The sequence below is a fragment of the Vicugna pacos genome, chromosome 32, assembly GCF_048564905.1.
Source record: "Vicugna pacos chromosome 32, VicPac4, whole genome shotgun sequence".
NCBI lineage: Eukaryota > Metazoa > Chordata > Mammalia > Artiodactyla > Camelidae > Vicugna > Vicugna pacos.
Window position 1 is genome coordinate 1 of NC_133018.1, and position 72,089 is coordinate 72,089.

Here is a 72,089-nt window from a genome sequence, read left to right on the forward strand (position 1 = left end):
TGGCTCTTCATGCTAGTAAGATTCTTTAAAGAATCCTGACATTCTAGAACAGTGCTTTCTAACAGAAATGTAATGCAACTCTCATATGTAACTTTGAATTTTCTAGCAGCCACATTTAAAAAAAAAAGGAAAAACAAATGAAATTAATTCTAATAATACTTAACTCTATTAAAAATATTATCATTTTAACAAATGATCAGTATAAAACATTCAAATGAGATTAGTTTGGATACTACATCTTTCAAATCTAATATGCATTTTACACTTAACAGTATATCTCAATTCAGACTAGCCACATTTCAAGTGCTCCATAACCATATGTGGCTAGTTGCTGTCATACTGGACAGCATAGTCCTAGAGTTTCAGGTATAAGTTTGTAAGCAGGCCCCTCTCATGTACATAAAATATGCGCCCATGTATCAAGTACAAACTTCTCAGCTGAGCTTTTAAGGCCATCTATAATGTGCCCCACTGTTGGAGTCAGGATGGTCTCCTTGTTGGTGCTCATTACCTCATGTTCGTTCCTGCCTCTGTGCTTAAGCTTTACTGTTCTCCTAACCTCCCTCTTTTCTCTTTTCTGTTCTAACTCCCAGCCTAGCTGCAGTTCCATCTCCTTATGGACTACAGCAGTTCCTACTATTCTTTCTCCAGAGCTTCTTACAGTAACAATTTATAGGCAGGACCATAAATTTAGAAATTATTGATTATATTGTCTTTGTATTATTTGCTGTTATAGATAAAATTTTTCTCTTCATCAAAACTGGGAGCCCTTTGGGAAAAATATCTATGTTGTGTATTACACTTCTCAGTCACCAGTATGATCTACCCTAGCACAGAGCCCACAGTACACACTAAACATGCTTTTTAGTGGCTTAATATGCTATTAGATGCAGTTTTTATGCCATTTCATTTGTACCTTGTCTCTCCAATTAGATTGAAAATTCCTCCCAAATCATATGGTGGTTCTTTTTATCTCCCAAATCACTTAGCACAAATCTACTAGGATTTAAATATCTAAATCTAGCCAAAATTGCAAAATACTTGACAGATTAATAAGTACTTTTGCATACCTAATCTCACTTGATTCTCATTAATCCTTTTGAGGTAGAACTTACTGATATCATTGTCACCTTATACATGGTCAGTGTGTGGCACAGAGAAGTTGATTGATTTGCTTGAAGTCACACATTAGAGAAATGCTAAAGAGCCCAAACATCTAATTACAAATGAAAGGTCTCACTTTCCAAATCAGTGGTTACCACCTATACCTCTGTTACATCCTACCCTTATTCCCTCCAAATTAGGGTAGAACCAGAGGTTTTGTTTTGCTTGGTTTTTGTAATTGATATTCTCCAGGAGATTATTGAACATCTGGCCCTGCCATGTCCAAGAATAAGCATTTGGGAACTACTCCTCAGAAATGCTATGTAAAAGGCAGACAGCTCTCTTCTCTGCTCCTCTGGGGAGAATTTCCAGGGTAAGGCATCTCTGTAAGGGATCGCCCCCACCTGCTTCTCTGCCCTTGCCTGAAAAGAGAAAGGAGTACAGAAATTGTTAAATATGTTTGAGAGAATACTATTCAGTGATAGTTCTATCTAAATTTAAATATAAGCTCTCATGTTTTTTACTCTAAAAGTCCAGTGATAATATTTGAGAACATTTTCCCTCCTCCCAGAGTGCCCCACACCCATTAAAAGCAGCATTATTAAAAACAGCAGCTACTGGGCGTGCTTAGAACAGCTCTTCTCAAGTAAATAACTTGGAATGTTTTTATTTTAGTATATCAAAGGAAGTCTGGACCACATTATGGTTAATTGACTACATATTTCCATGAACAGAAATGAAGCTATATTTTAGTTATAAGGATATGAACCACATTGTCTTTAATGCTGGATACCAGCTTTTTAAAAACAGATGAGAGAAAAGAAACGAAAAGTGAATTACATACTGAATTTCAGCTTGACTTAAAATCTTAGCTGTAGTTCTAGAGCACGGAAGTTATGGGGAAGGTAGCACTTATATTTTGGTCTAATTACAGTGATTACACCTATGCTACCCTGGCCCTATCTTTGCATACATTCTGATAAGGAAATATTCTTATAAACAGTGCTCTTTCTTTGTCTGTCCTCCCTGGAGGGAGGTAGTTAAAGCAGCCTAGGTGACTAGAAAACAGAATTCAGAAAGCTAAGCAGAATGAAGAGCCATTTCTGAAGTTCAGAAACACTTATAGCAAAGTTTATTTCTTTTGACAATTTGCATAATTGTTTTTGTGCTTCATGCAAATTAGGCTTAATAAACATTATTTATTTCAAAGCCGAACTCATCAGTTTTGGGCTTAGCTAGTCTGAGAGTGGGGTGGAGAATTCCCAGTGCGAGCACTGTCCCCTGCAACCTCCCCAGTGCTCATTATCTCAGGGAAGGGGCCCCAAGTGAAGCCACACCTAGCACCTCGTCCTCCCAGTCGGTCTCCTCCCTGTTTACTCTGCTAGTGAGAAATGGTCCAACTGGAGACATCTAAAACCTCTAAGCTGTGGGTGGCCTTGATCAAATGCTCTAAGAAGAAAAGAAAAGAGAGGAAATTTTTGATTATCCAGAAACCTTGGATAATGAGTCTCTCTGGACACTTGAAATTTCCCAAATATCTGAGTATTTGCTTCTTTAAGCCTCACACTTTTAACTTTAATCAGTTCAATTGGAACTCTGCACCAAATATATCATATTCTTCCCTGAGTTCTTAAACAAGGAACCTAATTTAACATTTTCTTGACTGAGTCACAAAAATTATAATCTGTTGTAATAGAAATACAACAGAAAGATGACCTCAGAGGTTGCTGAGACATGTAAAATGGTCGATTCATATATTAAATGACCCAGATTTATGTACGTGTGAGTCCTTGTAATGACTTTTTATAGTTTTTCTGAAAACCTCCCTCTCTATTGTCAGTGTACTTAACCACTAGCAGTCCCTTACCCCTGTTTTAAACTGCTATATTCTAGAAATTAGAGTAACAAAGGTGTCAAGAGAAGGTTAAAAGGCTCTGACAGAGGACGTAAGGGACAGCAAATTGGACTTTATTGAGTCCTACCAAATTTCTTCATTTGGGTCAACTGTATAGCAATTTCTACATGGGGAGATTGTCAGCTGAGTTCTGGAAAGGTGAGAGACTATTGTAGCTGCTCCAAGGAAGTTGATTTGAGAACTCAGAAGAATGCTAAGATGAGATATGAATCTTCCTCACAGAATTTATAATAAAATGATTTTTCTGAAGACAAAAGCCATACATGCCAATTTTAAAATCTTTAAATCATATAGATATATGCAGTGTGGAAAATGAAAGTTCCTCATATTGAATCTTCACCACCATGAAAAGACTACTTGTGAAAAATACATCAGTGTTTTTTTCTGTCCACATACTAGTGGGTTACTAAGACTGTTTTTAAAAAGTAAATTTAGTATCATACACTGCTTGTGCCTTACCACTTGATCTTTCAACTTACCGATTAATCTTGAATGTACATGAATTCATACATTTTTAGTTACTGTATTGCATTTAACCACAGCTTCGTATTCCATTAAGGAAGCATCATAATTTATTTAAACAGCTCTCTACTGATAGATATTTGGATAGCATCCAGCTTTTCAACATTGCAGTCAACACTGAAATGGACATCTTTGATTATGTATAATTGAGTATTTGGGTAGGATAAATTCTTAGATGTGAAATCTGTCATTTGTGTTAATTTCCTAGAACTGCTGTAACAAAGATCACAAACTGGGTGGCTTAAAACAACAGAAACATATCGTCTCACGGTTCTGAAGGTTAGAAATCCAAAGTCAAGATGTCAGGACCATGCTCCCTCTGAAATCTGTAGGGGAGCCCATCCTTGTTCTTCCCAGCTTCTGGTGGTTTGCTGTCAATCATTGGTGTTCTCTGCCTTACAGCTGCATAACTCCAATCTTTGCCTTCAATGTCACATGGCAACCTCCCTGTTTGACTCTATCTTCATGTAGCTATTTTCTTGCATTTGCTCTACCACTGAGCTTTATCCACCTCTTTTTTGTTGGGGGGGTGGGCATGACACAATTTAAGCCATAACATGCTAAGAGCTTTCAAAATTTTAGTAGATGTTGCCAAAGTTTCTTTCAAAAACATTATGCCAATATAGATTGTCACCAATAATGTATGAAAGTTTCATACACTTCTCACCCACCCTGGATATTACCAATTTTTAATTATTTCCTAATGTGTAAGTAAAAACTTATAATTTATTATTTTATTTTGCATTTCTCTAATTATTAGTGAAATGAGAAAATTTTCTCTTGCTTTACTGATTAGTTGCATTTTTTCCTGTAGTTTGCCACCCTTTTGTCCATTTTTCTATTCCATTGTTCATCTTTTTCTTATTGATGAGTGTTTTTTGCTTTTTAGAGGAATCAATAAATTCTTTGCTTGTTATATATGTTGTACTTTCCCTCCAACTTGTTCTTTACTTATGTCTTTGAACAGTAGCTTTTTAAAAATGGAATAATAATTGACATATACATTGTATTAGTTTTAGGTGTAACATAATGATCTCTTATATATATGTATTGTGAAACAGTTACTGCAATAAGTTTAGTTAACATCCACCACCACACGTAATTACAATTTTTTTCTTGTGATGAGAAGTTTTAAGATCTATTTTCTTCCCAACTTCCAGAATATAATACATTGTTAACTATGGTCACCATGCTGTAATGTATTACATCCCCAGGACTTACTTATCTTATAACTGGAAGTTTGTAGCTTTTGACCACAGAAGCTTATTATTTTATGTAGTTACTTTCCCCTTTTTATAATCTAGGAATTTTCATGTTTAGAAAGGCCTTATCAAAGAGGGGAGGGATAAATTGGGAGTTTGGGATTAACAGATACACACTACTATATATAAAATAGATAATAAGGACCTGCTATATAGCTATATATACAGGGAGCTATATCCAGTTTCTTGTAATAAGCTATAATGGAAAATCATCTGAAAATATATGTGTATATATATGTATATACATAACTGAATCACTTTACTTTACACCTGAAACTAACATTGTAAATTGACTACACTTCAATAACTAAAAATTTAAAAAAAGAAAGGCCTTATCCACTCCAAGATTATAAAAATATACACTCATATTTTCTTCTAATACAGTTATAGCTCCATTTGTACATTTTTTATAATCCCTTTGACATGTATTTTAGTATAAGGAGTGAAATGAGCATCTAGAATTATTATTTTTCTAAGTGGCTATCAATACTATTTGTTGATCTATTTTCCACATAGATTGGAAATGATACCTATATCACTTACTGCATTATGTGTAAAGTGCTGCATGTTTGGGGGTCTGTTCGTGGGCCGTCCTATTCTGTTCCATTGTCCTGCCAGTCTCTTATTAAGTAGGAACCACAGTATTATAGTTACTATAACTTTATAATATATCTGAATATCTGGTAGGGCTTATTTCCCTCCTTTGCTTTTCATAAATTTTCTGGCTATTATAGCTTTATTCCTTTAGATTAAGTTTAAATTTCATCAAATTCTTCTACAAATCCTTTTGTATTTTGATGGAATGACATTGACTTTATATTATAGATGAAATTTACACTGTGTATTCTTTTGTTTTCCTCTCAAAGGTAGAACTGTTTCTTCATGGATTGAAGTCTTCTTTCATATCTCTCAATGTTATATATACCTTTCTCTTTGTATAATACAGTATATATAATTTTGTCAACTTATTCTTAAGTATTTCATTTTTTTCATTGCTTTTGTGAATAAAATGTTTTCTTACATTAAGTTTTCTACCTGGTTGCTTTTGCATGCAGGAAAGTTATTGATTTTTTAAAAAATAATTAAATATGTTACTGACTAGCTTCCTGAATTCTCACATTGTTTCTAATGGCTTTTTGTTGTTTTCTTGTGGTTTCAGGTGAATTGTCATATCATCTACAGTAAGTAGAATTTTGCCTCTTTTCTTATGGCATTTACAATTTTTATTGGTTCTCTTTCGTAATTGCATTTGCTAGCTCTTCCAGAAAAATATTAAGTAATAGCATTGGTAGTAGACACACTTATTTTATTCCTGATTTTAGTGGAAATGTTTCCATTGTTTTCCTGTTATTCATGATATTGAATTATGATTTGGAATTCATATATCTATTGGATTATGAAAGTATTCCTGTATTCCTATTTTCACACGGTGGTTAGGAATATGTCACTTCCCAGCTATATACAGTTCCTGCTCTAGCTATGTGACCTGAGGCAAGATCCTTAAACTTGCTAAGATTTAGTCTGGTTATCTGTAGAATGAGCCTGGTGAACCTTCATCACTGGGTAATGGTGAGGGCTCAATGACAAAACACACACAAAGCACATCAGATGGTGCCCAGTACATAATAAGGGCAGAATAAATGTTAGCTTTTATTATTGTTACTGTTTTACTCTAAATGAATGTTCAGTTTTATTACATTCCTCTTCTGTATCTTTGAATGTAATCATGACTTTTCTCCTTGACTATTAATAGGGTGAATTACACTAATAGATTTTCTAAAATTGAATCCCCCCTAAAATGAGCTCCAGTCTATCACAGTGTATTCTTTTAATGGACTTCTGGATTCTCTTTGTTAATATTTTGATTAAGATTTTTGCCTCACAGTTAAAAGTAAGAGCACCTTAGCATAGTTTGTGTGTGTGTGTGTGTGTGATTTGTGTGATGTGAGTATGGTGTGGGTATGGTGTGAATAGATGTGATGTGGTATGGGTAGCGTGTGGGTGATTCATGTGTGAATAGTGCATGTTTGTACTTGTGTAGTGTGATACATGTGTATGTGTGAATAGTGTGTAGTGTGTATATGTGGTATGTTCATATTTATACAATGTGTGTGGTAGTATAGGGGTATGTGTGGTGTGTGTAGTGTGGACAGTGTTGTGGGGCAATGTTTGAATGAGGTGTGCAGTATATGCATGGGATCTCTATGAGGTTTTGGTACCAATGATATATTGGCTTCATAAAAAAAAGGAACTTCTTTCCCTTTTCCGTTAACTCATTGCTGAATGAGTTTAATGGCATCAGAAGCATTTCTGCCTTAAAGGTTTAAACTAATCAACTTGTTAAATGATCTGGGCAGGGGCAGTCTTTGATAACATTATCAATTTATTCCATGGTTTGAGTTTTGAAAAATCTTTTTGAGTCAATTTTGATAAAAATTTTTCAAAAATCATTCATTTGTTCTTTTTTATTAAAGAATAAAGGAACAACTGTTTTGATATTATATCAAATAATAGTGTAGTATATAATTAAAATGCTTTCCTAACACTTAATAATGAAGACAAAAAGTAAGGAGAGTTGAGAGGTGATTTTGGCACCAAGAGTACTACAAAGATAATCAAGCCGGGAAGATGGACTCTCTTTGAGATTGGATCATCTTTTAGTAAGAATGGGGAAATATGTGATTCATTGGTTTACCGCAGTTAAGTAAATAGTAAATGAATACCTACAAAATAAGTGTGATCAGTAGACTTAAATCCTTCTAAACATGGCTCTTGAGGAATATACCAAAAGGATTCTTTAGGGGTGGGAATGCTAGGAAGCTGGTGCATCAGAATGGAGCTCAGCCAAGTGTGTGCCTACTGTCAGCTAATAGAACAAGAAGGACTTCCTGGAGGAGATGGACTGAAACTAAGTTGAGAAAAGAAAAGTGATTCAAAAAGGCCAAGGATGTTATGATAAGAACTGCAGTCACGGGATAAAAACTACAGGGTGGAGGTCATGCCTGCTGGTGTGGGAAGTACAAGTACCAGGACTAGTGAGACTTGGGGTTAGCTGGTGGGTGGGCACAGAGTGTCGAGCTAAGGAGATCTGGCATGAGCCACATGTCTTTCAGAAGTCAACTGACCTCTTGTTCTTACTTGAAGCCTTATTCATGTTTGTACCTGTTGCTCTTCTTCCCCCTTGAACTTGAAGAGAGGGTGCTAAGTTAGTACGCTCAGTTAGATGACCTAAACATGGGCTGGTGAAATGTGGGGTCTACAGGCCTTCTCTCCTCCCACCCCCGAGTGTCCTGACCTCTTCTGAGTTTCCAAGTGCTGCTTCCTTGGCTGAGGTTTTCCCAGAACACAAAGTTCTGCTTGTAGGCTCCAGATACCCAGAAATGCCTCTCTCTGGCCAGTCGACTGCTTCTCCCATCTCCACACAGGACCTAGAGGAATGTCAGGGAGAGAAGGGAAGATGAGAGCTAATCATTAATTCCCTCAAGGAATCTTGCAGAGGGGACATGGACTTACCATTTCCAAATAACGACATTCTAGTTGACTGTTTTGTTCTGAAAGGGCGTTTATGTCCCTGATCCTCAAGGGAAAGTTAAAATGAAGTAGGCTTTATTTGGTTCTTTGCTCAGTTTGGAGCACCTGGAACTGCAAGGGATTTTACACCTGAATTCTGGGGCCCTGGGGGTTCTGCAGCCTGTTCTTTGTGTATAGCAGGTGCTCAGTAAGTGCCTGCTGACTTTATGTGATTGTGGTAGGTCTGGTGGGTGGTTGGCGGCAGAGATCAGACCGGGACTTAGAGCTATGGGATTGGCTTCCTGGCCTCCTTCCACCAGGCCCACCTGAACCACTCTTGGGAGGTGAGGCTGGAGGAAGCAGGCTGTGGAAGCAACTGCAGAAGTGGTGTCTGGAGAATAGGAGCAAGCCAGGGAAACACTCAGGCCTGGCAAGCATTGAGAACCAGGGTTTCCAAACTGAGATGTGTGTCATAGCAGGGGAGAGCAGCCACAGGCCAGAAACCAGAGTCTTTGCAACCAAACTTACAGGGCCTGATATTATTCCTGCCATGGCAGGATCCAAAGACGGTCCCAAGAATGGCCTTCCCAGAGGCGAAAGGCCCATCAGATGCCAGATTAGACCTGCTGTTGTTACCACATCCTCCTGACAAGACTCCAGAATATCTATAATGTTAAGGGTTGAACTTTGAGTGAACACCACCTGCTGAAGACCAAATGCTCCCTGCAGTGTTTCCAAAATGTGACCTGTGGACCAACCACCTATCTCAGAATTACCCAAGATGCTTGTTACAAATGTAAATTCCAAGGCCCCACCCAGACCTACTAATTCAGCATCTCTGGGAGTGTGGCCAGGAGTCTGCATTTTTAATAATACCCCAGATAACTCTTATTTATACACACTGACATTTGAGCTCTACCATGTGTTACTGAAACTAGTAACTAGTTCCAGGGAACACACTAGTTCCCTGGAAGTGAGTAAATGGCGATAGTAAACTCTGGCCCATATTCATTTCTTTGTTCACTTATTCATTCAACAAATATTTTTAAAGACTTATGTTCAAAGCATTGTTAGGTGCTGTGGAAAGTTAAACTTCACCAGTTAGTACTTATTTAACTAGTACTCAACTATGCTCCAGGCAAGATGCGAGGCACTGCAGATCCAACATAAATAAGCAGTTCCTGACCCCAGAACCTGGACAGGGATGGGGGCCCTCATGGGACCAATGTGACACAATGTGACGCACACTGCTGATGATGTTATGTACAAAATATACGACAACAGTGTTGGAGAAATCATTCTATTAAAGGCCAGAAGTGAAGATGGCATTTGAAGTAGATCCTGAAGAATGAGTAGAATTTTGCCTAGGGGAATAGGCAAGGGTAAGAGGAGCATGCTGAGTGGAGGGACCAACCCCACGAAAGGCACAGAGACACAAGATGCAGGACATACCTGGGGGTCCAATGAGAAGTTTGGTGTGACTTGCCTATGGGGTGCCTGCCTAGAGGAAACCAACTGAAAATGAAGCCAGAAACAGGCAGGTGCCAGGTTGGGAGGAACTGTAAATGTTATTCCAAGAGTTTGGACTTGGTACTATACCAAGAGCCAGTGGTTCCCAAACCTGGCTGTGCAGATTCCTGAGCCGTATCTACATCCAGTCTGATTCGATCTGGGGTGGGATCAAAGAGTGTATTTTCACCAAAGTCTGCAGGCAATGCACAGCCATGGTTGGGACCCACTGTAATGAAGATTGCTAGAAGGACTTTCAGTAAGGAAAGTCATTGTCACAGTTGGACTCTGGGCAAGCCTGAGACTAGAGTGAGGGGAATGAGGCACCTACGGAGCAAAATTTAAGGAGAGTTCCACTCTCAGCACTTGCAAGATCCTGAGAGTAGTATCTCCTTAAACTTCATGCCTTTAGCACTCCACTCCACATCCTAGTCCCAGCCATGACTCAAGGGACTATAGAGAGGCTTCCAAGTGGGGAGGGCAGTAGAAACAGGATAGCCTTCTAGGTGAGAAAGGATGGAGGCCTCCAGGATGGAGAGAAGATCAGAGACCCTTCCAAAGTAGCACCTGTAAGACTGGATGTGACCCAGGGCAGCAGCCTAGGAGGAGACTGAGGTTGTCTGGCTTAGGCCCTGGAGCATGAGAACCGTGCACTGACACAGTGGGCATGAAGTAGATTTGGGGAGCAGATAAGTGGTTCATTTTGAGACATACTATTTGAGGTTCTTGTAAGAGATTCTGGACAGAACTGTACCACCACTTCTTCCTGAAGATACATTCAGGTACATCCTATTGCAAGAATCTCAACAAATTCAACAACCAATTATTAAGCACTTAATATGTACAAAGCCCTATGTTAAACTGTGGGGGTGGGGGGCACAAAAAGTGAATAAGACATTACCCCAAGTCTCCAGAACCTCTTATATGCAAATGAATAATTCTAGTGCATTAGTCTATATTAGATCCAATGATAAAAGTACAGAAATAGTGCTATGGGTACCAAGAAGAAGATGTAAGAATGATTCTGGAAGTGAGGATTGGAGAAGGTTTTTTGGAAGCAAGATCTGAGCTGGCTCCTAAATGTAGCTATGAGAGAAGAACAAGCAAAGCAGAGAAAAATTTGAGTGAAAGCACAGAAGCAGGATGTGCACAGAGTATTAGAAGACTGCTTTGGAGACCATGTTCCCACATACATTTATGAAGCATCTTATGTATGCTCAGTACAATGTTAGTGTGGCAGCCATGAGAATGAACCTTATATGCATCCAGTTATGAGGAAGCTCACTGACCAAGGGCCCAAGTGCCACACTCTGAAATCCATCGCTGCCTTGTTGTGAGGGCCACACTTTTCCCAGGCTGCTCCCATGCAGGGATGGAATCTCAGGGATTCTGAGAGAAGCCCATTTCTAGAAGATACAGACTCATCTGATGGCCAGTTTTGGCTTGAGGATGGCCATCTAGGACACTTCCACCCACTCTCCCTTTACTCGCCTTCACTTCGGGTCAGATTATATTGGAGCCTGGAGACTTTCCCAGCCTTACCAGCGACTTTCCCATTTCCTTTCAATACTAGCTTTTCCAAGGCTAGACTAACCCATATAGGTATTGTGAGGGGGAATAATATCACGATGATTTCTTTTTCTCAGTTCTTGGCATATTGAATTATTCCTTAAATAACCCTAATAGGGCTCTCTGTTCAAAGGAAGTTAACAGAGAGATATTTTATAAAAAGAAAACATTTCTGAAAAAGGACAAATCACTCTGCCTCTTGATGCTTTTGTGTGTATCAAGATTTCTCCAAGGGGGGTGTGGCTGGAATGAAACATGTTGGTAGCCCAGCAATAGGCTCAGCGGGGTGGTGGCTGAGCACAGTACTGAGCTGCGGAATTTCTGCTGGCTGCTCAGTCCTGCCTCATTGGCTCTGTGCTTTCTCAGGCAGTACATGATGGATGTTTTATAAGGTGCTCTGATTTTCCAAAAATCATGTTGGGTAGGGAAGCTTTGGAGCCAAGCAGGCCTTGGTTTAAACAGCAAATGAGCAACTTTCTACATAACCTCAAACTGGTTCCATAACCTTTCTGAGCTGCTGTTACCTCACCTACAAAATGGGGATAGCACATGGCACATGCACAGTTACTTGGAGGACTGGAGATAAACTGTAGTGCACCAGGCACTCTATAATTGGGACTTCTTATGTCTATTAGTTTTATCCAAAAAATGGGGTTGAGTTTAGCAGTGTAGGGTGGAATGCAGTCGAGGTCACACTGGAGAATGTTTCAGGATAAGGATCCAGGGTTTCTCTCTATCACTGCCAACAAGAGGAAACAGCTCAGAGATCAGAATGAAGATCATCCAACAACCTAATACTAGGGATTGCCCTTTTGAAATTCTTAATTTTGGCTATTAGAGCCAGAACCTTCTGCAGATATTAGTGTGGTGTTTAACAGCACACAAGTTTCTGCTTCATTCCATCAGGATAGACGCAGTGTTGATTCAGTGGACTTAGGTGTTTCCATGCCAGGTATCTCTCAGCACATAGAATCATAGATTCATTGTTCTGATTCCCAGCAGAGGGCAACTCCAGTTATGTGTGCACTAGCATGCAACCTATAAGCCTCTGTGGTGGGTTGAAGATGGCTAAAAATTCTTCTATCTTCCTTCCATAGATGGGTGGGTTTCGTTTCCCCTCCCCTGATGCTGAGTTGGCACAGTTGTATTAGTCAGAGTTCTCAGAGAAACAGAATATATGTGTGTGTGTGTGTGTGTGTGGAGAGAGAGAGGAGATTTATTATAAGGAATTGACTTACATGATTATGGAGGCTGAAAAGTCTCAACATCTGTCATCTGTAAGCTGGAGACCTAGGAAAGCCAGTGGTATAAGTTCCAGTCTGAATCCAAAGACCTGAGGACCAGGAGCACTGATGTAAGACTCAATCCAAGGGCAGAGGGACACCAGTGTCCCCGCTGAAGCAGTTAGGCAGAGAGAGCAGATTCTCCCTTCTGCCTTTTTGATCTACTGAGGCCTTCAGTGGATTTGATGATGCCCGCATTAGGAAGGATGATCTGTTTTACTCAGTCTACTGATACAAATGCTAATCTCATGCAGAAACACCCTCACAAACATACCCCAAAATACTGTTTAATCAAATATTTGGGCATCTCATGAGCTGGTTGACAGGTTACATAAAATTAGCCATCCGAGAACAGTGAAAGGAAAGCTTTGCTAGTTCTGGGCTAGCCTTTAAGAGAACAGGCAGATTCCTCCTTGCTCTTTTGGAACCCTGAGTAGCCACAGAACATGTCTGGCTGGCCTGCCAGAGAAACCATGTGCAAAGGCCCTGGGATTATGTGGAGAGAGGACAGCCAAGCCAACCTTCCAGCCACAGCCATTCCTGCTAAGACCACAGGAATGTGAGAAAAGCCACCTTGGACCCTCTAGATCAGACTAGCCACAGCTATATACCCTGAGCAATCCCAGGCAACCCCAGGTGGGGCAGAAGAATCACCCGACTGAGAACTGCCAAACTTCCAACCAACAAAATAGTGAAATCTAATAAAATGGTGGTTGTTTCAAGCTACTAAATTTTACAGTAGTTTGTTATACAAAAAGAGATAACCTTGAAGAAAAGTCTGCACTTGGAACTCCCTTGGTATGGCACCCATGCTACCCTAAGAATTTGAGATGACTCAGCGCCCCGAACACTTTACTAGACTGAGAGTTCGAGACTTTGAGCGACTTTGAATTTGTTGCCTGCTCACCATCTCAGAGCTGAAGGTGTGTGTAGGGGGAATACGCAAAAGGATGCTCCCAGGCTCACTCTAGAAATTGATTAATTTCCTTCAACTCTAACCTTCTCTCTTCTGACAATTGTTTTTAAAAGTGGAAGACTAGGATGGAAGAGAACAGAAAGAGAAAGAATGGAATATAGAAAAAAGTGAAAATGGAAAGAAAAGGAAGTTGGAGTTCTCAGATTGAATGGCGTCTGCTCAAAAATAAAGAAATAAAATCAAAACCTCCAAGCAAAGAAATGAGCCAATTCTCGCAACACCTATTCATTGTTCAACACCAACCACACATTAGAGGATAAATTAAGACAAATAGCTAATGGTGAAGAGAACTTCTTTATTCTCGGTTTCTATTTGACATCAGTTTCATTTATTCATTCATTCAGTCCACAAGCATTTATTAAATAATTGTTATCTGTAGGAGAAACTAAAAAAATATGGTATAATTGAAATATCCTACTTCACCCATTTGCAGCAGATGATAACTCTTCAGAGGTTTGATTTCCAGAATATATAAACAGCTCATACAACTTAATAACAAAAAGAGAAACAGCCCAATCCAAGAATGGGCAGAAGACCTAAACAAGCAATCCTCCAGTGAAAACATACAAATGGCCAATAGGCATATGAAAAAATGCTCAATATCACTAATTAACAGTGAAATGCAAATCAAAACTACAATGAGGTATCACCTCACACCAGTCAAAATGGCCATCATTATAAAGTCCACGAACGATAAATGCTGGAGAGGCTGTGGAGAAAAGGGAGCCCTCCTACACTGTTGGTAGGAATGTAGTTTGGTGTAGCCATTATGGAAAACCATATGGAGATTCCTCAAAAGAATAAAAATAGACTTACCCTATGATCCAGCAATCCCACTTCTGAGCATATATCTGGAGGTAACTCTAATTTTAAAAGATACATGCACCTCAGTGTTCATAGCAGCACTATATACAATAGCCAAGACATGAAAGCAACCTAAATGTCCATTTTTAAATGACTGGTTAAAGAAGAGGTGGTATATTTATACAATGGAATACTACTCAGCCATAAAAAAGAATAAAATAACGCCATTTGCAGCAACATGGATGGACCTAGAGATCATCATTCTAAGTGAAGTAAGCCAGAAAGAGAAATAAAAATACCATATGATATCACTTATATGTGGAGTCTAAAAAAGAAAAAAGAGGACACTAATGAACTCATCTACAAAACAGAAACAGACTCACAGACATAGTAAACAATCTTATGGTTACCAGGGGAAAGAGAATGGGAAGGGATAAACTTGGGAGTTTGAGATTTACAAATGTTAGCTATTACTTATAAAAATAGATTTTAAAATTTCTTTTGTATAGCACAGGGAACTATATTCAATATCTTGTAATAACTTTTAATAAAAAGAATATGAAAATGAATATATGTATGTATATGCATGACTGGAACATTGTGCTGTACAATAAAATTATGCACCCCCAGAATGGAGGAAATCCATTCTTCTCTCCTGGGGATCCCTATCTGTGATACATTCAAGAAGCCCACAAGTACTTAGCCAGATCACTTCAAAGAAAATCCATTCGACAGCCAGAAGAAACTGTTCTTCACCACTGTTGCTGTAGCCATGGCTTCACTGTAGAGCTGCTGAAAACAGGGAGTCCATTCTTTCACCTAAATAAATGCTACAGTGGGTAAGGTCCATGCCAGAAAAAGTTGAAGTTAATGTGTCCACCTTGCCACCAAAGCCAGTAGTTCACTACTGGCCCTGTGCCTTGAGAAGTCGCCATTGAATCTGAGGTTCACTACCAATTTGGCAGTGATTTTTCAGAGTGCAGGGTGGACAAGAACATTCCTTCTTCCAAATGCATCATCCACTTCAGGTGCATCAGGCACCAGTGTTATAGATCTTTAGGGAAAGAGCCACATACCAAAAGTCCTCCCTGCTAAGGAATGCCAGGGAAGTTCCAAAGTAACCACAAGATATACCCCAAATCAGATCTCTTCCATGAATCATCAGATCAGATTCCCAAAGAGGAGAGGAAGTCCTTCCCTCCCCAGTCCAAGCCTGCTAATTTTCCTGCCCCGGTGTTAACTTGTCATCCCCTATGGTTTCAACAGAGAGAGTCCTTGGCCACTTCATTACAATAAAACATTGTCTCCTCTCCTTTGGAGAGGGTATACACATACAAAAACGGGTAACAATAAAGGAGAATACTGCATCAAATCATAGAACTTTAAGATTAGAACAGACTCCAAAAAGGGTTGTAGTTCAACCTCCCCATTATGCCAACAGGGAAACAGAGGCTCAGAAACTTAACCAATCTGTGCAAAGCCAGGTATAGCATTTGACAGTTGAATTCAAATCCTCAACCCAAGCTCATTCCTCCAGATTTTCACATAACTGCTTCTCTTGGCCTCTAAATGAAACTAAAAGACACTTAAATAATTTGGGGGCTTTACTTTTTTTCTTTGCCGAAGAGAAACGGAAACATTCCTTGTTAAGCCAAGGCAGGGTCTGACAGAGCTTGGCAGCTGGAAGTGTCTTTCTAAATCTGGAAACACAACATCTCCTTCGAAAAGTGGGAGCAACAATTTGTGCCTCTTAAATGTGAAGAAACGTATTTCTTTGTGAGAAAAAATTAACTGCAGTGAAATTGCTGAAGAAAAATATTGGGCAAGACAGTCAGCAAAACAAGAGATACTGAGTTTGTCAGAACATCCAGTTTATTCATATGCCAAAAAGGGGAAAAATACCAGCAAATTATTTTCCATTTGCAAATATGTTTTGTTAATTTTCCCAGAAGATAAATATACAGGAACTCATGAGTTACAAAAATTGAATGCCCAAGTATTTCGTAAAGAGAACAAGCTGAAATTGGGCTAAAGAGGAAAAAAAGATTCTTTGTTCACTTTACAAGAAAATCTTCCCACCATCACCATCCAGAATCTTTGATGGGCTGAGTCAAATACACAAGATCACTGATTTAGGGGAGATGTCAGTTTAAGACATACACTCATTTATTCACGTATAAGAATGACATGAAGGAAATGGCAATAATGCCTTCCATTCTACGCTCAATTTTTGAAGTCTTTGTGTTCATTTTTGCTTTAACACCAGATTTCTAGATTGGATGGCTGGATGATACAGTCAATCACATGGAGAAAGGCTCATCAATTCTGATTTCGACCTTGTGTTTCGAGTATTTTTGGGATCAAATTCTTCTAATCATTGGATGAAATGATCTCTTTTACTGGTATGAAACTTGGTGCACAGCTTGCCAGACACTTTGTTTTTGGGTCTTTCACTGAATCGCTTAGCTTTTTGCTGTTCTTCCTCCCTTTTTTCTTACCTTATTGCTGCATCTTGAGAATAATATGCCCTCATGATTGAATGACATACTCCTCTCCTGGAATATGCAGGTCTGGTCCAGCAGAACACCCATTGTGTGTTCATGTGGAATCATTCAGTTTTGTGTGTTCCATCATTGCACATTCGCATGCACATTGTCTTGCTTTTTTTATTTTCCTCCTCCTTTTCTTTTGTCATAGTCATGATATAGCTGCACATCTATGATTAACTGAAATGGTATGGGACTGATGATTAAGGGAGAAAATTCTAGAATTAGATCTGTTCACTAGAATTGGGGACAAGACAGCAGGTACATATACCGGGGGTCTAGAGCCAGCTGAAGATGGGAAGTTCAGTCTGCAGGCAAAGCAGAATGTGACAGACAGAGGGCCAGGTCAATATTGGCACCATAGGATGTAACATGTACTGGGTGCAGTTTGTACCAGAGTGGTACGGGGAGATGGTACCATTGCTCCTAACAAGGACAATCAGAAGTGTGCAGCTACTACGCAGAGTCCAAGGCATTACTGAGGCACCAAGGAGACGGCAGCAGCATCTGGTTACCAAAGCTGGCCTCAGGCGGAAAGTGGACCAGCAGTCAGGGTGAGCCTGAGGCCCCCTGGAGCTTCTTCAGCAGATCTGCCTCAAGTCCAGGAGCTGGGGTAGGATAGGCAGTGGAGAAGAGAGGCATGACGGGGGAGGGAGACTTGTGCCATTGGGGGAGGCGTCATCTGTTGAACCTGACATCTCCCAACTGGACTTTGACAAATCCCCTTGAGGGCAAGGACTGTTCTGCTCCTCTGGCCTCCAGAGGGCACATCCTGGGTGCTTAATAGGTGCAAACACAATTGAGTTGAGGTAAAGGGCCATCTTCAGTTAATTATCCAGAACCCCATTGTAACAAATAGCTTCATGGATTTAAGGTACTGCAAGGGCATAGTTGGTCTCCAGAAGAGGAACGGTTGTATAAACAGAAGCCTGACTGTGCAGATGATAGTGATTGACAGGTATGTACTGACAAGGACCCTGCTGCTTATGTAGGTTGCACAGATGCAGACTCAGCAGCCTTCCAGCTTTCAGAGGGGCTTCACCAGCCCTCAGTGCCCTGCTGTCCATGCAATGATACCATTAGGTTGTCTGAGGAGCCTTTCAGGGCCTGCAGAAGCTCCCTTCCCATTCTCTTGGGAGGGGAACAGGGCATATTATTTCCTTAGTCCTCCATTCTGTTCTGAAGACTCTCTCGCTTAGGACTGCCTGCCTGCCAGGTAAAAGTAACCTAAGAACCCAGCACATTCTTGAGTGCTCACTGCGAAAGTAAAGGGAAGATCAGTTTCCCAGGATCAGTTCCCAGATACACAATCCCTAGAGGGCCAGATTTAGTGATTCCTGCAGTGGTTCAACTCAGTAACCCCTGGGTCCACTCCACACCATCAGTACCCTAAATTAGGCAGGGCTAGGAATCTGTTCTATTTATATTCTAGACATTATTAGGTCACCTACACCTGCCAGAGAAGACTACAGGAGAGATGCATAGTTTCTGCTAAAAGTTAAGGGCTGGTAGCAGCCAACTGGTTGGACATAATAGACATTTATACCAAAGTTGTATTTTTTTCCGGACAGAAGTGGAGATAAACAAATTCTGCCTGAAGCAAATTTGTGAGACTGAGAAATCAGTGAAATTTGCCTTGGGTGTCTCCCATCTCTTCTGTTTCCCCTCAGTGACCAAGCCCTCCCTCCCATCACTGCTCCTTCCTGGTTCTGGGTGCCTTCCTGAAGTTTCAAAAAAAAAACTGATAACATAATTAAACTTAACTGTCTCCTTCACATTACTGTGGTAACTGCCCCAGGTATTTGCATTTTAAAATCTTTTATTATGGAATGAAACGGTTTCTAGGTCTTCCCCGGAAGGGATGTTTAAGCAATATTAAGCAGGTGGAGAGGTTTTTTAGAGCAAGAGAGTTTTTCCTGGTTTCCAAAATTACACTGCGCTGTATCAAAGGCTGGCTGGTCCCAATGTCAATAATTGACTATAAGTTTGCTTTAGATGCATTAGGTGCTGCAAAGTTACTTGAAGGAACATCCTGGCTCTGTTCTCCCAGCCTCCTCCTCACCCCATACACCCCTATTCCTCTGCTAAAGAGAATATCCAACATTACAAGCCTCTATGAATTACTAAAATATTTTCGTACATGTTATCTCATTTAATCCTCACAAGAGTCCTATGAGATAAGGACTTTAATTATCCTAATTAAAATGGTAATTCCACTTAATACTGCTTCTAAAAATTCCATTTCCTTGACTCAGTGTCGCTACACTCTCCAGCACTCTCCTCCCCACAACCCCAGCTCACTGCTCCTCCTCAGGGACCTTTGTGGGCTCCATTTCTCCCTGGCCCTTAAACATTGGGGTTCCCTGGACTTTTGCCCCACTTTACCCCTGGCCATCACATTCATTCAGGAACTTTAATTGCAGTGTGTATGGCTCGACTTTCATGGCTACTGTCAGAGCCTAGCCCACTCTCTGAGCTCCAGGCCTGTTCAACATTTCTGCTCGGATATCTCACAAGTCCCTAAAAATCCATATGTCTAAAACAAAATGCATAATCTACCCCTACTCATCCACTACTCACCATCACCGCTGAAAAATTTGCCCATTGGACGCTGTTCATTGAGTCCTCTGTCTCCATTCATTGGCCAAGTTATTTTAATGGTCTCTCACCTCCACTATCAGAGTCACTTCTCCATTTAGACTCCTGTAGTGCTCCCCCAATTAGGTTCCCCTTATCCTCTTAGCTGTCTTTAACCCATTTGCCATAGGTAACCTGAAAAGGTTTTGTAAAATACAAATCTCACCAAGCCAAACCTCTGCTGAAAACAGAGGTAGTAGTTAGTAGTTGGCCTGACTATTGTTGGGGACTTATAAATATGGATCCCAGTGCTTAATGTGGCTTCTGAAACTCAAGGAAGTATGGTCTCTACCCAGCGTTCCAGCCTTTTCTCACCCCACTGTCTGCTTCACCATCAACATTCCTGCCCCTGTAGCTTCTTTTTGTCTCCTTGGAAGTTCAGAGGTTTTGGTACCTCAGGACCTTGGCACTATCTGTTCTCTCACCTAGCTAACTCTTAATCATCTTCCAGATCTCAACTTAAAATATCACTTCCCTAAAGAGATCTTTCCTGATTTCTTAGACAAGGCTAAATCCCCTTCGGATGTGCCCTAATAGCACATAACCCTCATCACAATTGAAATGACTTATTTAATGTCTGTCTGCTTAGCTAGACTGCAAACACCACAAGAGTGGATTTTTTCCCCCAATATCCAGCACAATGCCTAACACACACTCAATATTCAAAAAATATTTATTGGATTGAATTAAGTGACTAGCCCAAGCCAGGTTAGAAATGTCAAAGTGATGACATGAACCCCAGTCTATCTGTCCTATCTGACCCCAGAGCCCATTTTCTCTTACTTTCTTCCCTCACTGTGCATCCCTCTCCTCCCACCAATTCTTAGATGCCCTGGGATGGTGGTCATGTGATCATCCCTTAGTAGAAGGAAATCTCAGTCTCTTGTTTCAGAATCTGCTACCTCCATATCCCAGTTGGTGAGGACCAGGGAGCAGTTCAGGGACCCCACTAGTGTGGTGGGATATGTTTTGGTTTAAAAATATGTGCACAAATTCTTTAATACTCCCCCTTTTAAGAAACGGAGATTAATTCCCTTACTCTTGAGTGTAGACTGGACTTAGTGACTCACTTTGAACAGATAATTTTGGCAAAAGTGATCATCTGTAACCCCTGAGACAGGTCATAAAAGACAGTGCAGCTTCCACTTTGCATTCTTTTGGATCACTCACTTGGGGAAGTCAGTTGCCATGTCATGAGGATATTCAAATAGCCCTATGGAGAAGTCCATATGATGGGAAACCAAGGCCTTCTACCAACAACCAGCAAGAAACTGAATCCTTCTGCTAACTGAGCTGTGTGGGTCAGTTGTTTTGGAATCAGATCTTCTAGCCAAGTCAAGCCTTCAGCCGACTGCAGTCATGGCCAACATCTTGACTACAACCTTATGAGACCCTCTGAACCATAACCACCAAACTAGGCTGCTCCTAAGTTCACAACCCCCAGAAACAGCTGAAAACACCAAACACTTGGGGATCATTTGTTATGCAGCAACAAATAGCTAATACAGAGTAAAAAAGAGAGAGATGGTAGGATCAGAGCATGTAACCAAACCATAGAGGCAGTTCTTGGGAATAAAGGACAAGAGAAGCTATTGTGTAAAAGCTCTTTGTCTTTTTAATGGATATAATTATGTCATGTTGCACATAACAATGCTGAGGTGGAAAGTGAGGTATTAGAGCAGAAGGGAGACAGAGAACCCTGCTAGGCAGTGAAATAGAAGTGAGCATCCAAACATGAGCCCCAGACAACCTGTGGCCAGTAACACAAGAAAGGAGATGGGAACTATGAGGCAAATGGTGCCAAATGTAGCATCCATAACCAAGCACTGAGCCACAGGGGGGATATCTAGAAGTGGGAGCCAGGACACCAAACTGCTCAGAATTAGTGACACATCTACACATCTGAGATCGCAACTGGAACAGGGCATGGAAACAGAGGATTCTGCCTTGGACCTTCTGCTCCAACTGACTGAGTTCCCACACACTGCATACATACAAGTTTCTGCTCCTAAAGTACCTTGTAGTGGATGCTGCTGGGCCCCACCCCATCCGCTTTACCAAATAAGTGTTAGCTGATTACACTCACAGCTGCCTGCTCTCTGGAGAATTGTCCTCAGCTAAATGTTTTGTAGTCACCTATTTCCCCACCAATAGCCCTCAAGCAATGACTGGCATGGCATACAAAAAGCCAGTGCCCTTGCTTGAGATGAGACTAACTCTCTGATACTATTTATGCTCCAGAGCTTCTCCACGGAATTAGATTTAAGCTAACATCTAGTTGAGACCACAGCCCCTACCTCATCCTGCTTCTCTCACTCCCCTTTCCTGACCATAAATCACTTAAATAATAAATCCCTTGAATAAGAATCCCCAATTCAGGATTTGCTTCTAGGGAACTTAATCTGTAACACACATTAAAGACACCTAGTACTTTCTGGTGTGTGTGTGTGTGCACACACGCACACACGCCTACAGACCAAGTGCTCGTCTACCCTTAAAATTCATATTCAAGCCCTGACTTCGAATGTGAAGATATTTGGAACTGGAGCCTTTGGGGATAGAGGCCCCCAGGATGGAATTAGTTAGTGTCTTTACAAGAAGAGAAAGAGACCAGAGTTTCTCTCTCTCTCTCTGCCTTGTTTGATGCAGCAAAAAGATGGATATGTGCAAACCAAGAAGAGAGTTCTCACTAGAAACCAAATCTGCCAGCACCCTGAATTTCCCAGCCTCCAGACTGTGTGAAGTAAATGTTTGTTGGTTAAGCCACCTAGTCTGCAGTATTTCATTATAGCAGCTCGAGCTGACTAAGGTTGTGTATGTGATTGTGGTGATAATGAAAGAATATCTATAAATCAGGGAAAGTAATAAAAATTTCCCTGCTTAAGGTGTCCATGACCCAATAGAATGAGAAGACAAAATAAAGCAATTTGGTTAAATGGCTTAAAAGAAAGATGTTAGTAAGTTATCTAAATGTTTATTGATTGTGATAAGTTTGTACTAGCAAAGCTAGGATAGCTTTTCCCACAGTCTCTTTCTCTGTATGGTTCCATGTTAAAGCTGTCTAAAAGAAAAATTTAAATAAGATTTAGAAGGCAGAAATGAAGCAGCAGTACTCTCTGAAAGTTGTTGTGGTTGGATGCAATGAGAGATACAGAAATGCTGATATATTCTAGATTAGCCTGGCTCTTCTGACCTCGAGCTCTTCTTCTTAGCTGATGACCCTGCTGACCAACAGCAACCCCAGGCTCACCATTAGATGCAAAGACCATAGCTTACATAGACTTCTCCACCAGCTTTCCCAGGAAGCTGGATGTGCCTGGCTTCCCAAGTTCCCTAGCAGGCTGTAATTTGTCCAATCATGCCAATGTGCCAGGAAGGTAGATTATTGATTTTCTCTCATCTTCCGTATCCCCAAATTTTCCCATAATTTTGAAATGTCTTACACCTATAATCCATTCTTTATTCCATAGTACTCAAGGTAGTCTGCTTCCCTGATTGAGCTCTGATACCCTGATACACTCATAGACTGATTATATTTAATTGCCATATTGTACAGCAACTAGTATATATTTCATTAAATGGTTGTCAGATCAATTTTGTTGATGTTGTTTTTCACTAGGAACAATACACTCTAGAGGTATGTTCAACATTTAGAGCATGCTACTCTTTTAGCACAGTCACCTGAAGAGAACTTACAAAAGAATGAGTTCATTGAAAAAACACTGAGACATTGGCAGACATCAGTAATGTAGAAACAGTGGAAGATTTTCATTTAGAAGAATGACACATTTAGATTTTCAATTTCCTTGCAGCAGAATATTTGCAATGTGGAAAAATGAGTTGTAGAGAGCTTTAGAGTGGAAGTAGGGAACCAATTGGTAGGATATTGCAGTTGTCTGGGCAAGAGATGATGGTAGATTGGACCACAGTGTTGGCAGTAGCAGTGGAATGAGGAATCTTTGTCTGCTAGAAGACAATCCAGGGCATAGATAATCATTTCAAAGGGAGCAAATGTATCTTTGGCTCTGAACCCCTATCATAGAATGACTAAGACTTTTAACCTCCCAAATACCTACTAATCCCTTGTGGAAATCCCAAATGGATTATATGTTATTTAACTTAATTTTTTTTTTGCTAGCACTACTTAATTTGTTTTTGTTCAACAACACCTGTATAGTCCTTGCTATCTAACCACTGTTCTAAGTGCTTCTCAAAGATTGATTCATTCAGTAATCCTTACAATAGCCGCTACTGCAGTTTTCCTGGCATCTTCAGTTCAAAACAAAACTTCCATCATCACTGCCATTGCTGCTTCTATCTCATATGTTGATCTGGATGATGGAATTTTCTTCTATTCCTGTAGCTGCTGTTACTCTCTCTGACATGGGGAGGTATATCAGTTGGGCTTTGCATTGCAAGCTACAGAAAAGGGCTTAGGTTATTTAAGCAGGAAATTGATTTTTCTGTAGAATATACCACCACTTACCCCTCTGAGTATGCCACATCTACATGCACCTTTGTTTCCATACTTAAATGCTCACACACAAACACACACAATTTCAGCTAAATATAATGCAGCTCCTCTTCATGATAACCAAAAATATACTCACCTCCTCCCTGAAGGGAGAAAATCCAAAGTTTCACCAGAAAATTCAATCTTGCATGCAAGATTTCTGGGTGATGTCCATTTCTTCTTTAGTCTGATACAATCCCATATTGACATTCTACAACCTTTGGACTAAAATTTGCAATTAAACACCACAAACACACCTATATGGAACAGTGGGGAAAAAAGAGAAGAAGGAACAGTATTTGTTTTATACACAAGTAAAGAATTATGGATAGAAGCTACAATTTTATAGCTGTTTTTTTCAAACCAAGATCTCATCATAGCTCATGAATTGCATTTGATCATTAGTAGACCACTGCGTTTTCAAGGGATTAACCTCCCACTTTTTGGCATGCATATGTGTCTAAAGTAACTGCTACTTCTGAATCTGTGGCAGATTGTATTTTCCAGATATACCCACACTTTATATTTATCTCATCCCACATGCTCTTCTTATAATGTGATTGTCACTCCTCCCACTAAGAGGTCAGATCTACACTTCCTCTCCTATACTCTGGGTAGGAACTTATGGTTACTCCAACCAAAGAAGTACAGTGAAGTAATTCTATGTGACTTCCAAAACTAAGTCATAAAAAGGATGCAGTTTTTCTCCCTCTGTCTTTCTACACTTGTCCTTGGAACCTAGCTAGCTAATAGCCAGTATCAGTTGTCAGGCATGTGAGAGAAGAAGCCTTCAGATTATTTCAGCTCCAGCCCTTGGAGTCTTCCAGGTGAGGCCCCATTCATCAGGGTACAGATGTAAGCCTTCTACTCTTTCTTGTTTGAATTTTTGATCCACAAAAACCATGAGAAATAATTATTTTCATCTTAAGCCACTAAATTTTAGGATAATTTGGTATACAACAATAATTACTAATCACAGCCTTATGTCATGATGTCATCAATAGACAAACAAGAATGATGTCCTGTGGGATAAGGATATGGTCAAGGTTCAGTGTAGCAAATATGTTACAGTGACAAAAAGTTGATCTGTAGTGAGATAGGACAGTAAAGTTGTACTGTTGCCCTTGCCAAGTAAAAGCAACCTGTCTCAGGTACTTCTGTTTGTTGCGCTGAGGGGAAAAAACATTTACCAGATTATTAGCTGTGCTCTAGGCATCAGTGGTATTGATTTGCTCCAGCAAGAACAGTGCATTTGGAACAAAAGTTGCAGTTAGAGATAGTAGCTAATTAAATTTATAATTGTCCACTTTCATACCCCAAGACCCATCCATCTTCACTGGCTAAAACAGAAAATGAAATAGGAATGTGGTAGGAAGTACCACACCTATATCTTTCAAAGTTTTGATGATGGCCCTGAGTTCTGGAATTTCCATCAGAAATTTATTCACCTATCTAGTCAATAAATATTTATTGGGCGCCTGTTATGTGTAATCATTGTCCTAGGCACTGGGGATAGAGCAGTGAAAGGAAAATCTCTACCTCTAAGGAAGGAGATTACATTCTAGGGAAGAAAACAGACCATATAAAAACAAACAATTGTACAATATATTGCTAGGTAGTGATAGGTGCCATGAGGTAATATTACTTTACTTGGCCATTACTATTATAATAGCCTATACTCCCTGAGTCAGGGAGTTAATGTGAGGATTCTTCCATTTGCTAAGGGTGTCTAATTCTATCTATATCTTTAGGCAGTGGGGAAATAATCATGGAAGAGAGTTTGGAGTCCTACAGGACCTACCATAAGATGCACTGGGTCAAAATTCCATGTAACACCTAGCCCTCATAAGTCTCAATAGGAATGGAGTTCTGGATCCCAAGAAATTAGTGTAAGTCCAAGGTCAGTGTTGATGAGCCCCTGAATGTTTTGAATGTTTCCCTTTCTCTTGATCACATTTACCCACTAAGTCATTTTGGACCTATCGGGGAGGACAGAGAGGAAGATTCACATTTTGTTCTTGTGACATTAGTGTAAATTTCTTCCTCAGGTGTACTTGACCACACCTTCTCTCTAGGAGTTCTGCATTGTGAATTCATTCAGGTCTAGAAACTGGGTGAGATGTCGTGACTCACTTTGAGGGTAATGCAAGCTCTTTTTCACCAGATCTATCTTTTAAAAATTGCAAATCAAGTAGGCTTTAGCAGGCTGCCCATATCTTTTAACCCCAGGAATCTCATGAACTGTTAAGCAATACCAGAGATCTCTGCAGATCAGAACACTCTGATTACCATCGGGCCTATTCAGAAACCACACTCACTTTGCTCTGGAAAGTCAGTCCAGGATTTGGCCTCTGCCATCCCCTGCATCCTTCCATCCCATCCTTTGTTGGTTTAAGCCTGAAGTGTTATCTTACATACTACTAATTATTTTAACTACGGGTGGTTAACCTGACCAAGGACAGAAGCCAGAATTTAAGAAAGTCCTTTCAAAAAGCTGCAATAATACTGTTATGAAAAAGCTTTTTCCCAATTCCTTATCAAATGAGCACCTCTGCAAAGAACACCACATAACTCTTAATCATTTTACCAATACAATTTTTAAGGCAGAGATTTGCTTTGGACTTATGTCAACATCTTCAAATGAAGCTCTAAGGAGCTGTCTGGAACATTTTGCAACACTCTATTCTGGCTAGAAAAGAGTTTCAGGACCTCTCTAAGTTTCTGCAAACACTGTTCTTATGTTATTATTTGAGTGAATATGTCTTGGGCAAACTCCCCTAGTGAAAAAAAATTCCCTAGCAGATCTTCCAGAGCAGGTCTTCCTATAGCAGGTCTCCATTTTCCAGAAAGATATTTATCACTCCTGCCTCATCGGCACAATGTGTTCACTATCGGTCTTTCCCGAGAAACATCTTATTCAGCATTTATTGCTTCTTTCCATTCAGTGGTGGGGAGATGTACTTGCTGTATGAAAGGAGAAATCAATAATTTCTGGCACTTAATGTATAGTATACTTGAGAGGGAGCTCAAGATTTAAAGGAATGAGCCCACTTGGGATTAATAACTATGGAGTCAAAAGTGATTTCATCAGATGCCATTTGAATTTCTAATTCCACCCTCTTTTCTTCGTCCCTGCTTCTCCATTCTCAAGTGGCAGGGCTGAAAGAATCCCTTGTACATTCCATCTTCTCAGACCTGTGGAGCAGTACTCAGAGGAAACACTGCTCAGCCTCATATTATAACTCTGTCCATTTGGAAAAGGGCATGGGGTTCGGGGATAGCTTCAATATGGGTCTGAGCCTTTCTCCAACATTTCTAAACACTGCTATTTCTTTCATGGCACAGCTTTTGTTTTGAACCTTCTTTCCTATGCTCTTGTTTAGGGTTGCTTCTGATCCTAAATTCATTGTCTCCCGCCAACATGATTCACTAAGAGATGCTCTGGGAATCTGCATGGAAGAGTGGAAAGATGATAGGTTCTGGAGTTCTATACCTGAGTTTAAATCCCAGCTCCGCTGTTACTAGCTATGTCACTTTGACCACATAACCTAGCCTCTGTGAACGCCAGTTTCCTCATCTGAAAATGAAGTGAATCTATCCTACTTCAGACAGTTATTATCAGAATTAGAGAAAATATATGTAAAGTAACTACTCAGATGTTTGGCACATGACTGATAACATATTAATAGATATACCAGAACCACATTAGTATGTTATTAATAATTATTATGTCTCTGAATTACTCTCTACTCTTCACAATAAAAATATTTAAATATTTTGAGCCTTTACTAAGTAGGCATATTTCTAAACTCTCTACATATATTATTTAATCCTCTCAGCAGCTCTATAAGTTAGGTATTATTACTAACCTAGTGTTGCTGTTGAAGACACTGAGGCACCGAGAGACTAATTAACTTACCTCAGGTTACATGCTGGGAGGTGATGGAGTCAGGATTTGAATATATTCTGGCTCAAGACTGGCACTCTTTAGAGGCCATGTAGGAATGCTGATTCTTAGAGTATATTTAGAGGATCCATAAGAAAAGTATATCATATTTTTCTAGATTCTTCACATTGTATTTTATAGTTATTGAAGAGAGAGGTGTTTAAATGAACCAGAAAGACCAACAAAGTCACTCGCTACAGAAGTAAGCTGAGTTAATTCTCAGCCATGAGGTTCATCCCCTCCTTGTTCCTGCTTCAGGATGCTTTCAGCTACAGGTAATAGAAAATTCCCCCATACTGGTCTGTAAAGGAGTATATTGGCTCACTTAACTGCCAGTCCAAAAGTAAGGCAAGCTCTAAGGTTGGTTGCTCCAGCAACTCAATGAGATCCTAAAAGACTCAGATTATTCCTACTTCTCTGGCTTGCTGTCTTCTATCAGCTTATCTTGAAGCTTGCTTGCCTCATGGTCCTAGTGGGTAAGGAAAAGAGATTCTAATGCTCTCCCAGAAGAGTGAAGAAAGATTTTCCTGAACATTTTATCCCACATTCAGATTCTTCTCACATCTCAGTGGCCCAGTTATCACATGCCCATTCCCAAACCAGTCACTGGAGATCGAAATGGAATTACCCTTGGGCCAGTCAAGCCCATCCCTAGAACTTGGGGGTTTGGTCATCTTCCACAAGGTGCATGGATGTGAGTGAACAGAGAAACTTGAACAAAATACATGCCCTCTTAGGAAGGAGAAAGGAGGGGAATGGTAACGGACAGACAACCAGTGTATCCAACACGCACCTAAGGGTACATTATCTATTTCCCATGTATTTTCCAATCTTCCTGGGCCCTGATTTTGTCTTCCCTACATTAGGGATAATACTAATGGCTGCTCCTCACTGAGTGAGCTTACACAAGATGATGTATGTGGAAGGATTTCTAACAGCATACAAAGAAGAACTGTAGTTATCATTGCTGCAGTGCTGTACTAGTTGAAATTTACTCATCAAAGTCTGTCGTATTGTTAGTAGCAGGGCCAGAGGAACAGAGGCCATATGTCTTTGGTGCCTGCCAACCTCTATTTCATCCCTTCCCACCTACTAAAACTCACTCTCTCCCACCCCAGTGCTGCCCCAAGTAACCTCTTCCTGAGAATTCAACCCAGGCTCATCCTGACATCTAGTGTTTTGGACTCCCACACTTCTTCCCCCTTGCAACCATCCCACCATCAGATCTCATTTCCTAACACAGTCGCTCTGAGCTGACCTCTCGTCTCACTTTGCCTCTCATTAATTTTGTGATTTGGAGCAAATCACTTCATCTCTCTGGACTCCACTTCCCTCTTCAGTGAAATGAGATGCTTGGACTAATTAATCTCCAAGGCACCTTCAAGCTTTAACTTTTGTGAGTCTATGAATTTCAGACAGTGAGGCAAAGAGGAATGACAAATTTCAGGCAGATGGAGGATGAGATTTGGGGTAAAGGGAGTTTAAGCGATCAAACGGTCAGTTGGTAGGGCTACTTTGGCTTGGGGGTTCCAAACAGAGAAGACACGAACGCATATATGTGCACCCACAGACACGCACAAGTGCACACATGTGCGCGCACACACAGAATGCACGTTAGCAATCAACAGCGAACATCACAACGAGAATGAGGACATCTAATAAGACAAAGACGGGCTCAGCTTACAGAACAGACCTGAAGGATGCAGGTGTGGGGAATGAGACCACATCCTTAAACACATCCGAGTTTGGCAGAGCTGAGAATTCCAGTGAGGGTGGAAAATCGTCACTGCTGTAGGCATTGCCTTTATAGGCCTAGGTGAGCTGAAATCTGAGGGGAATCTCTGAAGAGATCATACTGACCTTCCAGACACGGGGACACATCTGCTACTGGGTCTGCCCTTATTTTGCTTTTTTCCTTTCCTGGTTTCAGCTGGGCCTCAAAAGCTGAAAGGCCAAAATCCAACAAGAAAATCTGTTTCTGTTATAGTCTCTTGGCTGCTTAGGAGACCTCTCTTGGCAGGCTTTCTGGTGATTTTTCCAAGCCAGAGGGCCTCTCTTCCCTGGAGTTTCCATCACCTTGTTCAGGGAAGAGAAAGCTCTAAGTATCACTATGCAGTGCCTAAGAGGCAGTTGCTGTCTTTCTTTCCTTTCAGTTCTCCCAAGAGTACAGACAACCTGCACATAGTAGGACAAAGGATAGTAATTACAATGATAATAACAATAGCAGGAGCTGCCATTTGTTGCCTGCTTACTATTGCTCAGGCATGAGACTAAGCACTTTATATATTAGCTCAATTACTAACTAGGTGTGAATGGCAAATATTAGTACAGTATAAAAACATTAAAAGAGGTAAACATGGGTATTTTATATTGATAATAAGTATAGTCCACCAAGAAGCTATACCAGCCATGAACTTTTACACCCCTAATAATACAGTTTCAAAAACATAAGTCAAAATGCTAAGTACAAGGAGAAATTGACAGAACCACTATATATTAGAAGATGTTAACACATCGTTTCTCTGAAATAGATCAAATAGACAAAATTAACTAAGTATATGAAGAATTTATATAGCACAGTAAAAAGTTTATAGAACTTTCCACTCAATGGAGATTATACATTGTTCTAAAACATATGTGAAAACAGTTAAAATAATTGACCATGTATTATAAAGAAAATCTTCATAAACTCTAAAAAGCAATATTCGTACAAGCACATTCATTGATCAAAATGCAGTAAGACTTAAAAATTAACAACTGAAGGATAGCAAGAGAAAATCTACCTACTTGAAAAATTTATACACATTTATGAATGATTGTTGTGTGCATCAGTCAGGGTTTAGTCAGAAAGATGGATCCCCTAGGAAATATCTGTATATGTGGGTGGATTTGCCATCCGTATATACAGAAATTTATTCTTATGCAGTTGTGCAGGCTGGTTAAACAGTCTCCATGAGGCTGTTGTCATTACATCTAATCCTGGAACATGAAGTCCTTAAGGCAGGCAGTCAGGATATAAAGTGGGAAGAGCAAGAACAGGCTGGAACTGAGAAGCATAAGCTGGTGCACATGAGGGCAGTTCCTGCCTTTGACTTTGATCATGTAGAATCCTAGTCCATTTGTCACAGAGCTAAACATACACACACACACACACACACAATGCATACATGCACGTGCACAAGCACACAGTGAGTACATGTTAGCAATCCATTGCGAACATCACAACAGGAATGAAGATGTCTAATAATTCCTCTGAATTAGGAGTCAGAGAAGCTTCAGAAGAAGATGGAGCAGCTCCAGTCTTAGCCATTGTCCCACACCAACAAGGAGAGCCAGTAGACAATGTATGTGAACTATACAATGGCTATTGCTTCACTTGTGCTCTCCAAGTTGCCCACAGGAACCTCCCTGTGGTCCAGTCTAGCTGAAACTATTACAAGAAAGGGAATTCTGGAAAATGTAATTCAGCCTAGCCGAGGTGATAACTTAAAAAACCACCACAATCTATCCCTTGTCAACTTGGCACCAAGCATTTCTCCATATTTAATCTCCAAATAAAGATAAAAACAAAGTCATGCTTCTGCCCAACATAATACAATTATCACCAGGCAACAAGAAATATGTTAATCCAGGGGTAAGAATACTTTCTTAAAGGGACAGATAGTAAATATTTCAGGTTACGCAGGCCGCATAGTTTCTGTTGTGACTAGTAAATGCTAGCATTGTAGCATGAAAGCAACCATAAATATGTAATGGAATGAATGTGGCTGTGTTCCAATAAAACATTATTTACAAAAACAAGCCCTTGGGCTATAGTTTGCCAACCCCTGTGTTAATCCTTTCACCGAAGTAGAAAAAAAAATCCTCTTTTTGATTTGATTTGAGTATTCTTTATTTTCCTCCTGTTTAATTCACACGTCACCTTTTGATATACCATAGCTTAAATATTGAGATATAATGTTAATTACACTTAGCACATCTTATATTAGATAAGGAGATAAAAGAGAAAGAAGAAAACAAAAATGTCTGGTTACTGTATATACAAACATATCCGTATCAAAATAAAGAAAAAAATACTCATAACTATTATAAAATGCTTTTCTGCAGCTGATCATGGTTCCTCATCTGGTTCCAAATCTACTCCTGGAAGGTTGAGGCCATTAGCAGTCCTACCTGAATTAAAGGTAGTTGTAGTTTTCCATTGATTTAATAATCACAAAATACAGGTGTACTAAAATTTGCCCTAGAGGATCTCCTGAATTCCAGAAATACTCATTGTGTAAAAGCAACTCAATTTCCCCTTGATAGTCGAGAGCAATCACCACAGCCGGTATAGTAAATCCCTTCTTTGGCTGTTGATTCAGTGGCCGTAGGAGCCTAAAGTGGCCAGATAGCAGTCTCAGCTTCCAGTTCAACAAAGTCATTGTTGTGTCCCCTGGTCAGACCAATCCTCTCTTTAGACTTCTAGATCAACAGAACCTAAAACTGGGGGGTGGAAAACAAAAATTATACTAGTGGATCACTAGCGGTAATAATGAGAGCAACAATCTCCATTTCTACTCCCCTTGATTCCCAGACTTGTGTATCCTGTTATGGGAGAAGCAGCAATATGATGAATACAGATTTAGAACATCTACCATAACCTAGAGGCCTTTGCTCTAGACCCACTACCACTTACCAGTTTTCATAACTGAGCCCTCAGAAGGTTCTTACACCATTCTATCACATCTGTTGCTTCAGAATTATAGGTAATGTAGTTAAAACCAGTGAATTCCATGAGTATGCACCCATTGCCTCACTTCATTTGTTGTAAAGTGAGTTCCTTAGTCAAAAATTATGCTGTGTAGGATACTATGTTTTTGGATAAAATATTCAGTCAATTCAGAGATAGTAGTTTTGGCAGAAGCACTGCAAGCAGTTGAGGGGGAAAAAAAGGCAAATCCATATGCAGTAAGAACAAAGTGCTATTCCTTCCATGATGGAAGCTGACCAGTGTATTCAACCTGCCATCAGGTAACAGGCTGATCCCCCAGGTAATAGTGCCATATTGGGGGCTCCATGTTAGTCTCTGCTATTGGCAGACTGGGCATTCAGCAATGGCTTTATCCACATAGGCCATGGATAGTGAAAGTTCTTGTTGCTGAGTCTAGTATAACCTCCATTCTGATTTCGATGACCATTTGTTCATGAACCCATTGGGCAATGAGGAGTGACTGCAGAAGAAAGCTGACTGACATCCACTGAACAGGTCATTCTATTCACCTGATTGTTAAAATCCTCCTTTTGTGAGCATTCATATGAGACACAATTATCTTTACATTCTATGCTCATTTGGAGAGGTTTATCCACATACTTCTTCCACAGCTTCCTTGTCACCGATTTTCCAGTTGTTTCTTTCAAGTCCCTGACCACCCAGCCAAATCATTACCCCTATATGTAGACCCATATGTATGGCCATCTATCATTCCAGGCAAACCAACAACTATATGCCCTCTTCAAAGTTCTGCCCACAGGAAGGGTTTCCCTTCACCACTATTTTTCAGTGTTGTCCCAAAGTGGGGGTGTGGTTGCAGTGTTACACCTTTCTACTTTTAGGTGTTTCTTGCACATCATGCAGAATCACCTGTAAATTTTACAAAGCAGAAACAGACTCACAGACATAGAAAACAAACTTATGGTTACTAGGGGGGAAAAGGAGGGGAGGTGAAGGAATAAATTGGGAGATCGGAATTTGTAAATACTATACTAAAATAAACAACAAGGTCCTACTGTATAGCACAGAGAACTGTATTCAATACCTTGTAATAGCTTATCGTGAAAAAGAGTATGAAAGAGATTATTTATATATACACATATATATAGCTGAATCAGTATGCTGTACACCAGAAATTAACACAACATTGTAAACAGACTGTACTTCAATTTTTTAAAAAAGCAGGAAAGATAATTTTTTAAAGGATTACCTATAAACCAAATTTAATTATTTTCTTTCTCAGTCAACTGATCATAGGGAGCTCCCAGTGAAGCCTGAGGTGTGGCTGAAAGAGAGAGGGAAATGTAGCTGGAGTGGGGGTGGGGGCATGGCTATCTGGGCTACTTCCTTGTGCAATTTATTTGTGCCTTCAGGGACTGCTTAAGTCCAATATCATAGATAACTCTTACTTTTGATGAGTGAGTAATGTTGTTCATGCCCAACTTTATGGTTTGGTGGGTCAGGCATGCCCAGTTTATGACGAGCGTCTCGTGTTATATGGTAACTTGGTAGCTCATGGTGAAGCATTTAGTTTCTAGTAAGGCCCAGTAACAAGCCAAAAATTGTTTCTTAAAAGGGGGAAATATGGCTTTGCTAAAAAATCCTAAGCATCTGTGCTGTGATTCACTTATTTAGTATAGGGACTTGCCAAAGGCTTCAAACAGCATCCCTGTGTACCACTAATACTGCAAGTACTATCACATCTTCTGAGTCATATGGCCCAATTAGCAGAACAGCTTGCATAGCAGCTTGACCTGTTGCAGAACCTACTCTTATTCACTCAAAACAGGCAGCTTTTCAGGTCACTCAGTAAATGGGTCAAAGTAGCATGCCCAAATGAGGTATATGTTGACCAGTAGGCATTGTGCATCTTTCTTAATGGTAGGAGAAGCCAGATGCAGCAACTTGCCCTTTACCTTAGAAGAGAAATCTCTTGTCTCAGATAATTGGACCACTAGAACTTTCACAAAGTGACAGGCCCTTGCATTCATGTGATGTTTATCTTCTATCCTCTGGCACACAAACACCTTATCAACATGTCTAGAATAGTTGCTACTTTCTGCTCACTGTGTCCAGTAAGCATAGCATCATTAGTGTAATGGAACAGTGTGATGTCCTGTGGAAGGGAAGGACTATCAAGGTCCTTGTAGACCAGATTATGACAGGGGCTTGAGAGTTTGTGGAAGGACATTGCCATTGTGGTAAGACAGTGAGGGTATATTGCTGCCTTACCAGATGAAAACCAACTGTTTCTGATGGTCTTTACCAAAGGATACAAGGATAAAAGCACTTGCCAGATCAATAGCTGCATGCCAGAGATGTGATAGTTCGCTCCAGCAACAAAACTACATCTGGAAAAGCAACTACAATTGGCATCAGCACCAATTAAGTTTATGACAGTCCACTGTCATTTTAATTGAATCACAACCCTACATCTTTCAAGTCCTTTCAAGTGGCACTAATCTCTGCAATTCCTCCATGAATGCAGTATTGCTTTTGGTTTACTGTTTTTGTAGGTAGAGACAGTTCTTGTGGCTTCCTACCATAGTAGCCCTCATTCCACGTGTCAGAGAACAACTGTAGGGACTCTGCCAGTTTCTGGGTGTGTCTTTTCTAATTATACATTCTGGAACTGGAAAAACAACCACAAGGTGGATTTGGGGACACACTGGACCCACTGTGAGAAGGATCTGAGCCATGTATTAGTTATACATAGCTGCATAACAATTTCAAAACTCAGAAGCTGAAAACAGCAAACATTTATTATCTCACATTTTCTGTGGGTCAAGGAATCTGGGAGCATCTTAGCTGGATGCCTCTAGTGCAGGGTCTCTTATGAGACTACAGCCAAGATGTTGCCTGGGGCTGCAGTCATCTCAAGACTTGATTGGGATTGAAGGAACCATTTCCAAGTTCACTCACCTGATTGTTAGCAGGCTTCCATTTCTCTGTTTTCTTGCACTGAGGGCGTTATTTCCTCGCCACATCACGTGGGCATCTCCATAGTGTTGCTCACAATATGGCAGTATGCTTCCTTCAGTGCAAGTGATCCAAGAGAAAGAGAGGGAAAGAGAGAAACAATGAATCAAAGACAGAAGCTATAGTCATTTTATACCCTAATATAGGAAGTGTTATCCTATTATTTCTTCCATATTCCATTCATTAGAAGCAAGTCACTGGTCCAACCCATACTCAAGTAGAAGGGATTACATAGGGATGTGGATACCAGGAAATGGGTATCAAAGGGAACTACATTAGAGGCTGCAAACCACATTGGATTATTGAAATAAAAATAAAAATGATGAACAACTGACTTAGAAATAAATGTTGAGACCAAAATGCAAAATTCCTGGGATCTTCACACATTCTGTTTTAAAGACTGGAAATTCAAAGCATAGAGTAATTTAAAATATTTGCCCAAGGTCATTTAATTAGTGGCAAAACTGACATTCAAATCTCTATCTAATTTCGAAGGCTCATTCTGACTCTGACCTCTCCTCCGTAATGTCCTTTAGTGGATCATTTATTTCAGCTTCTTCTCCCTTCCTTCTCTTCTCCTTCTTCCTACTTTTCTCTCCACTTCTCTTTTAGCAAAGAGAAAGACTATTCAGGGACTGGTGTATTTACCTTATTGGACCAACTGAGACAACCTCAAATGTGAGGTCATTTTTTTTCAGAGAAGTGACCATTTAAAGTGATAACCCATCAGCTATCACATTGAACTCTTTCTTCCCCTCTGATGATTTTACATCTTTCCTGTACTTTTTGCCTTCTGAGCAGGAGCTGGTGATATTGATACCACAATTTCAGCACCCTTGTTCCTTAGCAACAGCTAAGTTGTCTTTGTAGGTACCTCAAGTTTCAGAGCTGCTAAGAACTTCCCCTCTAAAAGGGCCAGAATCACTCTCAAAACAATGAGTCCAAAGTTTAAAATATAACTTGAGTGGTGTAATCATACACCCCCACCCCTACCCACTCCTTCCACTTCCCTTTCCCTCCTTCCTGGAGGCCCAACCAGTGAGATTTACAGCAATAATTTTTGTAGTCCGGGAAAATGCCAAGGTCACACTTGGGAGTTCTGGGCTGCCCAGAGGATAGTTTCAGTTCCCACTGCCTACTTACAAATAAGAAGCAACTTGCATGTTTAGAATGATCATTTTCTTTATGTAGCTGAAATAAATCTTAACTACAAATTAAAGGTTGAAAGAAATAAACTTTAATTTTAAATAACAAAACCATTTATTTTCTGAGCCTCATTCCACATATGAGTAGAAACCTAGTGCATCAATTCAGGAACCCATCCTTAAGTTGACTTGAGGTCTGTGGTGGGTTGGGGAAGGATGGGTGGGGAAGGTGGGGAAGGGGACTCTGACCTTCAGTTGCCATCTATCTATACCTGCATCTTGTGAGATGTCTATCATTTGGCTGGTCTCCAGTCTTGAAACCATTCTCAGCACCTTGTGCCTGACCAGAGCTCTTCCAGGCTGGCTCTATCTCAAAAATACAGCTGTACTTCTATCCCATCTGGACAGGAAAATCCTGCAAGTCTTATGACCTCCCTGGAAGCAAGATACAACCTTCTTCTTTTAAATCCCTATACCTATCTGAAGAAGGTTCCACTTCCTTCACCACCCCCAAAAATTGGTCCTGTGAGAGTGAGCCACAAGACCCCTGTTCAGGAACAAATAATGTCTTGCTTCCTCTCAGACGCTCCTCTTCTTCCTCCCCCAAGTTCTATAAACTAATCTCAGGTGGAAAGGAGGAAGGGAGGACAAAAAGGCTTTGATTAACCAAATATTTTAAATCCTTTTGTCTTTCTGGACCTGAGATTTTAAAACTCAAAAGGAAATATCTCACTCTTGTTCTCTGATTTTTCTGTACAACCTTCCCTAAGACAATCTGTATCTTGAGAATGGGGAAAAAGACACAGGATAAATAAGAATTATGGGAGAATACATATCAATTAATATTAAAATATTATTTCACTACAATTAAATACATTTTCCTGCCTTACAAAAAAATGGGTCATTTCTTTTAAAATCGTAGTCCTTCATTTTATTTCATATCCACCCAAAGCAGGGAACTCTGCCAAATGTCCTGAGTTAACTGTCCTTGGAGTGAAAAAACTGTGAGACACAGCCCCTTTCTTTAAGAGTGGTTGTTATGGGTTGAATTTTGTTCCTCTCAAAAGATATGTTGAAAAAAGAAAAAAAAATACGTTGAAGTACTAACTCCCAGTGCCTCAGAATGTGACGTCATTTGGAAATAAGATTGTTGGAAATGCAATTAGTTAAGAATAGGCCATACTGGTGTTGTTATAAGAAGAGGAGAAACACAGAAATCAAGACACACAAGAAGATAGGCATGTGAAAACAGAGGCAAAGTTTGGAGTGATGCATTTACAAGCCAAGGAACACCAGGAAACACTAGATGCTAAAAGAGGCGAGGAAGGATTCTCCCCAAATGATTTCATTTGAAAGTATGGCCTTATTTTGCAGGTGTCTCATAATTGGTCCAGTAAGGTAAATATGCCAGTCCCCGGAGAGTCTTTCCTCATTTGATAAAAGATGGAACGTAGCCCTGTTAGCACCTTGATTTTGAACTTAGCTTCCAGAACTATGAGAAAATGAATGTTCACTGGTAAGTCACCCAGTCTATGGTACTTTGTAACAACAGCCCTGGGAAATGAATACAGCAGTCTAATTAATGATTCAAAAATTCAGATATCTCAAAGCAGTTATAGAATAATACAGCATTAAACTGTGCAGCACTAAGAAGAATTGCAAAAGGAGTCCCAGGGGTGACTGGGTTACTTCATTCATAACATTAACACAAAGAGGTTTATATCTCCTTGGCATTTTGGGTCCCATCTTTGAAGATCTCTTAAGACAAAGCCTCCAACTAAAGGTCAGTCTTCCCAGAAAAGAGACTTTTCGTTTGGATACAAATGCCATAGACTCCAGAGATAAACGGGACAACCCCTCACATCTAGGAAAATTATGCTTGCTATGACTGTTAGCCCTATGATGGACCAACAATACAGCTCTGAGCTTCTCCTAACCAGAGGAGATCGTTGTCTTATGAGACCTGTTTTGAATCTTCATTTGTTTGCCTGAATTCTTGCTGATTGGATCCTACACAGCCTACCTGATTTGGTTCTGCCAAGTCATCCACTACTCTTGGGACCTCTTTGACATGGCACTAAATAAGTTGTTTCTACTGGGGCTTCAACGCCCATCAGCTATATAACAAATATGTTCTTTTTTTCATAGTTGTGGGATTGACTATTATACATTTCCCATTTTCAGGGAAGGAAGTAAGAAATGGGAAAAGAGATTAGTCTCAAAGGACAGAACAGTAAGGGCAGAATGAGAACCAAATTAGGGGCTTAGAAACGGACAAAGGAAATGAAAACTGGCTGGACTTACAAGTCAAGAGTTATCCTTGTCTCCTCACTTTCCCCTGTCTCCCACATCCAAATAATTAGCAGATTTTATCCATTTTATGTCCAAAATACATCCCATATCTAATTCTTTCAAATTTCAATAGTCACAACTTCTTTATACCAAGCAACCATCTTCTCTGCCCTAGACAACTGCCAAACCTCTTAACTGATCCCTCTTTTTCCAATCTTATTCTAATATAGTACACAAAGCAACTACAATAATCTTAAATCATGAATAAATTCACTTCTTATGATTAAAATTCTTCAACTTTCATTTTCAGACAAGATGGAATAACAGAGACTAGATCTATCCTCCTTCCCTAAGCAATTAGAAAAATGGACCCCTCACCAAAATATATATATGTGTGTATATATATATATATATATATATATATATATATATATATTTATATATGTTACTGATAATAGTAGTTACTAAGGTTAGTTACTGTGAATGGTAGTTCTGGTTACCTGGTTAGTTACTGAGAATGGTAGTTTAAAAAGGTAAAACTAGTTGTAAAAACCAGCAGCTTTGCTACTTGTATAAACCTACTGTCTAGAGGCAGTTTCTAGTCCACATCTCTGAGAGAGTTAATCAAACAGATCTCATGAGTTGCAGAGACAGAGACCTAGCTAGGGGAGGTTAGTGTGGCTAGAATTTGTGAAACAGAGTACTGGAGAAGAGTGAAAAGCATAGAGATAGAAACAGACAGAGATAGAGATACATGGAGATGGTGACAAGAAACAGAGAAAGAGAGAGAGAGAGAGATTTTCAAATGTCAACAGAGGGATCCCATCAAGTCTCCACCTGAGTACTGATCTATGCAGTGTAAGAGGAATCTGCCCTAGGGCAGGGAAAGAACTACCTGAAGGCATTAGGCAGAACAATTCACAGATCTGAGAATTGTTTGTCTTCCTACCAGCCAGAGTAGAAAGACCTTATATCATAATACATGGGGCATTGAGTACATTCCTTTAAAAAAAAAATTACTAGTAGCACTGCATTCACTCTAGATTAAAGGTTTCTCTGGACCTTCCCTAATAAAACTTAAAAGCAAGCTCTAAAATAAGCCAAATGATCCCATGTAACTTAACTGTATATCAAAAAAAAAAATCCAACATTAGTTAAAGAAATAGAACAAAATCCAACAAAACAATATAAAATTCATAATGTCTGGCATCCAATAAAAAATTACCAAGCATGCAGACCGGACTTGTGATTATGATAGAATGAAGAGGTATGTGAAACCTCTCTTCAGAAAACAAATATAAACTGGATGAATTTGTCAAAAGAACCATTTCAGGGCCCTAGAAAATTATCAAAAGTGCACACTACATTGAGAAGCTATTATTAATTTTTTTTAATTGAAATTTCAGGTAAGACCAGCAGGAATCTGTGACCTTCTCGCCTGGGTCCATTCCCATGCTCCTGCCCCCAGGTTAGTTACTGAGAATAGTAGTTTTTAAAAGGTGGAGCTAGTTGTAAAAGCTAGCAGCTTTGCTGACAGAAGGGGAAGACTAGGTTTGGAGCAGGAAGCAGAAAACCATGACATCATTGTCAGTTAAAAAAGAAAAATTGGTAGAAAACAAACAGGTAAAACTCACAACTTTGCTAGTCTGAATTTGTGATCACAGCTGGGTCAAGCGGCCAGACCAGGCAGAAATTTAACAAGGAGATCTTGAAAATGACAGAGCCATAGAAGAGCTAGATTAGCTCTTCGTCTATCCCTGGCTGACCGGCAAACTACACACTTGCACAGGGGGACCCAAGAGAGCCCAGTGGAAAGTAAACTCTTAGGCATACTTGAGAAATAGCTAAACTTTGAATGGACTCACTCCTCACTTTACACATAGATAGGCCAGCCTCTGGACTCAAGGTATTTGAGCAAAATCTCTGCTCCAATTATTGGCTGATGACTGGGCTATGTTGACACAGTGATGACCTCTAGTAAGCTAGTATTAGAAATAAAAATAAAAGCCTGAGCAGAGACATTAGCAGTGGCCTACAACCCTTGGGGGAGAAAGATTCCACCATTTAAGTCCAAATAAATTTTTTAAAAATTAAGGGGGAAAAGTCAGAATACAGACTTGCTACTTATGTATTACTGAAAATGCCCAGTTGTCAACCAAAAATTATGAGAAATGCAAAGAAACAGTAAAATGTGATTCACATTCAGGAAAAATTCAGTAATAGAAACTAACTTGATGAGCCCAGATGTTGGATTGAGCAGATAAGACTTTAGATCAGCTATTATAAATATATTCAAATAATTGAAGAGAACTATGATCAAAGAATTAAAAGAAAATATTAAAATATCTAACAATAAGGAATTTTAATAAAGAAATAAAAAAATATAAAAAAGACCCAAGTGGAAATTCTAGAGTTGGAAAGTGCAATAACTACATAAAAAATTCCCTAAATGGACTCAATAGCAGATCTGAGTTGGCAGAAGAGCAAACCAGTGAACCTGTTAATAGATTATTAGAAAATTCCAATCTGAAGAACAGAGAAGGAAAAAAAAATAAAGAATGAAGAAGAATAAAAAGGAACAGAGCTTCAAAGGCCTGTGGACAGCATCAAACATACTCACATATCTGTAATAGGAGCACCAGAAGGTGAGCAGAGAAAGAGAAAAAAAATTTTTTTGAAGAAATAATAGCTAAAAGTTCTCCAAATTTGATGACAAACATTAATCTGCAAATCCAAGAAGTTCAACAAACCCCAAGTATGATGAACCTAAAGAAATCCACTCCTAGACACACCATAATCAAAAAAGTTGAAAGCCAAAGAAAAAAAGAAATTCTTGAAATCATTAGGAGAAAAATGACTCATCTTGTACAAGAGAACAAAAATACAAATAATAGCTGATTTCTCATCAGAAATAATGGAGCCCAGAAGGCAGTAGAGTGACATATGAAAAAAGCTGCAAGAAAAACCTTTTCATCAAGAATACTATATGCATCAAAACTAAAGATAAGGACATTTCTGATGATCGACAATTCAGAGAATGTGTTGCTAGTCAACCTGTCATACAAGAAATACTAAAGGAAGTCCCTTCAGGCTGAAAGGAAATGATACAGGATAATAAATCAAATCCACTGGGAGAAATAGGCTCAGAAATGATAAATATGTGGGTAATTAGAAGAGATAAATAAGTATAATAAGTAAGAAATACATATTTATAAATGTATAATATGTAAAATAGTTTATAAATAAATCTATTTTCTCTTTTCTCTTAATTTGTTTTAAAGCACAAGATTGTATAATACAGTAATTATAACACTATATTCTTGGGTTTATAACACATACATTAAAATATATGACAATAATAGCATGAAGGAAGGAGATAAAAATGGAGTTATACTGGAGCAAAGTTGCTATATTTTCCTGGAATTAAGTCAGTATTAACCTGAAATAGATTGTGATAATTAAGATACCCACTATAATCCCTAGAACAACAACAACAATAACAAGAAAACTTTGAAAATAGTATTTAAAAATTTTAAAAAGGAATTAAAGTAGTATACCAAAATGTCTGTTTGTCTCACAAAAAAACAATGAAGGAACACGGGAACAAAAAAAGCCATGAGATATATTGAAGCTGGCTGTGTAAGTCCAAATATGTCAAATAGTATGTTAACTGTGAATAGACTAAACGCTCTAATCAAACAGCAGTGTCAAACTGGGAGAAAAAGAAACAATACATAGTCTACAAGAAACACAGTTTAGATTCAAAAATACAAATGAATTGAAAATAAAAGGATAGTGTGATTGTTAATTTTGTGTGTCAACTTGGCTGGACCACAGTATCAGATTTTTGGTTAAACATTATTCTGGATGTTCCTGTGAAGCAAGTTTTAGATGAGCTTAACATTTAAATTGATGGACTTTGAGTAAAGCAGATTAACTGCCATAATACAGATGAGCCTTACACAAATCAGTTGAAGGTCTTAATGGAACAAAGACTGACCTCCCCTGAGTAAGAAGGAATTCTGCCAGTAGATGGACGACCTTGGATCAAACTGCAACTCCCCTGAGTCTCCAGCCTGCCAACCTACTCTGCAGATTTTAGACTTACCATATAAGCCAATTTCCTAAAGATAAACCTCTCTCATTCTCTCTCTCTCTCTCTCTCTCTCTTTCTCTCTGTCTGTCTCTTTCTCTTTCTCTACTGGTTCTGTTTCTCTGGAGAACCCTGACTAATACAGATAACAAAAGATGTATCATGCATGAACTATAGGAAAACTGGGTGACTATATTAACAAATACGACTACATAATACATTGTGGATAAAATAAACATTGAGACAAGAAATCTTACTAGAAAAGAAGTGAAAAATTTCATGAGGATAAAAGAGTTAATGTGTAAGTGTAAAGAAATAAAAATATAAAAGTATATATGCACCTAATAACAGAGCCCTGAAATATGACACAAAAACTGATGGAATTGAAAAGAAAAATAAACAATTCAACGATTATAGTTGGAAACATCAACTTGGCATGACTGACACTTATAGAACAATATACCTTCAAATAGCAGAATTTACAATCTTTTCAAATATTCATGGAATGTTTCCAGGATAGAACATATGCTAGACAGTAAAACAAGTTTTGGTTGAAATTATTTAAAATATGTTCTCTGACCACATAGAATTAAGTTAGAAGTCAACAACAAACAGAAATTTGAGGAAACCACAAGTAGTTAGAAAATAAACAAAACACTTCTAAATAATCCATGGATCAAAGAAGAAATGACAGGCAACTTGGAAAATACCTTGGGCTGAATGAAAATGAAACATGACATACCAAAATTTATGGCATACAGATAAAGCAGTATTTAGAGGGAAATTTATGTCTTTAATTAGTTAAAAAGCAGAAAGATCTAAAACCAAAGAAGCAAAAATAAGCCTAAAAAGACCATGCCAATTTTATACATAGTCAAATTACTAAAAACTAGTTATAAAGAGAAACTTAAACTTATAAACAAATTCAGAGGAAAATATATGATACAAAATGGGACCAAGATAAGAACAACTTCTCATTTTAAAAAACTGTGCAACCCAGAAGACAATGGGCTGAAAAAAGAAGGCTGAAAATCTAGAATCATTTAATCAGAAATACATTTTTAAAATGAATGTGGAATAAAGACATTTTCAGACAAAGCTAAGACAGTTTCTTTACAGCAGATCTTTCCTACAAAAAGATGATGAAGGATGTTATTCATGAAGATAGAAATTTGGATCTGCACAAGGGAATGAAGAGCGAGAAATGATAACTTTTCAGTTGAAAAACCTGGTGGACATCACCTTGGCCAAGTGATCAAAATTTTGTCACCAGTAAGACCAATTGACACTATGCACTTCCTGGTGTGATATACTGAAAAGGATGCAGTATCATTTATATAATACCCATGCCAAAAACGTATAACTTGAATGTAAACATGAGGAAACAAACGAACTCAGCTGAGGGACATTTTATGAGACAGTTTTCTCATACCTTCAAAAATGTCAATGCTGTGAAAGACAAAGGCTAAGAAGCTGCTCTGGATTAAAAAAGACTAGAGAGATATGACAACTAAATGCAACATTTGATCCTGGATTGGATACTGGATTAGGTAAAAAGGAAAATGACTATAAAGGACATTATTGGGGGAACAGGTAAAATTTGAATATGTACTGAATATTAGGTAATAGTATTGTATCAATATTAAATTCCTAAATTTGATGACTGTATGGTAATTATATAAGAGAATACAATTTTTCTTAGAAAAGACAAATTGCAATGTTTAGAGATAAAGGGTATAATGTCTATAAGGTATTCTCAAATGATTTTGCAAAAAATATATTTATGTGCACACACTAAATGAGCACAATGTGCATAAAATGACCCTCTGTGCATATACTCCTCACCATCTTGCCATTTACCAATTGCAATGAGAAGATGGGACTAGATAATCTCTCAGTTTCTTGTATCTCAAGAGCTCTGACTCTAATTTTACCTAATTTTTTCTTCTTTCATATCCCAGTCACCTCCCTCAACTCACTTCAAAGCATTTCCAGAGTGCATTTCCCACTCTGCACTTTTCCCACAGAGGACAGTTGTTAAAAAATATGCTCCATTCCCTGAAGGAGGTAGGAAAAAAAAACCTTTAAAAAAATGAGGAGAGTAGTGGAAAATATAAAAACAAATAAATGAAACTTCTAGAGGTGAAAAACAAAATGCACTGGAAAATATTACACTTTGCAGTTTTTTCACCATCCAATTGGCAAACCCTTTTCCCATATTGTAAAGCAGCTCCTGAAACATCATTTCCTTTAGGCAGCCTTCCCATATTGATTCAAAGAAAGAGCTCTACTCATGACACTCCTATAGCTACTTCCTCTAGTACATATTTAACTTGGTTCAACCTGCCCTAAGAGGCAATCATTCTTGACCTGTATTAACGTGCACACTTTCCTGTTTAGTGGCTTGACTTAATATGCTAAATTGCACTGTGAATCCTTTATATGTGTATCCATGTCAGTGAATCTGTCTTTGACTATCTATGTTCTTATAGTTCAATAAGACTAAAACTCTGATGCCCCAGACTATTTTTTCAAACTTCATGCCTAAATCTTTAATGAAAAATAAATCCAGTACTTTTGCTTTGAGGAAAATAGAGTCTATATACTTTTCTCTATCTTCCCTACTAAGTACAGCTAAAAACTCTGGACATTATATAATACATACATACATACAAACATATGTTATTCAAATACATTTTCTATCCCTTTTGCTCTTTCTTCTCCTTCTGGGGCCTAATTATGGATAGATTGGCATGTTTTATATTATCCTGTAGGTCCCTTATATTGCTTTCATTAATTTTCACTTGCTTTTCTGTCTGTTGATTTCTGTTATCTTATCTTCTAAGTCACTTATTTGTCCCTCTGCATTGTCTAGTCTGCTTTTGATTGCCTTAGCTCACCTGTTATCTCAGGCATGGAGTTTTCTGTTTTTAATTGGCTCCTCTTTAGAGTTTCTACTTCCTTTTTACAGTGTTCTGCATGTTTATTCATAGTCTCCTTCATTTCCTTCAGTGTTTTTATCACCCCCTTTTGAAGTCATGACCTAGTAGACTATTGAGGTCTATTTCCTTGGTTATTCTCTCAGGGCACTTCTCTTGTTCTTTTAATCGGGGGTAGTTCCTATGTTCCCTCATTTCACTTATGTCTCTCTGGCATATGGATTATGGAGATTCAGTTATTTACTGTGGTCTTGAAGGATTTCTTTTCTTTTTTTTTTTAGTAGAGGATGCATTCCTGGGTAGGCAGTGTGCCTCTTGTAATTTTGTTGTGAGGTCTGTTTTTAGTATGGATGGACACATCTTTCATCTTTGTTGGTCATTATCCCTTTGATTGAGGATGTGGTCAGTGCTGTGGTGATCAGAGCCTACCCTGGTTGTTGACTGGGGCCTTTTGCTGTTGCTGTTGTTGTTCTGTGATTGTCACAGCCCTAACAGAGGCCCAGTCTGTTTCCCTTTTTTGGGGATGGAGGCTTCCAGACCCATTTCTATGCTGCAGGGTGTGGTGGCCATGGTTGGAGTGCTTCAGTTACTCTTGTTGACTCTTTTTTCACCCCTGCTTTAGTTGCAGGAATGTCAGCACTCTGCTCTGTTGTCCCCTGGGTTTTCTCCCCCAGAGCTTCCAGTGCAGATCTGATGACGTCTGGGTCACACACCTGGATCCTGGTGTGTGCCTCAGCATCATCTCCAGCACTGCATAACCATATGGTACACAGGCCCACTGGAAATGCTGCCACTGCACTGCCCCCCGCTTTGTGCCAGAATCCACTCCTTGCTTGTCTGTCTTAAAGACAGGGGTCCACAAAGGCACTCATGGATCAAACTGGCCCCCTCTGCCTGAGGCTGTAAATGAACCTCAGTGCTGAGTATGAAGTAGTGGATCCCCAAGGTACGGGTTCAGGTTTCAACTCCACCTCCCCCTGGGAGCCGTGCACCAGCAAATATGGTGGCTCTTGCTGCACCCACCACTTTTCTCACCAGAACATGCCAGTGGTGGTGTCATGGGCCTGCACAGATGGTGGCTGTGGCCCAGCTGTACTGTGCCCCTCCCCTAGTGTGCACCAGCAGTGTTCCTTTTGTTAAACTGAGGACCCAGGCTCTTCTGTTCTATATACACTCCCAGCCACAGCTCACAGTACACTCCAGCCCTTTGAGTCTGCTTCTGTGCAGTTAGCTCCTGCCCTCCCCCTGCTCAGGCAGCCAATCCTGGCCCAACCCTGATGGCTGGAATCTAGGGCTGGGAATTGCAAGGGCCCTTTGTGCTAGTTTCTCTCAGTTCTTTTGGTCAGTGGGCTGTTGTGAACTCCTCTGAGCCTCAGAGGTTCCCCCTTGGTCCCTGCTGACTTCTCCATCTGCATCCCACTGTAAGAGCACTATTCCTCCTTTGCAGCTCCCTCTCCATGGGACAAGTCCCACACACATGCCTTTTTCTTCTTTTTCTTTGCCTACCAGATTTGTGAGGAATTTTGTCTTTTGAAGAAGACAATGTTCTGTCAAAGTTCAGCAGGTGCTCTGAGTGAATGGGTGGGTCTGTGGATGTCTCTCTTGGTATATTCATGGGAGAGGATGAGCTAAGAGCAACCTTCTACTCTAACATCTTGGCACTCCCCTTGAAAAGAGCCTCTTTAAAATAGAGAATTACAAAAAGAGTTCTATAATATTTAACATAGAAAGAAAATATTTACTTCGACAAAAGAATACCTGCACAAATGCAGAGCTAAATCATGCTCGAAAACAAAGACTTAGTGTATTAAAATTCAATTTTTAATAAATTAACCTATAAATTTAATGTATACCAAAAATTATGAATAAATTTTGTATGAAATTTAAGTAGCTGATTCTAAATATAATAGGAAAGATCAAGAAGATTTTCTAGTGCAGAAAAGCAAGAAAGAAGGACTTCTCAACATATGCAGACATATAATAAAGCTGCATAAATTAAAATACTGTGTTTTTGTCACTATCTAGCAAAATACAGCATTGGAAAAAAGTAAAGGGCCTAACATAACCCACCACATATTTTTAGATTTTTCATATTTGACAAAAATAATTTTCCCATTCAGTGGGTAAATAATAGGCTATCCCTGATAAAAAATAGATTAACCAGTAAGAAAAATAAGGATATCTTTACATTATACCATACATAACAATAAAGTCAGATGGATTAAATGCATAAATATTAAAATAAAAAATTTTAAGGAGAAAATACAGAATAATTTTATAACTTCAGATGGAAAGGGATTTAGGAATACAAGAGGGATAATATTATAGAACACAATGTAAAATGTCATATTTTATTACATAAAAAGTAATTCTTAGGTACAAAAATACATTATTATATGTATAACTGAATCACTTTGCTGTACACCTGAAACTAACATTGTAAATCAACTACATTTCAATGATTTTTTAAAAAAGTAAAAAGAAAAGATAAAAAAGAACATACATTATTAAAAAATATAAGCTACATGCACAAGAAATATATTTACAACACACCTATGTGACAAAGTATTAGAATCTACAATATTTAAAGAGTGTCAACAGATCAATGAAACATGCAATCACTGAATAGAAAAAAAAAAGTAAAGGAGGATTAAAGACAATTCCAAAAAAATTAATTACTAACTGTCAAGACAAAGAGAGACTGAAAAAATGTCAAAGATTGAAAAAGCCTAAGAAAAAATAGCAACTAAATGTGATGTGAGATCCTTAATAGAATCCTAGAGTAGAAAAAAGAATATTACAGAAAAAACTGGTGAAATTTGCATTGCGGTCTGTAGTTTAGGGCATTGTATTGTGCCAATGTTAGCTTCTTGGTTTCAAGTATTGAACTACAGTTACATAATATGTCAACATTAAAGGAAGCTAGATGAAAAGCATATGGAAACTCTATAATATTTTTCCAGCTTTCCTGTAAGCCTAAAATTATTTCAAAATTAAAATTTAAAAATAAATAATGAAAATTTAAAATTTAGAGATAAATAATAACTAAAAAGTGTGCAGTATACTGTATATATGTGTTTACATGCAATATAATGTGTATGTGCAAACTGTAATAATTCTGCATAGTAAAACTGGGAAAAAAGGAAAAAATAATAAAAGAGATCTTAAGAAATAGAAAGTTTTACTAATTGTGGGAGAGAATTTCAAGAGCAATTTTATAGCTTACAGTAAAGTTGAAAATGAGCATACTGTTTAACCCAACAAAATCTCTTCTAGGCATTTATTTTAGGAAATTATTTTCAAATTTTGAGTTGTAATCCATTAACAAGCAATTAAATTGATTGCATGGTTGCAGTAGAATTTTTGAGAATATAAAGCAAAGCAACAGAATAGAATACAATAGAAAAGAGAATGTTAAAGTGTTTATCACAGTAACAGGAGAATTGTTTTGTAAAAATCAAATTTACATATGTGTGTGTAGTACCAGCCTGTGCAACTGGGTATAGCGGCATGAGGCAAGAGGCCCCTTGGACTTGATATGAGTGGCATCTCTGTATATTTGAGCAGTGAAAAATCTCCATGTTTGTGCACAATGCTGTTGTGTGTGCTGAATTTTGTTGTCAAGTATATTTCTTACTGAGGATTGGTATCAACACTGTTGGTCTGGAGAAATTCTAACATTAAAAAAAAGTTAGAATACATTTAAAGTTTGTCAAAGTAAAAAAAAAAAAAAAGGAAACAAATGTGGAGCTAAACAAGAGTGATCAATAAATTGTGTCATATGTTTACAGTGGAATACCATACACCAGGAATTGACAAACCTGGTCCATTGCTTACTTTTGTAAGTTAAGTTGAATTGTCACATGGTCACCAATTCATTTATGTGTTCCCTGTAACTGCTTTTACCCTGAAAAGGCAGAGCTGAGAGACTGTATGACTTAGACTAGAGTATTTACTGTCTTGCCTTTACAGAAAGTTTGCTGTACCCAGGATGTACAAAAACTATTAAAGTGAAGCTACATGTGTCCAAATGGTTAAATCTCAAAAATATAATGTCCAATGGAAAAAGTTGCAGAATAATATGATTTTTTCAAGAGTTTTAAAGCATTTGATATAAATGTAGATAAAAAGATATAGTTTTAATATGACAAACATCTATGTGTTATTTTTTATATTGTTGCATAAAAAAATTACCACAAACAGTGGCTTAAAACAAAACTCACTTATTAGCTCACAGTTCCGTATATCAGAGGTATGAGCTCTGGGTGACTGGATTCTCTGCTCAGGGTCTCACAAGATTGACATGAAGTCATTGTCCAAAGCTGAGTCTCATCAGAGGCTTGAAATTCTCTTCCAAGCTTATTCAGATTATTGGAAGAATTTAATTTTCTTTAGTGTAAAACTGAGATTTGTGTTTCCTTGCTGTCTGTTAGCTGGGGTCACTCTCAACAGCTAGAGGCTGCCTTCATTCCTTGTCACATGGCCCTCTTCCAAACCAACAGTAGAGTTGGTGGGAATGCAGTTTGGTGTAGCCATTGTGGAAAATAGTATAGAGATTCCTCAAAAGGCTAAAAATAAACTTATCATATGACCCAACAATCCCACTCCTGGACTTATATCCAGAGGGAACCCTAAATCAAAAAGATACCTACACCCCAATGTTCACAGCAGCACTATTTACAAAAGCCAAGACATGGAAACAACCTAAATGTCCAGTGACAGATGACTAGATAGAGAGGTTGTGGTATATTTATACAATGGAATACTATTCAGCCATAAAAAATGATAAAATAATGCCATTTGCAGCAACATGGATGACCCTGGAGACTGTCCAAGTGAAGTAAGCCAGAAAGAGAAAGAAAAATACCATATGATATCACTCATATGTGGAATAAAAAAAAAGACAAATGAACTTATATATAAAACAAAAACAGACACACAGACAAAGAATACAGACTTGTGGTTACCAGGGGGGAGGCGGGGTGGGTAGGAATAAACTGGGAGTTTGAGATTTGCAGATACTGACTGGTATATATAAAATAGATATACAAGTTTATGCTGTATAGCACAGGGAAATATATTCAACATCTTGTAGTAGCTCATGGTGAAAAAGAATATAAAAATGAATATATGTATATTCATGTATGACTGAAGAATTATGCTGTACACCAGAAGTTGATACAACACTGTAAACTGAGTATACCTCAATTAAAAAAAAACCCACAACAGCAGAGAATTCTCCTCCACTCTACAACCACACCCACCACCTCATCAAATCTCTTATGCTTTGAATCTCTTTCTCCAGGAACAGTTCTTTCAAAGGCTCCCTGATTAAATCAGGCTGCTTGCAAATAAAGATCAGTTGGCTTGGAACCTCATTTACATCTGCAAAATCCAATCATGGTAGTACCTATGTTAGTGTATGATTGAATAATGGGAGAAGTTATGTGTATCCCAGGTGCTGGGAATCCTGAGAACCATCTTAGAATTCTGCCTTTCCATGTAGTGGAATGATAGACATCATTTAATAACATTATTTACTTCAGGGAATGGGACATATTTATTCTAAGAGGTACACAGATGTCTTGAAATATACTTAAAGAAAAAAGAAATACACTTGTAATATTTTCTTTTCTCAAATAAATTTAAAGCAAATTGCCAAATTATTGAAATGCAATTGTGCTAGATATGTAACACATAGATGTGCAGTATAGTATTATTTATCTTTTGTCTATTTGAATTTTTCCAATTGGATAAAAAGAAACGTATCTATCTTCAAGTTTCATTTCAAATTCATCCTTCCAGCTGAAACATGTTCCAACATTTTCTTTATTATTTTTGACCACATCTCCTTGGCATTCTCATAACTCTCTTATATATAGTTAATACAGTTAATACTCATAACTACTCCTGCACATCAAATACATGTCATGGACTATTTTTCTCAATTTACATATATTACCACTAATCAATATATGAAAACTGTAGAAAAAGTAAGAATATCTATAGGCCAAAGTTGAAAAAAAAGTAATAATATTTTGAGTTTCTGGTATTCTTACAAGTAGAGGAATTTGGCTGAATTGTAACACTTTGTATTTTTTTCTTCATCTAACTTTGTTTTTAATTATTAGTGCTTATGTCTTCCTTGGTACTAAACTCTAATTCTTGAAGACAAAATGCCTTACCTTATTTATTTTTTATGACCCTTTGGCTCCTAAAACAGTAATGTTCATGTAGTAGGTATTCTTAAAATAAATGATTCATTAATTAAGTGTAGTAGATGGCTTCCCAGCATCAGAGGAGAGGATGCATTAGAAGACTTGTATTCCCTTATAAATCTTCAAGGAGTTTTATGTGTAGGGTGGGCGGAAAAGCATGGGCAGGAGTTTGCTGTAGTTCCATTTTGTCACTGACAGTCTGTGTTAAATTCTATTCTAATTCTGATGCTTGGAACCATCTCTCCACAAAATCAGATTTGCGCATCACCCTTTACCCATGAGGGATTCCTTTCCCCGTTTTGACTTACATTATCTCACTGGTTTGCTAGAATCTCAAATACTTGGAAATAAATGTTAATGATATTAACCATGTATATTAAAAACAACATTTAACAATTTTCCCTAAGAATCAGAATTTCAGAACAGCACACCAAAACTCTCACCATGGAAAATATGCTAATCATATTTATTTTTGATGAAACAGAGATAGTCATGTAATGGACACAAATGGAACTTCATGTATGTAGAATAAATTCAAACATAGGAAGCTGCTGGAATGCCTACTGTCTAATGTAAAATTTTTTCCTAGCTGCCAGCAAATTCCCCAGGAGGTACTCCCGATAGGTAATCCTACGTGCCAGGTGGCCAGGTTTGTCTGACTGCAAATCCTACAAGTTACACTAAAACCTATCTTCTATAGAGACCTCCTTAAATGTTGCAGGCATGATGTAAATAGAGTAATAAACCATGGCTCAAAACCATGGATTCCAGAAATTTCATTAGGTACATAGAATTCTGTGACCTTGGACAGATACAGTATGCCATCTGGATGTCATATGATTCAATGGTCAGATCAGGATAATGTATATTATGTATGTATTAAGTTATGGATGACTGCTTCAAAAAATAAGTATGACTGTGTAAATAGGGAAAGTTTTTTCTTCTGCTCTTTCTCTTTTTTTCTTATAAATTAAGTCCGGAGCTAAGGTTTTCAGGGTCAGTATATGGTTTCATGAGCTTGTCAGGGACACAAGCCTTCTTCCAGGCTGGACATGGCCAGTCCATAGTCCTCAGTGTCCAAATGATTGCTTAATTTCCAGATGTGACATCTGCATTCCATGCTGCAAGACAAAGAAAGGGCTAATAAAATATACAAAGTAATCCAGCTGTTTTTAATGTGGTTTCTCCGAAATTTCTGCACAGTCATTTTCCTTACACTGGCCTGTCATTTTGCCATTCTACTTGTAAGGAAAGTGAGTCATACAGTCATAGGAGTACATATGTCCAACTCAAATGCAGTCAGAATCCTATCTCTAAGGAAGAAGGGGAGAGGAGATATTAGGGTAGGTGATGGGCAGCTGCAACTGCATGAGTAAATTCAAGGCCTAGACAGAGAGTAAGCTGTAACTTCTACATCTTAGAATTATAGTTCTATCATTTTTGTCTATGCAAAATGTCTATGCATTTTGTCTTTGCATGTGAAAAATCCTCACCATGTGCACAAGCACACACACATTTAACCAGCCTGCAAATTTATGAATATAACAACCTAGCATAAAACATATCTCTTTTATATACACAGCTTTTAAAAAAATAACATTCCCATGAGGCACGGAAGCTTTACTATCTACAACATTCCTAAAAAGAGAAAAAGAGCACATACATACTACACAGTTTAGAACCTGCTTTCCATTCTTTTCACAGTGGCAGAATGTCTCTAACAGCAAAGACATTTGCCAGTCATAAACTATCATTTATAAATGCAGTGTTTAGTGTTTACTTCAATGGACAACACATGGTCACAACATTTCCAAATAACTTAAACTGATAAATAGGGCACTGAAGTATGCGATTTGTTAAAATTCTAACGGATTAACTCCTGGAGGAGCCAAGCTGCAGGTTTGCACCTGAAATGCTGAACACTGACTTTGGGATTGCAAGGTGCTAGCTTTGGACACTGGGCCAGGATTTATGAAATGAGCCTCACAGTCCATTGTCATCATGATCTGATGACAGCTGATCTTTACGAAGGAACAAAGGTAATACAGTGGAGAAAAGACAATCTCTTGAGCAAAGGGTACTAGAAAAACTGGATATACAGGTGGAAAATTTTAATATAGACATACACCTTGCACCCTTCGTAAAAATTAACTTAAAATGGATCTAGGCCTAAATGTAAAATACAAAGCTATAAAACTGCAAAGCAACATAGAATGGTCTAGAAGAACTGGGGTTTGACAATGACTCTGTAGATACAACACCAAAAGCACCATCCATGAAAGAAATAATTTATAGACTGGACTTGATTAAAATTAGTACCTTTTGTCCTGCAGAAGACACTGGCAAGAGAATGAGATGACAAGATGCAGACTGGGAGAAAGTATTTGCAAAAGACATATCTGCCAATGAACTGTATCCTAAAAGAACTCTTAGGACCTAAAATAAAGAAACAACTCAGTTTTTAAAATGCTCACAAGATCTGAACAGATACCTCACCAAAGAGTACATACAGATAAAGAATATACATATGAAAAGAAACTCAGTCATGTATCATCAGAAATTTGCAAATTTCAACAACATTGAGATACAAATGCACACCTACTAGAAGAGTTTACCGACAACAGCAAACATGGGCCAACGACATGGAGCAACAGGAACGCTCCTTCATTGTAGTAGAAACGCAAAATGGTGCAGCCACTTTGGAAGCATGTGACCGTTTCTTAACAAAACTGAACATACTCTTACCATATGATCCAGCAATTGTGCCCCTTGGTATTAACCCAGGTAGACCGAAAATTTATTCCCACACACTGAGTAAAACTGCACATGAATGTTTAAAGCAGCTTTATTCAGAATTACCAAAACTTGGAAGCAACCAAAATGTCCCTCAGCAGATGACTAGATAAAACTGTGGTACATCCAAACAATAAAAAATTATTCAGTGCTAAGAGAGATGACCTATCAACACATGAAAAGACGTGGAGAAATCTTAGATGCATATTACTAAGTGAAGGAGGCAAATTTGAAAAAGTCAGACACTGTGAAATCCCCACTATATGACATTCTTAAAAAGGCAAAATTTTGGAGAAAAGTAAAAAGATCAGTGGTAGCCAGGGCACAGGGAGAAGGGGGAGGAATAAACAGGCAGAGCACAAAGGATTTAGAACAGTGGAAGTACTCAGGTTAATACTATAGTTGTGGAGAGATGTCATTATACATCTGTCCAAACCCATAGACTGTACAACACCAAGTGAGCTCTAATATAAACTATAGACTTCGGGTGATAATGCTGTGTCCATGTAGATTCATTAACTGTAACAAGGGTACCATTCTGGTGTAGGATGTTGATAGTGGGGGAAGCTGTGAGTGTGTAGGGACAAGCGGTATATGGAACCTCCGTGTACTCCTTTCTGCTCATCTTTTCTATGAATATAAAACTGCTGTAAAAAATAAATCCTATTAAAAGTGACTTTAGAAAGAAGGAACTGCCACTTTGCAAATCTTGGAGACAAATATTATTCTAATCTTGACTATCACTTCAACAATTCACTCTCTCTACCTCTGCTACTGCCCCTCTTCATTTAAGCTATCATCTCCTCTCAAATTACATAATTACCAGTACATCCTCTAAGCTTTCTTGCCAGAAAGCCCAAGATTCATCCCACTATAATTATTACATGCTGTTATGAATACCTGTTTTCTTCTTCTAACACCCAGTTTTTCCCTCAGGACAAGAACCATGCTTCTCTTTCTTCTATCTTATTGTAGAGAGGTAATGCGGTGTAGTGTTTGGGTAAAAGGCCTTGGGAGTCAAACTATGTAGATTTGAACGCCAGCTTGAGCACTGCTTAACTGCATGATGCTTGGCAAGTCATTTAACTTTTCCCTCCTTGTCTTGTCATCTGTAAGATGGGAATAATAATAGTAAAATCAAATGTAGATGGTTGTTGAGAAGAGTAGGAGTAATAATAATTGTCTTATTGTCTTTTATTATTGTAACCCTGCACTTGGCCACAGTGTTACCCTCCCCAGGGAGACTTAAAAGTCTTTTTTTTTTCTCATAAAAGAAAAATCTTGTACCCCGATAAGATTATATGCATGTGTTAAGAAGCATTTGTGGGGTAAAGGATTGTCTGTAGCCCTGAAACCATATTACAGGAAATATTTTTTTCTGTCTTATTTTCTATCTCTAAGACCCAGCCCTCACCTGAAGATTTGAAAACAGGATAAATTCTTTACAGCCTAATATTCTCTTCTACCCAGCCCCAAAGATTGTTCAAAATTGTTCCAAATGGTCTGTTCTTGGGGAGAAAAAAAATCACTTCATATGTTTAGATTTTATCAAATGGATAGATGTGGTTGTTCCCAGCTGTGACTTAACAGAAGTAAGAAAATAGTAGGTGAAGACAGGAGTCTGCAAAGTCATAAACAAAAGGAATCCATTTATGAAAAATCACATGCTGGCTGTGTTCAAACCCCAGGGCAGTAATTCACATCTCAGGTGGCAGGAAGACATGGTCAGGAGAAATATGACCCTAAAAACAGAACTTAGTGAAAGTAAAGAGGTTTAGCAGAACGAGGAGGCTCCTATTCCAATCTAGATTACTCTGTGCATTAGTCAAGTGGTCTCAAGCAAGTTATGTCAATTCTTTGAATTAGCGATATATGCAAGCTGAATTTGAGAGCCTTAAATCATCATGTAATGTGTATAGACATGATTTGAAAACTGTGCAGAAGAAAATTTAAGACAGTATTATTTTGTCTATAAGAACATATTTATTCCTATTGTAAAAATGGGCAGAGGTAATTTTTTTAATTGGATAGGATTTCTCTGTGTGAAAATAAAATACTAGTACTACTGTTACTATTGCAGAAATTATAATTCTTACTTTTTCTCTAACTTTCAGAGCATTTTTCTCTGTGTTTGTCCATTCTGCATGTGTCCTGAATATGTTCTGGCCCCATAGCCATCACCCACACATTAGGAATTTAGTTCTCTGTTTAGTTGTGTTATCTGATGATGTTTAGAATACCTCTAAAGGGAAGCCTTACACAGAGCCACTAACCTTTAATCTACTCCAGTTGCTTTGCATCATTACCATCTTTTATACTCCCTTAGTTTTATACCGCTGCCTGGAGGTCACTCGGAGACGTCTAACCAATGACCTCACGTACTGAAAAGATATTCACGTAACTGGATTGGTTGCTGGCTCTAGATGCCTCAGTGTTCTGATAGTCTGGGGGCCAGAACTGCTTGAGGTCTGAGAAGCAGCACCATAAGAGGTGTACTACCCCAATCCTGTGCTGAAGTTAGTTTCTCAGGCTCAGAAGCAACTCTCCTTATACTTAGAGTCCCACAGATTTTATCTTGAACAGATCCCACTATCTGTCTCACTACCAACTCTCCATGAGAATCAAAACTTAAAAATTTGATAGAGGAGATTTTATTTCCTTTGGTTATATTTTCTCGTTACCCTCCAACTAAACTCTGCCAATTTATTTTAACTACAAAAAATCCCCAATGCATATGGATGGAAACAAATAGACACTTGAGAACATAGCTGGTGTTGGAAGAGGGTATATTGTATAAACTAATAGCAAAATTATATAACTGTACACATACATAGTTATAAACATATATGTCAGATGCAAATACACATACACAATTATGTCATAAACAATTAAGGAAAGGCGACTTCACTTCTTTCTTTTAACTGGCTTTATCTCCCTCACAAGCCCCTTTCCTCAACCTTCACTCCACACAACCAGCCATCAAGGAAGCTTAAAAGTGCCCTTTGATGATACCCAACTTACCCTTGGATTACATGATTTCTTGTCCAAATATGCAATGGATTCAGTGCATTCAGAATTCCTTTCTATCTCAGAACTGGTGTAATATTCTTTCTTTTTGAATTAATCAATGCCCAAGCTTTTGATTCTTCTGCTTCTCCTGTTTTTTGAGATGGCAGCTGGGTATATGCAATAGCAGGTCAAGCACCTTTGTCTGGATAAGATGAGACCACAGGTCCAGGGCTGTTTCCTGAAATTTTTGTGATCTCTGTGGAGTGCATGACCTGTTCTTGTTCCTGATGAGGTGGCAGAGTGTAAGTAACCCACCTGGTCTTTAGAGGTATCATTCTTGATCCACCCAAGCACAACAATTCAATGGTAACCACTTAGTACCCAACTTCTTCATTTGATAAGTGTATTTTATCTGCATATAGAATTGTACATTGACAGCTTTTGACATTTAAAGTTATCTCAGATATTATTTCATTGTCTTTACTTTCTTTCCTTCATTCCACTCTCCCTCCCTCCTTTTTCTCCCTCCCTCCCTCCCTCCCTCCCTCCCTTCCTTCCTTCCTTCCTTCCTTCCTTCCTTCTTCCCTGCACCCTTCTTCCTGAGATACCCATGCTTTTCTAAAGTATGTGATCTTTAAAATGTGCAGTCAGGACTGGGAACTGCATTTAGATAAAAAGAAACAATTTCAGGAGAAATAACAGGGAAGAAAAAATGGAAATATCAACTTTTTAACTGAAGAAATCAGCTTAAATGGTAAAGAGACGGCTTAGCATAGGTAGAGGGTAAAATTGAGGTTACATTTTTAAATTTTGCACCAGTTCCCCTGAAGTGAATTAATTTCAGTTCCATCCTGACTCTGAAATGTCAACTCATCTGCCTCTTAAAAGTTCTGAATGTCATAATTATTGATTTAAGGAGAAGGCCAAGGATATTCTGCCTATAGTCTTGTTTTATTGTTACTCCCCACACTTCAGAATTTTATTCTTTAATCTCTTTGTAATCATTGTCTTCTGATGTAGAATTTCTTATGAAAAGTCAATGTATTTAAATTGATGTGCTCTAGTATATAATGTATTTTGTTTTTTTCTGGCTGTTTTCAGAAATATTTTTTGTTATTTTTGGACCCTAATAACTTGATTATGATATATTAAGGTGTGCTGCTCTGTATGCTTACCCATCCTGCTTCAATGTTACTAAGTTTCTCAAGTCTATAAATTTATGCCCATGACAAAATTTGGGAAATTTTGGCTATTATTTCTTCAGGTATTTTTCTGTCCCCTTCTCTCTGCGTTATCCTTATGTGCCTCTGAATAAATATATTTCAGATTTTTTTAATATTAGTTTATGGGGACTTGGAAATCTTTTTCTTTTTTGAATATTTTTTCTCTCTGTTCTTCATACTAAAACATTTAATTGATTCATCATCAAATTAACAGGCTCTTTCTTCGATAAGTTCTACTGGTACATTCTTTTAAATTTCAGATATGGTATTTTTCAGTTCCATAATTTCATTTGTTTCTTCTCAGGCTTATTTTAAATCTGAAATTTCTTACTTTTTTTCATATTTTTCCTTTACATCATTGAGCGCAGTTAAAATAGCTGCTTTAAAAGTACTTTCTGCTCGTTTCAACATCTGTATCATCTCACAAGTAATAACATTGACTGCATTTTCTCTTCAGAATGGGTTGTGTTTTCTAGTTTCTTTGAATATAGAATAATTTTGGATTGTACACTTATAAATGATATACCCTGACAATTCTGTTACAATCCTTACAAGAGAATAGAATCCTTACAAGAGTGTTTAATAATTTCATAGGTTTTAGCAAGCACTGAAGTTGGCTGGACTCAGACAAGCTACAAACTGTCTCTACTCCTGCAATGGGCAATGCAGTAAGTCTTTGTTTACATACTATGTCATTAGTTGTGTCCTTTGTGTTATAGGGGAGATAAATATTTCCCTTCTTCCCTTCTCAGTTCTTTGGATGGTCTAGTGTTTAAATTGACATAAAACAGATTAATGGGAGAAAGAAATTTAATTTTGCACTTATGGTTAGTCCCAAAGCTATGAGACTCACAGAACTGACCAATGCAAGCAGGCTTTCTACCATTTAGACAAAGAAATAATTCTTTGTGAAAATTTAACAAAACAAAGGGGTTTGCACTTGGGGTAGAAAATTAATAAAGAAGTAACAAAGTTTGTTTATATAGCCTTCTTGACTTTGAATTTCCTGTCTCTGGTGATAAGAATTTTTTCTACTTTCCTGGTATACTTTCACATGTGAAATTTATTTCCTGCTTTCAGGGGAAAAACTAAGGGTCAGAGTGTCCTTCTTGCCAGCTGATTCTTAAATAATTTTAATTCAGAATAATCAATATGCCAAAGTGACCTATTTTGAGGTAGGTTATGCTGCTTTTCTTCAGTGGTCATGCCACTCGTGAAAAGTTTCAGTCATCAGCAAGAGATCTGGAAAGAATGTACAAACAAAATTTGGACATTCCCTTCTCTGGCTTTCCCCTTCCCTGGATTTCCACTGTCAATTTCCACTGACTGTTGTTGACTTTTACTCTATTTTCTGGTGTTACAAGCCCAAATGACTGTGGGTTTTCTGAGTTTTTTCTACTCCATATGGTGCAAACTAAGCTTGCCCTCGGTCTAAAAATTATGAAGCTAAAAAACTTTTTCAGTGTATAGACTCCAATCTACTATTTGTCTATTTTTGGCAACTCTCTCCTGTTTTCATGTAGCTTTTATTTTGTGTGTAGGTGTTTTCCCCAAATGCTACAGTTGTCTACAGCACAGTTGGATAGATAAGGACCACTAATTCATATCAGAAAAATATATTTCCTTAATGTTGGCATTTCAACTCTTCCTTATCGTATCTTACAGTGTCCTTCAGTCCTGATGTTTTTCTACTATGTTTTTTCCTAAAGCTCATCTTTCATTTCAATTAAATCATATGTTTTCTTAAGTTTATTTATCCTATATTGTAGACTTTGAATGTTTGAATTTAGAGTCTTTGACTTAAGCTTTATTCTGTGCTGACTTTTTTTTTTTAACTTTTTTACATGCTATGCTGCTTGATTCCATTCTCATTTTCATTTTCTTCCCTAAAATGTTTGGATTGTTGCCATGCTCTTGTTTTATTATTTTACTATTTGACTTGGATAACCCAATCTAGTACTATTGTTTATTCTAATAAAGGATGAAGCTTTTCACTTTAGGAAATCTCCGTATTATATTCTAAGCTTTAAATTGAAGACTGGAATATTTGCTTATACTACACTTTTTAACCTGAGAACAAAAGAAAGAAAGAAAAGGCACATTTCACTGGGGCATTGTGCAGAATTTGTTGCAGAGCCTGGCTCTATGTCTCTTCTAAAATTTGCCTAAATAGTTTCTTCTGAGTTTCATCTAATGGGGCAGTAAGGTAAGAAGACTATCATTATCTAATTGGATGAGACAACCTGACCTACAGATTATTTCATAACTTTATTGCAAATTCCTGGATGATGGAGGATCCTGGAGGATTTTACTGATTCTGATGAGATCACAACAATTATAAGTAAAAATTTCTACTCAAAAGGATTTTCAATTATTATTCAGTTGATGTGTCATCACACCCATTCTCACTTAATTTCAGTGTGGGAGTTACTAGTGAACAGTCTCATAATTTTCTTAATTTATTTCTTTTCTTCTGTACTTCTTTGTGGAGATAAGGGGAGTAGGTTTAAGATGCATAGCTGTTTAAGCTGCACCTGAATTTTCACTTTTTTTCTAGACTGACACTTTTAAAAGTATGTTGTATGAGGTGATACATGGTTGTGTTGGGGAACAAAACTTCCCACCCCAAAGTGTGCCTCTGTGGCTTAAGAATTCTTTGGAATGAGTTTTTAAGAAACAAAAGACTCAGGGAATCTTTCTTTTTCCCTACCCCTTAACTGCCTAAAAGAATTTAGATAAAGGCCCTGTAACAGAGAGAGCACCGTGGAATGCTGATGGTGGGAGGATCTCAGCCAGGCCTGGAAGCCAAAGTCCTTTCTGTGCCCCATTGCCTCTGCATGACATGCCAAACATTTGTTTAAGAAGCACTTTTTTATCTCCACATAAATTGCATTTCTCTCCTATGAAGTCCCAAACCCTACCTTCCCTTCTTCTCTCAGGTGGTCCATGAGCCCCTACTGCTTAACTTGTCCTTGGGTTTCATATTCTTACGGAGCTCTCATATGTATGCAATTAAACTAGGTTTTTCTCCTATTAACTTGTCTCACATCAATTTAACCTAGAAAGAGCAGAGATAAATTTTTTTCCTCTCCCACCATTGTTTCTCACAATTTTTTCTTAATTTCTTTTTGTTCTTTTGTTGTTTGTTTTACAAGGTATTGAACATATGGGGAGGGAAAATTGTGGCTCTTCTATCAGCTTTCTTACCCATAAGCCTTTTACCATCACTTATTAACTTGTCTTTCTATCCTGAGTTTTTTCTCTTCTTAAGTCATCCTGCAATGTTTTATCAAAGAGAAAACCCTCATATCTGTATTTAATTATACCACTACTTGACTTAAATTTCTCAGGATATGGCACCAAAATCACAAATAACAACAGAAATAAATTGGACTTCATTAAAATTGAAAACCTTTGTTTATCAAAGGGCACTGTCAAGAGAGTTAAAAAAAGCAACATAATGGGAGAAAGTATTTGCAAATCATATATCTGATAAGGAATTAACATCCAGAATATATAAAGGCCATCTACAAATAAAAAACGACAACAAGGAAAACTAATAATCCAATAAAAATTGAGCAAAAGACTTGATTAGAAATTTCTCCAGAGCAGATATACACATGGCCAATAAAAACATAAGAAGAATCTCAACATCATTAGCCATTAGGACAATATAAGCCAAAACCACAATGAAGTACCACTTCACACCTATTAAGACAGCATTATTTTAAAAAGGAAAATAACAAATTTTGGCAAGGATGTAGAGAAATTGAAACCCTGGAACCATAGTGCATTGTTGGTGAGAATGCAAAATAGTGCAGCTGCTCTGGAAAACAGCAATAATGTGGTTCTTCCAAAAGTTAAACACAGGATTACAATATGATCAAGCAACTCCACTTCTTGGGTGGAAGAATATCCTCCAAATATTTTAAATCAGGAACTCAAACTTAAAATTGTATAATCTTATTTGTAGCAACTATTCACAATAGCCAAAAGGGAAACAACTCAAAGTTCTATAACAGATGATGGATTAAAAAAATGTATATAAATAAAATGAAGCATTATTCAGCTTTCAAAAAAGAATGCAGTTCTGGCATGTGCTACAAAACAGATAAATCTGGAAATAATTATGCTACATAAAATAAACCAGGCACAAAAAGACAGATTTTGTGTGATCCCACCTGTAAGAAGTACGCAGAATTGGCAAATCCAGAAGGATAAAAAGCATAGTAGAGGTCATCAGGGGCTGCAGAGAAGGAAAAACAGGGAGTTATTGTTTAATAGGTACATAGTTTCTGTTTGGGATAATGAAAAAGTACTTTACATAGATAACAGTGACAAATGTAATTAATGATTCTGAATTTTTCAAAAGAGAAATTTTTGTTATATTTTACTAGAATAAAAAATATAAATAATAATTCAGAATCACCTATAAAGAATCAAGAATATTATTCTAATCCCTTATGACCTGACGACTTATCTTGCTTACCCTCTTTTACTGCTTCCTTCTTGCCTTTTGCCACAAAGGTATCTCAAGAACTCTGGGTTCCCAAGAAAGTTATACTCCTTCAATCTTCTGTTTAATCTGTTAACTTTAAAAGAACTACCTTCATTCCTTATCACATGGAGTACAATTCACCTTTCAAAATCAGGTTCACAAATTTTCTTTTAAAATTGAAGTATAGTTGAGTTACAAGGTTGTGTTAGTTTCAAGTGTACAGCATATTGATTCAGTTATAAATTTATATATATTTTCCATGCTTGTTTACATTATGCTTTATTACAGAATATTGAAAATAGTTTCATATGCTGTGGGGTTGGACCTTGTTGTTTATCTATTTTATATAGAGTAATTGGTGTCTGCAAATCCAGAACTCCTCATTTATTTCCCCTTTCCCCCAATTACATGTTTGTTTTGTATGTCTCTGAGTCTGTTACTGTTTTGTAGATAAGTTCATTTGTGTCATTCTTTTAGATTCCACATTGAGCAATAACATGGTAGCTTTCTTTCTCTTTCTGGCTCACATCACTTACTTCACTTTGTAAGCTCCATGGTCCCTACATGTTGCTGTGATAACATTATTCTATTCTTTTTATGGCTGAGTAGTATTTCATTGTATATGTATTTATCATATTTTTATCCAAACATCTGTCAATAGTTATTTACACTGTTTCCATGTCTTGGCTAATGCAAATAGTGTTGCTATGAACTCAGGGTGCATGTACCTATTTAAATTAGAGTTTTATCTGGATATATTCTCCAGCGTGGCATTGCTAGATCACATAGTAAGTCTATTTTTCATTTTTTAATAAATCTCCATACTGCTTTCCATAATGGCTGCACCAAACTACATTCACACTAACAGTGTTGGAGGTTTCCCGTTTCTCCACACTCTCTCCAGCATTTATTGTTTGTAAACTTTTTAATCATGGCCATTCTGACAGTGTGCAGTGATAGATCATTGTAGTTTTGATTGCATTTCTCTGATAATAAAAGATACTGAGAATCTTTTCATGTGCCTCTTAGCCATCTATATGTCTTCTTTGGAGAAATGTCTGTTTAGGTCTTCAGCTCATTTTGAGGGAGTTGTTTTTTGTATTGAGTTGTATGGGCTGTTTGTATACTCTGCAAGTTAAGCCCTTGTCAGCCACATCATTTGCAAATATTTACTTCTAGTTTGTAGGTTGTCTTTTTGTTTTATTTATGATTTCCTTTGCTGTGTAAAAGCTTTTAGGGTATTTTTTGCATTTTATTTTATCTTTTAATTTTTATTGAAATGTAGTTGATTTACAATGTTAGTTTCAGGTGTACAGCAAAGTGATTCAGTTATACATATACATACATTTTTTTCTTTTTGTATTTTTCCCATTATATGTTATGACCAAGAAATTAAATATAGTTCCCTGTGCTATAGAGTAGGCCCCATTGTTTATCTATTTTATATATATTAATGTGTCTGTTAATCTCCAACTCCTCATTTATTCCTCCCTGCCCTTTCCCTTTTGGTTGCCATAGTTTGTTTTCTATGTTCATGAGTCTATTTTTGGTTTGTAAATATAATTTGTATTTTTTTTTAGATTCCTCATATAAGTGATATCATATGATATTGGTCTTTCTCTGACTTACTTCACATAATATGATAATCTCTAGGTGCATCAATGTTGTGGCAAATGACATTATTTCATTCTTTTTATGATGGGGTAATATTCCATTGGACATTTATGTTGTTTCCATGTTTTGGCCATTGTGAATAGTGCTGCTAAGATCACTGGGGTGCATGTGTCTTTTCAAATTAGAGTTTTCTCTGGATATATGCCCAGGAGTGGAATTGCTGGATCATATAAGTCTATTTTTAGTTTTTTAAGGACACCCATACTGTCCTCCATAATGGCTGCACCAATTTACATTCCCACCAACAGCACAGGAGGGTTTCCTTTTCTCCACACTCTCTCCAGCATTTCCTATCTGTAGACTTCTTAATGATGGCCATTCTGATGGTGTGAAGTGAAAGCTCATTGTAGTTTTAATTTTCATTTTTCTAATAATAAGCAATATTGAGTGCCTTTTTATGTGCCTGTTGCCCATCTGGATGTCTTCTTTGGAGAAATGTCAATTTAGGTCTTCTGCCCATTTTTTTGATTGGGTTGTTCATTTTTTTTTTCATATTTAGCTGCATGAGCTGTTTGCATATTTTGGAAATTAGTTCCTTGGCCTTCTGTCATTTGCAAATATTTTTTTCCATTCTGGAGGTTGTCTTTTCATTTTGTTTATGGTTTCCTCTGCTGTGCAAAGCTTTTAAGTTTGATTAGGTCCCACTTGTTCATTTTTGCTTTTATTTCTATTGCCTGAGTAGACTGATCAGGAGAACATTGCTATGATTTATGTCAGAGAAAGTTTGCCTGTGTTCTCTTCTAAGAAGTTCATGGTGTCCTGTCTTATATTTAACTATTTAAGCCATTTTAAGTTTATTTTCATGTATGGTGTGAGAACATACTCTAACTTCATGGATTTACATGCAGCTGTCCAGCTTTCCCAATGTCACTTGACAAGGAGATTGTCTTTTCTCTGTTTTTATGTCCTTCGCTGAAGATTAATTGACTGTAGGTGAGTGGATTTACATCTGGGCCCTCTATTCTGTTCCATTGATCCATGAGTCTGCTTTTGTGCCAGTATCATGCTGTTTTTATTACTGTAGCTTTGTACTATTGTCTAAAGTCTGGAATGGTCATGCCTCCAGCTTCATTGGTTTTCCCAAGTATTACTTTGGCAATTCTGTCTTTTTTGTGATTCCATATAAATTTTTGAATTATTTCTTTCAGTTCTGTAAAAGATGTCTTGGGTAATTTTATAGGGATTGTCCTAAATCTGTAATTGATTTGGATAGTATGGCTATTTTGACAATATTAATTCTTCCAATTTAAGAATGTGGGATATCTTTCCATTTCTTTAAATAACATTTCATTTATTTCATCAGTGTTTTATAGTTCTCAGCATATAAGTCTTTCCACTCCTTGGTCAGGGTTATTCCTAAGTATTTTATAATTTTTTGATGTATTTTTGAAAGGATTTCTTTTTACTTTCCTTTTCTGATATCTCATTGTTATTGAACAGAAATTCAACAGACTTCTGTATATTAATTTTATATCCTTCTACCCTGCTGAATTTGTTTATCAGCTCCAATAGTTTTTACGTGGAGCATTTAGAGTTTTTTATATGTAGCATCATATCACCTGCTTATAGTGACAATTTTCCCTCTTCCCTTTCAATCTGAATCTCTTTCATGTATCTTTCTTATCTGGTTGCTGTGACTAGGACTTCCAATACCATGCTGAATAGAAGTGGTGAGAGTGGGCATCCTGGTCTTGTTCCAGATTTTAGCAGGAAGGCTTTCCACTTTTCACCACTGAATATTATATTGGCTGTGTGTTTGTCATAGACAGCTTTTATTGTTTTGAGATACGTTCCCTCTGTACCCACTTTGGTAAGAGTTTTTATCATAAATGGGTGTTGAGTTTTATCAAGTGTTTTTCTGCAACTATTGAGATGATCATGTAATTTTTGTCCTTTCTTTTAATGTGGTATAGCACATTGATTGATTTGCATATGTTGAACCATCCTTGTGCCCCTCAAATAATTCCAACTTGATCATAGTGTACCATCTTTTTTTATGTGTCATTGGATTCTGTCTGCTAATATTTTGTTGAGAATTTTGCATCTATATTCATCAAATATACTGTCCTGTAATTTTCTTTTTTGTTAGTGTCTTTGTCTGGTTTGGGTATCAAGGTGATTGTGGCTTCATAGGATGACTTGGGAGGACTCCCTCCACTTCGATCTTTTGGGAGAGTTTGGGAAGGATTGATAGAAGTTTTTCTTTGAATGTTTGGTGGAATTAGCCAAAAAGCCATCAGTTTTGGATTTATATTTGCAGGGAATTTTTTTTTAAGATTTTATTTCACTTCTAGTGATTGGTCTGTTCAAATTATCTATTTGTTCTTGATTCACATTGATGAACTGTCTGTTTTTAGAAACTTGTCTATTTCTTCTCTGTTATTCAATTTTTTGGCATATAATTGTTCATAGTATTCTCTTGCGTTTTTCTGTATTTATGTGGTGTTGATTGTCATTTCAACTCTTTTATTTCTTATTTTGTTTCGAGTCCTCTTACTTTTCTTCTTGGTCAGTCTAGCCAGAGGTTTGTTGATTTTTTAACTCTTTCAAAAAAAACAGCTCTTGGCTTTATTGATTTTTTTCTTTCTTTCCTTTTCTTTTAATGGAAAAATCTCTCTCTCTCTCTTTTTTATTTTGTAATTGTTCTATTTCAGTTTAAATTGAAATGTAGTTGACTTAAAATGTTAGTTTCAGGTGTACAACATAGGGATTCAATATTTTTACTTTTCTTTTTTTTAAATTTTATTTTATTTATTTTTATTTTTTAACTTTTAAAAATTGAGTTATAGTTATTTTACAATGTTGTGTCAAATTTCAGTGTAGAGTACAATTTTTCAGTTATACATGAACATACATATATTCATTGTCATATTTTTTTTGCTGTGAGCTACCACAAGATCTTGTACACATTTCCCTGTGCTATACAGTATAATCTTATTTGTCTATTCTGCATATACCTGTCAGTATCTACAAATTTTGAACTCCTAGTCTGTCCCTTCCCACTCCCCAACCCCATTGGCAACCATAAGTTTGTACTCTATGTCTATGAGTCTGTTATTGTTTTGTATTTAAATTCATTTTTTTTAAGATTCCACATATGAGCGATCTCATGTGGTATTTTTCTTTCTCTTCCTGGCTTACTTCACTTAGAATGACATTCTCCAAGAGCATACATGTTGCTGCAAATGGCGTTATGTTGTAATTTTTTATGGCTGAATAGAATTCCATTGTATAAATATACCACATCTTCTTTATCCAGTCACCTGTTGATGGACATTTAGGCTGTTTCTATGTCTTGGCTATTGTAAATAGTGCAGCTATTGAACATTGGGGTGCAGGTGTCTTTTTGTAGTAGAGCTCCTTCTGGATATGTGCCTAGGAGTGGGATTCCTGGGTTATATGGTAAGTCTATTCCTAGTCTTTTGAGGAATCTCCATACTGTTTTCCACAGTGGCTGCACTGAACAGCATTCACACCAGCAGTGTAGGAGGGTTCCATTTTCTCCACAGTCTCTCTAGCATTTGTCACTTGTGGACATTTGAGTGATGGCCATTCTGACTGGTGTGAAGTGATACTTCATCGTAGTTTTGATTTGCATTTCTCTGATAATTAGTGATATGAGCATTTTTTCATGTGTCTATTGATCATTTGTATTTCTTCCTTGTAGAATTGCTTGTTTAGGTTTTCTGCCCATTTTTGGATGGGGTTGTTTGTTTTTTTCTTATTCAGTCATATGAACTGCTTATATATTTGGGAGATCAAGCCTTTGTCAGTTTCATCATTTGCAAAAATTTTCTCCTATTCCATAGGTTGTCATTTTGTTTTGTTTATGGTTTCCTTTGCTGTGCAAAAGCTTGTAAGTTCAATTAGGTCCCATTTGTTTATTCCTGATTTTACTTCTATTGCTTGGGTAGACTGCCCTAGGAGAACATTTTTGGGGTGTATGTGAGATAATGTTTTGCCTATGTTTTCTTCTAGGTGGTTTATTGTATCTTGTCTTATGTTTAAGTCTTTGATCCATTTTGAGTTTATTTTTGTGTATGGTATAAGGGAGTGTTTTAGCGTCAATGATTTACATGCTGCTGTCCAGTTTTCCCAACACCATTTGCTGAAGAGACTGTCTTTATTCCATTGTATGTTCTTGCCTCCTTTGTTGAAGATTAGTTGACCAAAATTTGTGGGTTCATTTCTGGGCTCTCAATTCTGTTCCGTTGGTCCATACATCTGTTTTTGTACCAATACCATGCTGTCTTGGTGACTGTAGCTCTGTAGTATTGTCTGGAGTCTGGGAGAGTTATTCCTCCAGCCTCTTTCTTTCTCTTCAGTAATACTTTGGCAATTCTAGGTCTTTTGTGGTTCCGTATACATTTTTATTATGATTTGTTCTAGTTCTGTGAAACATGTCCTGGGTAATTGGATAGGGATTGCATTAAATCTGTAGATTGCCTTGGGCAATATGACCATTTTAACAATATTGATTCTTTCAACCCAGGAGCATGGGATATCTTTCCATTTTTTAAAGTCTTCTTTAAATTCCTTAATCAATGTTTTATAGTTCTCCATGTATAAGTCTTTCACCTTCTTGGTTAGATTTATTCCTAGGTATTTTATTACTTTGGGTGCTATTTTAAAGGGGATTGTTTCTTTACCTTCTTTTCCTGTTGATTCATCATTAATGTAAAGAAATGCAACTGATTTTTGAACATTAATCTTGTAACCTGCTACCTTGCTGAATTCTTTGATCAGCCCTAGTAGTTTTTGTGTGGACCTTTTATAGTTTTCTATATATGTAGTGTCATGTCATCTGCATATAGTGACACTTTTACCTCTTCTTTTCCAATTTGTATCCCTTTTATTTCTCTCTTGTGCCTCATTGCTGTGGCTAAGACTCCCAAGTCTGTGTTGAATAGGAGTGGTGATAGTGGGCAGCCTTGTCTTGTTCCAGATTTTAGTGGGAATCTTTTGAGTTTTTCACCATTGAGTACTATTCTGGCTGTAGTTTGTCATATATAGCTTTTATTATGTTGAGATATGTTCCCTCTATACCTACTTTGGTGAGAGTTTTTATCATAAATGGGTGTTGAACTTTATCAAATGCTTTTTCTGCATCTATTGAGATGATCATGTGGTTTTTGTCCTTTCTCTTGTTGATGTGATGTATTACATTGATTGATTTGTGTATGTTGAACCAGCCTTGTGCCCCTGGGATGAACCCCACATGACCATGATGTATAGTCTTTTTTATGTGCTGTTGGATTCTATTTGCTAATATTTTGGTAAGGATTTTTGCATCTATGTTCATCAGCGATATTGGTCTGTCATTCTCTTTTTTGGTAGTGTCTTTGCCTGGTTTTGGTATCAGGGTGATGGTGGCTTCATTGAATGAGTTTGGGAGTATTCCCTCCTTTTCAATCTTCTGGAAGACTCTGAGAAGGACTGCTATGAGTTCTTCTTTGTATGTTTGGTAGAATTCCCCAGTAAAGCCATCTGGTTCTGGACTTTTATTTGTAGGAAGATTTTTTTATTGCTAATTTGATTTCACTTCTAATGATCAGTTTGTTCAAATGGTCAGTTTCTTCTTGATTCAGTCTTGGTGTACTGTATGTTTTCAGAAATTTGTCCATCTCCTCTAGGTTATCCAATTTGGTTCCATAAAGTTTTTCATAATATTCTTGTATGATATTCTGTATTTCTATTTTATTTGTTGTAATTTCCCCATTTTCCTTTCTTATTTTGCTTATTTGTGCTCTCTCTTTTTTCTTCTTTGTGAGCTTTGCCAGAGGTTTGTCAATTTTATTTACTCTTTCAGCAAAACAGCTTTTGGAATAACAAAGGGAGAGAGTATAAACAGAATATAGTATAGTTACAATGAAACATGATGTAACATTTAAACTGTCAGGCCTAAGAAACTGAGGAGGAGAAACCAAAAAATATATAGGGAAGGCTGGGAAACAAAGGAAGAATCTGTTTCAAAAAGAAAGGTGTTATAAACAAGTGAATGCTGCTAAAATCACAAAAAGTCAGACATAGACACTTAATTTAGTAAAATGCACAGTATCATTGGCAATAAAGAGCATCATTTTTGTTGAGTGCTGTTAGTGGAGAAGACTTAGCAAATAGAGAAAATGAGAGCAAACAACTCCACCAAGAGGTGACTATGCAGCAGTTTGTGCCTGGCTGGGCTTAACTGGAGATGAGTTGAGATCAGGAGTTTTTCCTGGGATTTTTGCCATATGTATGTGTGTTTTGTGTATGTTTCAGATAGGACACATGGCTATACTTAATTGCTAATGGGCCTCTGCTTCTTTTGTTCTTCATTTAAACATTTACATCAAGAATGCCAGTGGCAAGGAGTACAATACAAGAAGCTGGAAGAA

General features: G+C 37.8%; 1 long non-coding RNA gene across 1 annotated transcript; it reads right to left on the reverse strand.

Moving 5' to 3' along the window:
• Positions 1-1,385: 1,385 nt before the first annotated feature.
• LOC140690867 (uncharacterized) lies at positions 1,386-24,393 on the reverse strand. The gene is made up of 3 exons (XR_012066199.1): positions 24,248-24,393; positions 8,099-8,231; positions 1,386-1,526 (listed from the first exon to the last, which is right to left on the reverse strand). It is a non-coding gene; the product is annotated as an uncharacterized lncRNA (long non-coding RNA).
• Positions 24,394-72,089: the final 47,696 nt, after the last annotated feature.